Genomic DNA, 64149 nt, shown 5'->3' with positions numbered 1-64149 from the left:
CGATGCTATGGATAATGAGAGTGGGGGTTTGAAAATGAACCTAAGCTCGAACCTAGACTCAACAAATGATGTAGGATTGAGAAAATCATTTGGTCTAAATTATCTAACATATTTGTTAGAGTATAAGACTAATACTCTAGTTTATTTATTAGAAAAATAATAAGGTTTTTTGACATGTGGATTAGAAAATGAACTTCAGACTTACGTATAAGTCGTGACTTTTATTGAATGACCAATGTGAGAATAGGTTATAAAATGTAAAGTTGATTCTAGATTCCAGAATCGTACATGGGAACAAGCTAGTTGATCTTCTCCAGATTGTAAATCGTTGGGATCCAAATTGGTCTTTAGAGAGAAGATGAATCCAGAAAGGTTCCATTGGGAAATATAAGGTTAGACATGTAATTAAAGATTACAAGCAACATGAGTCCATGATTAATTACTTCGAGACTTATTATCCGTTATGAGAATAAATTCCATTAGGATGATACTTACCATTACAATGGTTCGAAACTTGGATGTTTGTTAAATGGGTGTGAAAACAACGTTCTTAAATGACAAGTTAGATGAAGAAATCTATATGGAACAACATGATGGTTTTATAGTTTAAATCAATGGGTTAAGCCATTGTATGGTTTAAAGCAAACGCATAAGCAATGATACCAAAAATTTAATCATTCAATGATGATCAGTGGGTTTAATTTAAGATAAACGAAAGTGAAAAGTGTGTCTACGTATAAGATACGATAGATGGTTATGTCATTCTATGTTTATACGTAAAAGATAGACTCATTGTTAGAAGACCAGATGGTTTTATGTTATGTCAATCTCATTATATTGATAAAATCATTGAAAATTTTAACAAAGATGATAATCAATTGGCTAGGACACCGTTAAATATAAATGTACAGCTATCAAAAATTCGAAGTGAGTGTATTTCTCAAGTAGAATACACTAGAATTATTGAAAGTTTGATATATCTAATGAGTAGTACTAGGGCGGATTGTCTGTGCGGTTTGTAAACTTAGTAGATATACTACTAATCATGGTGATGATGACTGGAAGGCAATTGCAAGGGTGATGAGATACTTAAGGTATACTCGTGACTTTGGACTACAAATGAGATATCCAAATATATTCGAATGGTATAGCAACACTAATTGGACATTGAATATTAAGGAGCTTAAGCCCACTAGTGGTTACGTGTTCTCTATTGACTACGTGAAGTCAAATGATAATATAACGGATCTGCTAACTAAATGGTTGAGTAAAGAGTTGATAGAGATCGAAGTTGTCACGATGAATAATATTAAAGCCTTTAGAATAAAATTTCTATAGTGAATACCTAACCTAGCTAGCACATAGGTTCAAAAGGGACAATTAAATTATAGAATGAAGTGTGGTCCATATGGGGGTTTCGAATTCATATCCACTCTTCATTGAAATAGTGACTCCCGCACGAGGTTAACATGTATGCATGCTTTAATGATTCTTAGTGTTGGTTTACATGAGTGGAGTATGAGGGATACTTAGGAAAAAGAATCACCTATGTGAGAGAGAAGTGTGGTTGCTTCAAATGAGAATTGTAAGGGCTCAATTCTTTAATTATAAACTCCCGTATAACCAAGCAAAGTGTTCCATGGCCAAAATGGCACATCCATGAGAATTGAACAAAGGTTTGGAGGTTCTTGTGTAAGATATATTGTCATTTAACGAAATGATAATACGGTTCATAGACATTACGTTCTACCTGACAACTAGTAAAGTAAAAATATATCTTTATGTGGGAGGGAGAGATGGGGGGTTTCAATGGGAACACCTACCTATCTTGCGCACGGATTGTATATTGAACACTATTGTGTTTTTTTCAGTCCCAAAATATTAATTTTCGTTCATGTGGGGAATTGTTGAAAAAAATTAGTTAAATTTGCATTTAAAGTGGCCATTTGTGGCATAATTTTCAGTGGGTCCACTTCCAATTTGGGTCACGTTAAAGTGAATTCGTATTCTCCTAAGTGAGATGTTTAATTTAATATATTATACACTCAAAATGGATAATGAGTGAATGAGAAATTGATTTTCAAAGTGTACCATTTGAGTTGTGAAAAGCTTTTAAGTTGTCTTTGTTCCACATAGGAAAGGGATGCAAGTTTACACTAGTGTATATATATAGTACAAGTCAATTTTTTAAGGAATTTAAATTGTATATCATAAAGGATCTCTCGGGGGGAGCGAGAGGGGTGCAAGTCAAATAATAAAATGAACTCAAAAAGCTTGGGTTCATATACATTCCTGATCCAAGCACATCGAATGTTCGTCTAAAAATTAGTAACCTAAACAAGTTAAGGTTTTTCCATTATTATTATTATTATTATTATTATTATTATTATTATTATTATATTATTATTATTATTAAACAAACATATATTCTGAGTAAAGGGTATGCATGTCATTTGGAGGTTTATTCCACTTATATTCTTTAAACTAATTAACAAAGCTAAGCATCTTGTGCTCAGATGGCATGTAATGACTCTTCCATATGAGAAGTCATAAAATTGAGTCTTAGTAGAAACGATGTTGACTCTTTGTGCTCTAACAGATTGAGAAAAAAAAACGAAAAAACTAATTAACAAAACTTTGAAATACAATTCTTAAAATTTATTTCTTTCACAAACTAAATAATTAAATAGAATTTTGTTTTCAAAAAAATAACTAAATGGAATTTATATTCTATTCTTTGCCTATTTTATCTTATATAGAATATGATTTTTATTCCTACAAAATTAATTTTATGAACCAAACATGTTGTTAATATAGAGTTCAATAATTATGAATCTATAGTATAGAAATTATAAATTTATACTAGGACTATGTGGTCCAATGGTACTCGGGTTGGACTTCCATTTGGAAGGTTGTGAGTTTGAGCTTCAATGGAGGTGTTATTAGCTCTTTGTGTTTTAGTAGGTTGAGAAAGTATATGAACAGATACTACAATGCAATAGAGCTAGCAGCATTCAAAAAAAAAAATTATAAATTTATAATATATAAATTATGGATCCAATTATGTGTGCACCATGCATGGTGCACATATTTGCACAGCATAATTTGCCGCCACTGATTACATATCTAGACTTACATTTTGGTATGTTAACAAAATTGACTTTGTTTCTTCATTCTTTTCAAGAAAACATAGAAAACTCTCGTCTTCCCAATGGACTTTGTTATATGACATAGCCCATGAGGCCCAGATTAATAAGAAAGTTGTTTCTTTCTATTTGGGGCCTATAGCCTATCAGAGAAAATGTACGGCAAATTATGATGTGCATCCATATGTCATACGGATGCAAAAACGACGTCGTTTTATTAAAAACGCGCGTCTCCCCTTAAAAAAATTCAAGTTCGATTCTCATCAACAACATATGAACTAAAATTCCAGAATCGATGAACTACAATTCCAGAATCGATGAACTACAATTCCAGAATCGATGAACTATATTCCAGAATCTATGAACTAAAATTCCAGAATCTAATCTATGAACTAAAAATTCCAGAATAAATGAACTAAAATTTCAGAATCTATGAACTAAAATTTCATAATCGATGAACTATAATTCCAGAATCGGTAAACTATAATTCCATAATCTATGAACTAAAATTCCATAATCTATGAACTAAAATTCCATAATGAATGAACAACATAATGCTGTTGCTAGGAATTGAACCTGAATTTTTTTTTTAAGGAGAGACGCGCGTTTTTAATAAAACGACGTCGTTTTTGCATCCGTATGCACCATGCATGGTGCATACGGATGCACAGCATAACTACTCAAAATGTACTAAATAGTAAATACTTTGGGGCTTTGGGCTAAAATTTACAACTCTATTTAACATAATTTATTTTAAAATATAAATAACGTCTAGCATTTGATTTAAGAAATAAACTTGAATTTTTAACTTTTCATTTCTCACTGATACTCCTATTAATTGACAAATGTTATACCATGGACTAAGATTCATGATATAGACTATTTTAAAAATAAGAATCGGAAAAAATAAAATAAAATAAAATAATTTTTGAATTTAGACTATTTTAAAAATAAGAAATTGAATTTAATAAATAAATAAATTTTGAATTGGCGGTTCAAATCGAAATTTATTTATTTATTTTTATAAATTCAATTTCTTATTGTTAAAATAGTCTAAATTCAACAATTATTTTATTTTATTTTATTTTATTTGGATTTGAATCGTAACCAGAACCGTCCCTATTGTTTTGATTCGGTTGCTATAGTGTTCGGTTAGGTTCAAACCGAACCGTGGTCATCTATACATACAAGCAATAATTTGTCGAAAAAGAAAAATAGATGAAATACTTATTTTTAAGGGTAAAAATGTCCATCTAACATAAAAGGGAGAAAACCGCCACTTTTAACATAATTGAGGGGAAAAATGTGGGTACATGAATAACTCAGGAGAGAAAAGTGTTATAAGCATATAACTCGGGAGGAAAAGTGTCATTTTCTCAAGATTATATATCTACAATTAACATATTATTTAGTTTCAGTTAATAAATTACCTACACATTACAATTAATATATTATGTACCTGCAGTTAATAAACACTGCTGGAATTTCGCAATTTTCCGACCACCTAAAAATTTGGCCGCAAAAGTGATTTTTTTCATTTTTCCGACGGAAGGATGTAATGGTCGGAAAGTGGTCGATATTCCGACCACTTTTAATAAGTGGTCGGAATTTCCGATCACGAGTTACATAGTGGTCGGAACCGCTTTGCCAAAATCAGTTTTTAGAATTAGAGTTTCTTTGCAACCACCCTTTCGTCGAAAATTCCGACCACTTTTGGATGGTGGTCGGAAATGTTGTGGAAGTTTAAATTCATATACTAAACTTGTTTTTGACCACTCGAAATCCTTTTTTTTTTTTTTTTTGAAGTGGTTCAAAGGTACGAAGGCCACATGATTTTTTTTGATAATTGATTATTTCACTTATATATTTTTTTTTTTCGATTTCAACCGATCACGACGCAAAGTGTTTACAAGTAGATACAACTCACCATTCTTGCAATGAAAAATAAAACCATGCTAATCATTCCATATAGATACATGAAATAATTTTCTAACTTCAACTCTTTAAGACCTTTATTCTTGTTAGTTCTATTCAGTTTCATATTCCTACATAATGCATTGTATATCATCGTGTATTGTACTGTGCGTATTATTTTTATCACATAATACAAACATTCATATGGTATCAGTAGTCTAGGTTTTCTCATGGCGTCCATGCCTGATGGTTGTCCCGTTGTTTCGTCTGAGCGAACCGTCTCTAACGTTGCTACGGTGTCTCTTACGCCAGTGGCCATTGTAAACGCGAAAAACTTGAATTGTATATATTCAAAATTCAAAGTATCAGTTACAAGTAGTATCAAGTATATACCAAACAGGGAGGGGTACAATATATGTATATGAGAAGTCATCTGATTCTCTACTAGAAGTATGCCTGTTGGAAGTGTGCCGAATCCGGAATATGCCGAATTGAAAGTGTGCCGAGTTCAGAGTATGCTGAACTTGAAGTAGTTCCTTGTTAGAAGTATGTCGAGTCCAGAGTATGCTGAACTGGAAGTATGCCAAGTTCAGGAGTGTGCCGAACTGGAAGTAAGCCGAGTTCGGAAATGTGCCGAACTGGAAGTATGCCAAGTTCAGGAGTATGCCGAACTGGAGGTAAGTCGAATTCGGAAATGTGCCGAACTGGAAGTATGCCGAGTTTGGGAGTGTGTCGAACTGGAAGTATGCTGAGTTCGGGAGTATGCCGAACTGGAAGTAGTTCCTTGCTGAAGGGCCTCTGGAGTTAGTAGCTTGTTCCTCAATGAAGGGCTAATATGCAACTTGATCTTCAAAGAAGGACTTCCGGTATGCAGATTTCTAGCGCTCCCATTCTTGAAAATGAAACCACTATTTATAGTGGTTAGGGTGCGGGAAAATCTCCAACTAACTCTTAATTCCTAATTTAATTTAATTATTTTAATTAAATTAAGGAACGTATCGGTACACCATTGTGTCCAGGTTCATCATTTCATCAAATATCAAATTATCCAAATTCTTCAAAATTATATAATTTACATATAATTTTAGTGGACCAAAACCAAGTCAAACCCGTTAATTAAACAACCCAGTTCATCCAAGCAGCCTTGTCCAAATCAATTAAACATTCCACCATTTTGCGCCGAACAATTCAACATTCAATCACATTTAATTAAGTAACTAGACTAATTAATTATTCAATGGGTCATTCAATTAACCCAATTAAATAAATATTGGTCCAATTAGTCCAATTAATGTAATTAATTTAATAATTAAATATTCATCACGGCCAAATAGCATTATTTAAATTTTCAATGCTTACAGCCATACTAATCACCCATTGAAGGAGATTATTCCCTATCTGTATAATTAGTGTATTTCGGTAGGATCCGAACCCACTCCTTGATAGCAGTCGACGCGATCTTCGCCGACTTAAACCGAGTCCAGTGTCAGGCGACTGGAGTTAAGAACAGTAACAATCATTTCGCCCCAACCTTGCCATGACCTTGCCATGTTGATAATTTCGCTATAGTCAAGAGACCATTTTGATAGTTAACTCTATTCTAAAACACAAATAAAATTATCTCTCTCTCAAATAAAGAAACACAAATAATTGACTTTAATTTTGACTTCCCACTCTTTACCCACCTAATAAAAAATTATCTCCCTCTCAAATAAAAACGCTTTTAAGTTTCCCTCTCAAACAAAAGCTAAACACACGGTTCTTCTCATCGTTTCCGCCACTAGGGTTTTATTTCAGACAAAAGCTTTTAAGTTTCCCTCTCCTCGCTCCAGGGATGACCCCCCACCCCTACCATTCTTGTTCTTCTACTCTTTCAGATCTATAGTTTTCTTTTTGCAACCCTTTTTCTTTCTACAGATGTTCTCACCGGCGACGACCATTTGTGAGGCGAGAGCAGCGGCGGTGAGTTTTTGCTTCGGGTTTGACACAAGCGGCGAGGGCTTCAATAGTAGGTCAGTCATTCTTTTTTCGTAGATATTAGGGGGTTTTTTTTTCCCAGAGTTGAACATAATTGATGGGAGACAGCCTCACGCCGTCTCTGCCTCTCTCAGCTTCCCAATCGCTCAGCCCCTGTCGCTCTGTGACTGCCGCCTCTAGTAGTCCATTCTCAGGTAATTCCTCCCTTCTCAAGCAGATCATAATTTTCCCAATCCTTTCAACTTGTGATAAACTTAGTATAGTACTTTATGGTAATGTTGATGATGATTCTGCATTCTTGTACTGTTTGTGTCGCAGTATATGTGGGAGTAGTAAAAAATAATAATAATAATTTCTAAGGATAGTATTGTAGTTAGGTTAGAGCTCTTTAAGAAATCAAAACTAATAAATTAGGTGAATCAAAATTTTGTATCCTTAATCTTTCAAATAGCTGCTGAATGTTGACTATGATTCTAACCAGATAACAATATGCAAATTCATTAGAGTTGCACAAAGAAAATATCTGCTACATTATGACAAACATGTTGGTCAGCTGATGTAGTTTAAATAGTCAGAATATTCTTTTGGTGTTGTATGCTAAGGATGTTGTCTTCCCTTGTGATAAGTATAATCTCATCTGCATTCTGCTCTCATGGTTTTACTTATATAGCTCTTGTATAGTTGTATGAGCACTTTAAAACTCACGGTGACTAAAAATAATACACTTGGAGGTAGTAAATGTAACCAATCAACTTACTCTTCAATCTTTGTGTTGAAGGTTCCACTTTCTTGATTTTCAATTGGAGTCATATGTTGGAGAGCATAGGATTACAAGTGGACATATAGTTTTGTTCCTAATTAGTCAGTTTAAGGTAAAATATAATTGGCACATGTCAAGACAAATTTGCAATTTTCTTTGCAATCACATCCATGAAGTACTGCTACACACAAATTTGCAATTTTCTTTGCAATGTTCCTAGTACATCTTTTCATATTATTTACTTTGTGCTTTTGAATGGCGAATATGAATTCTTGATACTACTTACAGTTTCTCTTTATTTGCTTTGCTTTTGGTATGGGGAAAGGTGTCAACTTAATGCTTAACAAGAAATATTTATTTGTAAATTGAAAATTTTATTGGGTTGATAGTTTAAATTAGAAATGGTTTCATAGCTAGCATAATGGTGAAGCTTCAATTGTGTCTAATTGGTTCAGGTCGATCTATATAATTGGAGGGGATGGAACTCAAAAAGGAGCAGCTGCTATCTATGAGGTATTTTTAACTGGTCGGAGGATTACCCAATACCTCTATCTATGAATTTAAAGTGCTTACCTAATGGCTAATGCCTCTATCTATGGATTTAAAATGCTTACATATCAACACTTACAAGTATTTGTATTTCTTTGAACTTCAAGTTTTGAACTTTTGACTCACATTTATATGATTACTTTTTACAAATCTTTAGTGAGCTTCTAGTGAACTTCATGTGGTGGACTATATGCATGGGTGCCTCTGTTTCCCATTGTTAATCACTATACAACATCTTTTTACCTACTCCAAGTATCTTTTTAGTTTATCTTACAATGCTAGGATCAATGCAGTAATAATTGTGAAAAGATGTAAGATAAACTATGAATTCTTGATACTGCTCTGCATGTTTGTTGCAACAAAACTGAGTAGGAATTCATAATTACTTGAAAAACAAGAATGAATTCATAATCTATAAGTAACTTGGAGCAGAGTATGGGGGAATCTTAAACTTTCTTTAATTTGTACAGTGTATGCTATTTTAGATTTGTTTGTGCAGTGTATGCTACTCATATGGTACCATTTTTATGTACAAGTAGTTATAAATTGGCCAAAGGGGAATCTTAAGCTTTCTTTGTACAATGTATGCTATTTTAGATTTGTTTGTGCAGTGTATGCTACTCATATAGTACCATTTTTATGTACAGGTAGTTATAAATTAGCCAAAGAGGAATCTTAAGCTTTCTTTGTACACTCCAGTTAGGTAATTTGTTATTTACATTTTCTTTATGCATTGGAAACATATGATATGATCTGTATGAGACAATTTTTTATTTCTTTCCCCTTTGAAAACAGTGAGACAATGTTGCAACGTAATTCAAAGCAAAAGAGTAAAAGACTGATGTCCCAACCTCTCGTAGTAGATGACCTCGAATTGAATGATGACGCGGTTTTCTTTGCAAGAGGAATAGATCAAAGTTTCTAACTTTTTTTTTTTTTTGTGATGCTACTTGTGCGTATAAATGTAGGATGTATTTTGATTTATAAAGTAGTATTTTAGAATTGGAAACTAGTTTTTTTGAGGTGGATATTAGAATGAAAACATTGTCTAATTAAATTTGCTATTGAAATGTATAAATCTTTGTAGTGATATTGTATTGTTATGCAATTATTACTTGTTTTAAAATTGCCAAACCAATGTATAATTTGTATGAAAGAACATTTTAAAAAAATAAAAAAAAATTTACTTATTATTTCCGACCATAAATGGTCGGAAATCAAATAAGACTTCACTGGATGTCTGGATTTCCGACCATATGTTCCGACCACCATGTGGTCGGAAATGCTAGACCAGCTAACTTGTTGGTGGACGTTTGCTTCCGACTACTTGGGTGAGTGGTCGCTATTTCCGACCACCAGCACGGTGGTCGGAGTTAGCGACGGAGGGTTTTCCGACTACCCAATTTGATTGGAAAAGTGGTCGGAAGATGTGTTTCCGACCACTTTTTGGTGGTCGGAAATACCGTGTTTTCCAGCAGTGAAATTATGTACATATTTATAGAGTAATGCTAGGTATCTCTCATAAAATTTCATTTCCAATTTTCCATCCTAATGTGGCAGCATATAATTAGATTATTTAATATTTAATTAAAAGTGTGTGGAGTCAATCAATTCATGACACACAATGAATATAAGTCATATTATGAAAAAAAATATTTGGGGAAATTTAGGATGGGTAAATAGCATTTTCTTTATAATTAACGTATTATATACCTGCATTTAACATAATATATACCTTCAATTAATAAATTATATGTACCTATTACAAATAAAATATTATGTACATTCAATTTATTACTTTATTTACATGTACATAATATGTTAACTAAAAGTATATAATATTTTAATTGCAGTTACATAATCTAAATGTCATTTTTGAATCAGGGTTCACAATGTAAAGTGGACCATGGTCCATAGTATAATTTGCCATTAATTTATAGAGATTACACTCTCTATACTTCTTATTAAAACCCAACACTTCATTTGTTTTTCCCTTTTGAGTGATTAGTGAAATCCGGAGTCACAATTTAAGGATATGCACGGAATAAATTAGAAAATAAATCAGTTTACATTGTTCATAACTAGTCGGTTCAAGTCAAGAATATCAATAGACCATGTTAAACTAAAGGGAGTTCAACACACCAAGACGTTAGTAATGACGTCAAGATGAAGTCATCTACATTAGAGGTTGGTAGCTAAGTTTGCCAAGTAGCTTTACCGACAACAAAGAGACTAGAAAATGACATAGAAGCTAAAATCCCAAACAACATAGGTTTATATACAACATGAGTTTGTAGACAACAAAACTTTCAAGCAACACAAGTCTATAAAGTGACGTAGATGTTTGTGTCAACGCAACACAACTTGCAACAACAATAGTATTGAGACCACAAATTCTACAACAATAAAATTTGTAACATCATAATGTTTCAAGGCAAAAATAAGACTTTCAATAAGTAGCAGAGCTTATAATAGAGAATGACTATAAGCAACATGACATCTCGATCAACCAATATTATTATATGTTAGATCCTTACTGCCTCTAATTTGGAGCATAGGCATATTATCCAAGGTGGATGCTTGCCCTTTCAAGAAAGAGTATTGAAAGTTGTTGAAAGTTAGATTTTAAAAACAAGTGGCAAGAAGCTATTGGATGCTATTCAAATCCAGGCATATTATTTTACTGTCAAGTGTGAGATTCCAATTTTTTTTTGCTCCAACGAGCAAATTCGAGATGCAACTAACGATAGATGGAATGCTCAAAAGAAGAGACAAAAAAGATATCACAAACAAATATGATCTATAGATTCAAAGTATTCAAAAGTGACATAGGCGATCATCAGGTTGTTCAAGAGACTTCAAATTAAACTTATAAAATATATAGTGAAAAATCATATTTCTGTTATGCAACCTTTGTTTTCAACAAAAGTATTTTTAATACTATATATCTAGTTAAGTGTTCAGCATAACTTTTGGAGAAGTGTTGAAAGTTTAACTTAGTCTAAATTTCTTTAAGTTCTTTCGATTTTTGCATATAACTAGCTTAAAAAAGTCTATTCACCCCTACACTTTTTTTCTTGAATTGTGTTCAAACCGAGACCATTAGAATCCAAATTTGTACAAGTCTCCCAAGATTAAATTAGTAGCATAACAGTGCAAAATTTTGGATCTCTCTACTAGTCCTCACTTAACCTATCTATACATGTTTAGTGGTTGTTGCCCTTTTCCCTCGACGACCAAAAGGAAAGAAGAATCAAATAGTGCCTATGCTTCTTCTTGCCAATACTTTTTAAGTTGTGCTTCTACCCCATGCTACGTTACCAGAGCATGGTTTGGCTATGTGTACCCGGTTTCTTCCCAACAGTTATGTCATGGACTCGGATCCACCTGATAATGTGGATCCGGGTTCAAAATACACAATTTACATACTGAATATTCACTATTTACATATTGAATGGTCACAATTTGAATTGTGAACATGTAGTATGTAAATTGTAAACATTTAGTATATAAAATTGTAAATATTCAGTATGTAAATTATGAATATTCAGTATATAAATTGTGTTTTTTAGATTCGGGTCCACTTGGGGCAAGGTGGACCCTGGTCCACATAATAATTTGTCGTTTCCTCCTCTTTTGCAAATTATGCTGTGCAACCGAATGCACCTTGCAAGGTGCATACGGTTGCAAAACGGCGCCGTTTTGGTTAAAAAAACGTGCGTCCCACTTAAAGATGAAATCAGGTTCGATTCCCGGCAATAGCATTTTTATATATCCAGAAATTCATAACTATATATCCACAAATTTATAACTATATATCCACAGTGAATGAATGAAGTAAAAATCCACAATGAATGAATGAATGAAGTAAAAATCCACAATGAATGAATGAATGAAGTAAAAATTCACAATGAATGAACTAAATATCCACAATGAATGAACTAAATATCCACAATGAATGAACTAAATATCCATAAATTCATAACTATATATCCATAAATTCATAACTATATATCCACAGTGAATGAATGAAGTAAATATCTACCATGAATGAACTAAATATCCACAATGAATGAACTAAATATCCATAAATTCATAACTATATATCCAGAAATTCATAACTATATATCCATAAATTCATAACTATATATCCACAGTGAATGAATGAAGTAAATATCTACCATGAATGAACTAAATATCCACAATGAATGAACTAAATATCCATAAATTCATAACTATATATCCACAAATTTATAACTATATATCCAGAAATTCATAACTATATATCCACAATAATGCTATTGCCGAGAATCGAACCTAAATTTTTTTTTTTAAAGTGAGGCGCGCGTTTTTAGTCAAAACGACGTCGTTTTGCGTCGTATACACCATGCGCATGGTACATTCGGTTGCACGGCATAACTATTGCTCGTCTTCGGCTTGGGCTTCATTTTGGGTTGGACAGAAACATTCTCCATCTTGGGTCCAATATTTGGCCTTTAGGATATGGATCATCCCATAATCCCAACACTAAGTATACAACTTAACAAAAATCTAAGAGTTAATACCCAAAATGGTCCTTCGACTATGTCATAATTACCAATTTGGTCCTCAACTACCATTCTTACCCAATTAAGTCTTCAACTATGTAACTTTTACTCAATTAAGTCCTCAACTATACAATTCTTACCCAATTTAGTCCTCAACTATACAATTCTTACCCAACTAGTCCTCAAATTCTTACCCAATTTGGTCCTCGACTATCATTCTTACCCAATTTAGTCATCAAATATACAATTCATGGGCTATCCGATGCATAACCACTACTTCGATACTGACAGGTTTAGAACCCAACCGGAGCTTATTGCTACATGGTTTGGCGCTGCTAAATGAGGAGGAAGGAGAAAACTTGTAAAATTACAACTTTATTTTCACTTTTGGCAGTCAACAAACAGTCAAATTGACAAATGACTAAATTGGGTAAAAAATTGTATAGTTGAGGACTTAATTGGGTAAGAATGATAGTCGAGGACCAAATTGGTAATTACGACATAGTCGATGGACTATTTTGGGTATTAACTCAAAATCTAACATAACCTGACTTTTATTGAGTTGGTGTACAAAGTATTTAAAAAATGAAACCCATAAATTCATTATTTTAAAAGAGTTAACTCCATTTTTGTCCTAAATTTATAAGTGTCAGTTCACTTTTAGTCTTTTTTTTTTTTTTTTTAAATCAGAAAATCTACCTTTGGTCCTAGTATTATTATGACATTACCAATTTTGGTCCTCAATCAAAAAAAATCGTGAAATTTTGTTAAATAAAAGGGCATTTCGATCTTCAATTATGAATTTTTTCAAAAAAAAAAAAACATAAAAAATATAACATGTCAATGCACTTTGTATTTAAATGATCAAAATGTCTTTCTATTTAACGAAATTTCAACGATTTTGTTAATAAAAGACCAAAATTGATTATGTCACAATCATATTAGGATCAAAAGAGGAGGTTCTGATAAAAAAAAGGACTAAAACTGAACTGCAACTTATAAATCTAGGACAAAAAAGGAATTCATCGTAATATATATCTACGTCTACCACGTAACTAAAAATTTTAAATTAAAAGCTAAAAGATTTATACAATATAGTGTACCACTAACTAATACATAAATAAAAAAGAGTTGAATTATTTTTAGTATTAATTAAAATAATTGGATATTATTTTCGCAAGACACAAAGATTTGGTATTAATTCGTCAAAATATAAATGTTTGAATATAATTATCACAAGATATAAAAATTTGATTTTTTATTTTTTACCAATAAATCAATATGCAATTATATATGAGAAAATTCCACTTTTAGTTATCAATTATTGTGGTATCACCACATTTAGCCATACTCTATTAGATCATTGACTTTATTTGCTTGCTATAATTAGGTTTTCTTTAAAATTTTGGGTCAAAGTACCTAAAAGATCCCTATACTATAGTGTATTATTTAGTTTAGTCACTGTACTTTTATTTTGTTCAATTTAGTCATTGTACTTTATAAAATGGTGCAATTAAGGACAATGGTTAACAGTGCTAATATGACAGTTAACTTAGTCTACATGGTGTTGACATCATCACTGTCACATCATTATATTTATATTCCAACTAATATATTACTTTATAAATATTTAAATTAATTATTTTTACCACCAATATATTACATTAATATATCTAAAATAAATAATTACTTTCATGCTTCCAATGAGTTTTGAACACTTGATGTCATTATGCTTGTAATTATTTATTTTTGACATATTAATGTAATATATTGGTGGAAAAATAATTAATTTTAAATATTTATAAAATAATATATGAGTTGGAATATAAATATCATGATGTGATAGTGATGATCTCAGCGCCACATAAGCTAAGTTAACGGTAATATTAACACTGTTAACTATTGTCCTTTGCACCATTTTATAAAGTATAAGGACTAAAAATTGAACAAAATAAAAGTATAATGACTAAATTAAACAAAACACTATAGTACAAGGAATTCATGCATAGATACTTTGACATAAATTTTGTTATTCAACCATTTAATAAAACATGTTCAACATGTAATAATATCATTCAATTAAAATAGTTTACAAGAGAGTAAGAGAAATTACATGTTGGAGCCAGAAGTTTGAATGTTGAAAAATTACATGTTAGCTCTCTTTATTACACGATAAAATGATAAAATTTTAAAGATATGACTAATTGTGGGAAACAAATAAATGTTAAGAATATAATGAGATAATTTTTTTAAAAAAGGACAAAATGTATTAATGCCATCTAAAAATGGAGTTTGCTCAATTATATATTTATATGCATTTAACAAAAATTTAATGGAAAAATCTCCTATGAGGATCCGTGAAATGAGTCAGATTTTTCATAAGTATTGCATTTTTCGTCATAAATATTATAATTTTCTACATAAGTAACTTCTCAACTCATAATATTACATTTTGATTTAAAAGTATTACGGAGTACATTTTTTCCTCATAAGTATTACATTTTCTCACATAAGTAACAATCAATCAATTTATTCTTAATTAGTACTCCCTCCGTCTCATTTTATGTGTCTAGTTCGATTAACGAGACTTGACTGCAGTTATTTCAAATTCAATTTTTTATATTAATAAGTTTAGTATTAATATACAAAATGTATATATTTAGAAACTACACTAAAAGTACTACTCCGTATTAAATACAAAAAAATTAAGTTTAAACATAAGTAAAAAAAAATACTAAACAAAATAAACAAAAAAAAAATTGATTTAACCAATGAATACTAAGTAAGACAGATAAAATGTGATAGAAAAAGTATTATATTTTTCTATAAATAATTGTTGAACCTTAATATTACATTTTAATTCAAAAAAATTATACTTTTTCTTTATTTCACCAAAAAAAAATACTTTTTTTTATTAATAACAAAAAATATATTCTTAATTAGTGTTACATTTTACAGCATAAATATCAAATAATGTACATTCGTTTCACGGGTCCCAAATTTAAGTATTGTTACTTATGGATATTTTATAATATGCAAATAAATCCACATGCTTCAATAAATGCGCGCATGAGTAAAGCTGAGAAGGTCACGTCTATAGGGCACATGGCTTTGTCTTTAATCATCTGTTACAACAGCAAATATAGTAAATGAAATGAATAGGTCCATGTCAAAATTGATAAACAATTTATGGGTCCCACTCCCATGTGGATATAATAAACCCAATTCCAATTCTTCCTCCTTTTCTCTCAAAAAGTTGAATCTTCAACCCCAAAGGTTCTCAAAAAGCATTTGAGAGAATACCAAATATTGATACAATACCGATGTGCACAAAAAATCTGTCTACTGTAAACATAGTCCCTATATTGCTACTATCGAGATTTTTGAATCTCATTCTCTTATTCTAAATACTGCTTATTGAACCATTAAAATAAACTCGTGCTGGCAATTCCAATTCCTCTCTCATTTATTAGGACTGCGAAGTGCTAATATTAGGATTCTATTTCTTAATTATTTTTATTCAGACTCTATACACTTTTGAGGTTTATATGACTCCATACAAGAAATACATTGCTTTCCATTATTGTACTTTTCTTTTTAATCTTTTGAAGTGGATGTAAAAAGGGTTACTCTCTAGAACTACTAATTAATTAACAAAGAGTAGAAAATTAAATGAAAGTAAGTATAGAACTATAATATAACTTATAACCTTTCTTATCAACTTTAATGTCTATGCAGTAGCCAGTAGTATACTATATCAAAAATTGTTTTAAATAAATAGGGTCAATAATTAATGTAGTCAAGAATCCTAATAACTGAATATGATAAATCAATTTTGTTTATTAGAATTTATAAATAAAATTTAATGGTCTTGTTTGGTAAAATAGTTAGCCTATCAGTCAATTTTGGCTTATTTAACCACTATTAGTTGTTTGACTTGGTTAAACAATAAATATGAGTGCTTGATTAATTAGCTTTTTGTAACAACTTTTTTGAAAACAAACTTTTTGTAACAATTTATTGCTTCAAAATACTAAATTTCAAAAAACTGCTCAAAGTAGCTTTTTTCGATCAATTTTTTGAGAAAATCATTTTCAATGTAATCAGCTATCCGCTAACAGGTAATTTACCAAACACTTTTCTACAATTAGCTAATGATATCAACTAGTCAAATTCATTAATCCCTAACAACTATTTACTAAATACCCCGAACATAGAAAACAAAATGTTGGCAATTACTATACTAGAATAAATGAGTACCTAATAATTAAAATTAGGGATGGAAATAAGCGGACCCAAGTCGGACTTCAAAAAAATTAGGCAAATTATTGGATGTATCATGACCTACACAGTACACAGTACTATATAAACTATAATAAAAAATACATTTTTAATATATTAAAAGTACCTTATTTGTGTACTAAATGTACATTATATAAAATAATGTACTTTTAGTATTCAAATAATGTACATTTTCTAATACAATGTACATTTTTAATATATTAAAAGTACATTATTTGTGTACTGAATATACAATTTTTGATAGTATGATCCACACAGCTGTGTAGACCATGGTCTTCACAATAATGATTGAAAAAATTAGGCCTGGGCCTATTATGAAAATCTAAAGCATGAGCCTCGGCCTAAGCCTGTATGTAGGCTTTTTGTTAAGCTCAAGCTTGATTGTTCAATTTGCCTAACCTAGCTTCGCAAATTATATCTTGCACCGCGGTGCATGATTGATCATGCAACGTCGAATCAAAACGACGTCGTTTTGTTTAATAAAAAAGAAACAGAATCTTCGCAAAAAATAACTCTGTTCTTCAATTTCATTTTGTATACACTGCAATTTCAGTTCAACACAACTACAGTTTCATTTCGATATAACTACAGTTTCATTCAATATTTATACACTCAAATATGTGAAAATATTATTTAATTTTATTTTATATACACTATAGTTTGATTAAAACACAATTACATGATCATTTCAATATAATTACAGCTTCATTGTACAATATACACTCAAATATGTGAAATGTTATTCAGTTTCATTTTATATATACTGTAGTTTCATTTCACCACAACTACAGTATCATTTTGATATAACTGCAGTTTCATTTGATAATATAAAAATAATACGTGAGACAGTGTCGGTTTAGACACACTGTAGTGTCACTCCATTATATATTGCAGAAACAACGCCGTTTTAATGCGCGATGCATAATCGATTATGCACCGCGGTGCACGATATAACGACTGACCTAGCTTGGAGCCTTTCTAAAAGTCTATTTAACAGTCATTGTATCGCGCGTCCTGCCCAAAACGACGTCATTTTTTTATGTTAAGATTTTATGTGTATTATGTTAAGAGTTTATGTGTATTACGTTAAGAGTTTATGTGTATTATGTTAATAGTTTATGTGTATTATGTTAAGAGTTTATGTGTATTCGGTTAAGAGTTTATATGTATTATGTTAAGAGTTTATATATATTATGTTAAGAGTTTATGTATATTATGTTAAGAGTTTATGTGTATTATGTTAAGACCAGGTCCGGCCCTGGGCAAGTCTGCCCAGGGCCTTTGCACAGGGCCCCCAAAAATTGGGGGCCCCTTATTAAAAAAAAATACAGTATATAATATAGTCATCGCAGTTTCAGTTTTGATTATTCGAACCCTATTACTCTATTAGTTTATTACCCTAATTGACTAACCGTAGCTTGTAGCTCGATCAACCCTCAACAAGCAATTGCACAAGCCTAATTAATAGGCAATTTTAGCGTTTTCCGGCATCAAAGTGATCGAACAGCAGTACTGCACTACATGTTCAAGTTCCAAGATTTCATTATTCTTTCATTATGTGGTTTGATCAACAATTTAACATTAGAATTTTTGTATTTTTGTACTTGATATCAATATCAATTTTGGTTGATTTTAATATTTGACCAATATTATTTCTCAAAAAAAATAAAATTGGCGCAAACAACAACGGTAGATGCAGCTCTGCAGATGATTGATTCTTCAATTCTTTTAACAGGTAATTAAAATTACCTATTACTTCACAATTCTTGTTTATTGTTTTATTTACATGACTTAATAATTTTGATTTTAGAATAATTTAAAGATGAATTTTTTGATTAATTATTTATTCATAGAGTTTCTAAATAAATTTTTGTTTTTTTCCTTAAAATTTTATAATTATGTTTTCTAGAAAATATTCATCCGGATTTTAGAAACGTAAAAAGAAAAGTAAAAAAGAAAAGAAGAATTGAGCAACTAACTCAATCTAAAAAATGTGCTCTTGAAAAATTCATTACAAAAGAAATTCAAATAGATTAACAAAAAGATGATGCCAAGAAAAAAAATTGTTAGTTGCTAATCTGCATATAGAAAATCAAGATGATTGCGAGATTGAAAAAAAATTAAATGATAATGTGTACAACAATGATAGGACAATGAAAATAATAAGAATGTTAATTGATAGTTATTTAGAGGATGTTGATCACAATAATAAACCAAATGATTCGCTTTTATTTGACATATATAATCCAAAAAAATTGGGATGCCCTTGATTCAAAATTAATAGATAATTTTGTGAAAGATAGTCCTAAAAGAGATTTATCAATAAATAAAGGTCCTAAAGATAAATTCTCTAAAAGATTTCTGTCAGCATTTTACACAAGATATTTGTCAAATGGAGAGAAGTGTGATCGAGATTGGTTTGTATATTCAAAAGAACTTGACAAGGTGTTTTGTTTTTGTTGGAAGAAGTTGATATCAAAAGTTTGGTAAATGATTTTGCATATAAATGTGCACGACGCATGTCACTTTTTAAATAAAATGTTAAATGTATTTTTTATGCAATATTTATATTTTGAATTTTTTATATAACTTTGTGAACAACTATTATTTATATATAGAAATTACTTGAGAAAAGGACGCAAATTAAAATATTGCACAGGACCCCAATATTGATTGGAACGGCGCAGTTAAGAGTTTATGTCTATTCTGTTAAGAGTTTTTGTGTATTATGTATTATGTTAGAGGGAAAATGACACTTTTCCCCCCTGAGTTATATACCTATAGCATTTTTTCCCCCTAAATTATTGAAGTGGCTGTTTCCCCCCCTGAAATGTTAAATGGACATATTTACCCTTAAACTAAATATTTAATTTATTTTTTTTCCAACAAATTATGACCATAATTTGGTTCAAACTAAACAAACACTATAGCAACCAAACCGAAATATTCCAATTACAATTTAGAATCGGAATTCGATATTTACAGTTTATTAAAATTGTAAACCAGAACGGATGGTTCATGTTCCGAACTGAAAAAATAAAATACATTTATTGTTGAATTTAGACTATTTTAAAATAATAAAAAAAAATAAATTTTTAAAATAAAGACGGTTCAAAATCGTGAATCAGATCCGGAACCGCCGGTTCACGGTTCAAGATTCAATTTTTTTGATACATAATTTTAATAAATTGACATTTAAATATTGGGTTCTAGATCTGAATTATAACCGTAAACTATTAATGCGATTGCTTTAGTATCCGGTTCAATTCAAACCGAACTGTGGTCATCCCTACTACGTATACGCAATAATTTGTTGGAGTAATAAAATAAATAAAATGTTTACTTTAAGGGTATAAATGTCAATTTAATATATTAGGGGGAAAAGGCACCACTTTTAGAATAATTGAGGGGGCTAATGTGCTTACCTAAATAATTGAGGGGGAAAAAGTGCTATAAGTATATAACTCAGGGGTAAAAAGTGTCATTTTCCCTATGTTAGATTATGTGTATTCTACTATACAATTCTGTACATTCAAAACAGGGGAATTTTTTTAGAAGTTAACGACAAAAACGGGAAATGAAAATTCTAGCAAAAAAAAAAAAAAAAAAAAAAAAAAAAAGGCACAAGTGTCAAATAGGTCCATCTACTATTGCGAAGTGCTCAATTCCCACCACGAACTAAATTAAGTGTCAAATAAACCCATTTACCAGCTAAATTTGTTCAATTAGCTTTATTTACAGGTTACCAACATGTTACCTATTTATTAATTATTAATAAATAAAAATAAAATAATTTAAAAAATTAAAAAAAAAAAAAAAAGATAATAGCCACCGGCTGTCCGGCGAGGACAGCCGGTGGCTGCCCATTCACAGATAGCCGTCCAACTGAGGTCCAGATCTGGGAATCGAACTCCAATTAAAATATATTTGCAGAGGAACTGAATTAATCAAAAGGAGAAAACATGATAGGAAACAGTTGATTTGAATGAAAACCATCAAACAAGTGTGAAGTTGAATTAATGAGAAATATCTGCTGTAGTCACTTGAAATCTTGGAGAACATTAAAACGAAGAAGTTTGTTTTGATACATGGAGAGGGATTTGGAGCTTGGTGTTGGTACAAAACTGTTGCTTTACCAGTGGCTATTATCTTTTTTTTTTTTTAATTATTTTATTTATTTATTTATTTATTTATTTATTAATAATTAATAAATAGGTAACATGTAAAAAAGGTTAATTGAACAAATTTAACTGGTAAATGGGCCTATTTGACACTTAATTTAGTTCGTGGTGGGAATTGAGCACTTCGTAATAGTAGATGAGCCTATTTGACACTTGTGCCAAAGAAAAAATACAAAATGACGTCGTTTTGACCAGTGCGTCTTGTGCACAATATAATTTGCCCATATTTAATAGGTAGGCCTATTAAAAATGTTTCAAAGTAGGTCCTAAATAGACATTGAGCTTATTTAAATAAGCTTTGAGCTTACTTCATGTTAAAGCCTTTTAAAGCATACATATTCCTCCATAAGTACATAAGTATATTACCAAAAAGTTTTTAGAATATACCTAATAGAAAATTAATATATAACTGCATAAGTATATTACCAAAAGTTTATGTATATTATAAAATTACAATCAATCAATAATAAAAAAAAATGACAAAATCATAAGTTCATAATACAATATCCAACAACACAAAGTTAATAACTAGACGTCCATAATACAAAATTCAAAAATACAAGTTTAATAATAGTAAGAACCAACACTTATGATTATTATAACAAATTAGCATTTCATGATTATTATTATTATAGCAAAATAGCACTTATGAACCAACTAATCATTTAAAAGTTAAAACTCTATTCAAGTATATATTCATCTTATATACTATTATACTATACTGTTTAAAACTAAGTACTCCTTTGGAGGATGTAATAAGTAATTTGCATTTTCTCCAAGGCGGCCTAAAATATCAAGATTCCTAAATTATGTGAATATGAGATATTTAATTTCTTACAGGTCCATACCAATTTGAAAAAGATTGATAAACTAAGATCTATGTGTTTTTTGAGAAAAAGGAATCTCACTACCCTTCTCAATCAACAAGAAACTCAAATAGAAGTAAATAAGCATGTGTTATTTAAAATTTATTTCTAGAATTCCAAACAAACCCTAAATCTTATATGATAAACTAACATACAAAGTGAACTATTTATTATTATTCAAAAAGTGAATATTATTATTATTATTATTATTATTATTATTATTATTATTATTATTATTATTATTATTGTCGTTCACGGCGGCGGCGGCGGGTTATTGTGACGTCATGTTATAATTTTTTCCATTTAGTATTTATGTGGCAATTAACGTAACATTACATGGAAGAATATGCAAAAGGGATCACATTATATTTTCTTTTACCAGTTTAAAGATTTGATTTAAAATTTTAAAGTTTAGTGATCTAATTATATAATATTGTGTAATTTAAGTGTTTATTTGACCTTTTTAATTTTTAAATTGAGAAAAAATAAAATAAAAATCTTGAGAAAAGAAAATAAAGAATTAAATAAACGCATCCATTACATTTTTAGTTCAAAATGCTCTTTAAAATCAATGGAGTGAAGTTTAGTGAATTTTGACATTGTGGCAACATATTTAATATTTTGAATTAAAAATAAAATATTTTTTGAAGTTTAAAATTAAAAGTGAAACAATTTAAACAAAAAAAAAAATGAAAAGTAACAAATCATCCGATCACAATTTATTCTGTCGTTTTTCTCCGCTCATCAAAACACAATTTTCCTTCTTTTTTTTTTTTTTTTTAAACAATAATTTAAAAATATCTTATATGTATATTTTATTCTCTATACACTGCTGGAAATTATTGAATTTCCGACCACCTGAAAGTGATCTTAAATCAGGTCGTAAGCAAAAAGTGGTCGGAAATACCAACAAAGATTTTTCCGGATACCAAAAGTGGTCGGAACAAGGCTTTTGACTTGATTTAAGATCACTTTCAGGTGGTCGGAAATTCCATAATTTCCGGTAGTGATAATTATTAAATATTTATTTTGATATCAATAGTTTAATTCGTTAAATCTTGTTAAATGAATACTGATGGTTTTGTTGGAACCAGATTCACCATAAACTGGGCATAGTGATAGTATTATTAGCTCGGGGCGCTAAGAATCAGACCTTGGTATGCTAATAGAAAAGAGAAGACCCAGACCACTCAGCCAGAAGGATCTCTGCGTTCTAGAGGTGTGTCCTAAGAAGAGCATCTTCCCCCTTTTTACTGTCTTCGGACTCACCTGTACCGTCCACGTGTACGCCATACATGACATCCAGCCTCCACCAACAACGTGTCCTACGTCTCCCTGCCTCCCTACTTAATTGCCTCCATGCCGCCATCCACCAGCCAGGGCGCCAGGCTACACGACCGGGACACAACCGGGCACACCCGACGCGCCCAACTTGCCTCGACCGACGGCACTGCGTCCACGATCGAACCGGCAGGGATGGTGTTGCCCCGTGTGCCTTGAACGGCGGGCACCCTGCCACGCCGGAGGGACGCACAGGGGCGCGCCCGGCGCCCTTGGTCGACAATCCACGTGGTGGCGCCGGCTAGCCACCTCTCCACGGGTCACCTCCTATACCCATACCAAGTGGGCCAAGCCCAATCGTCTAATCAACAATAGTTATGCTGTGGAAATGTGTTCACCATGCGCATGGTGAACACAGGGGTAGATCCATAATTTCTATACTGTACATTCATAATTTTTTTTTTTTGAAAACGTAGATTCATAATTATGTTTTTCATTTGTTGTTAACGGGATAGATCCATAATTTCTAAGTTGTAGATTCATAATTTATATACTGTAGATTCATAACATCTATACTGTAGATTCATAATTTCTATACTGTGGATTCATAATTTCTGTACTGTAGATTCATAATTTCTATACTGTAGATTGATAATTTCTATACTGTAGATTGATAATTTCTATACTATAGATTCATAATTTCTGAACTGTAGATTAATGATAGCTGCAACAACAAATGAAAAATAAAATTATGAATCTACGTTTTTAAAAAAAAAATTATAAATTTATAATATAGAAATTATGAATTTACTCATGTATTCACTATACGCATGGTGAACACGTTTCCACGGCATAAGTTGCGCCTAATCACAATATCCCCATCAAATACATTATGATCAAATTATCTTTTCTTTTTTTTTTTTCTTTTTTCTTTTCAAAAGGGTGAAAATATTTCCCGAGTTTTGAAGTCATTGGGAAATGCGATTAGACTATGGCATGGTATTGGAATAAGCAATTAAGCAGTTCACATGTATACATTTAAAGCCAAGGCATGAAAATTTCCAAACATATTTGCGCCCACAGTTTGTGTACCTTAATTATTCACCAATATAAATATGCTTTAAATGATGTATAAATTGATCTTGTGCTCCTAATTTAAATTACTATTTATCGTAAGAGGATATTTTCTTGAAAAATCTTACCAACACTTTCCTCTCTAAAAGTATTTCTTAATATTTAATGTTTACGTGATACTAATATAAGGTTTTAATTTTTCATTTTCATATATTAATTACTTGTGTCAATATAATTACAACCCCACATAATAATTAATCACTAAAAATAAGAGTTAATATCATATAAGATCTTCCAAGTATAATGATTTTATCACGTTTAGTCTTAAACTTATAAATTGACTATATATGATCATTCGACTTTCAAATGAATAAATACCCAAAATGGTTCATCGACTATGCCATAATTCACAAATTAGTCCTCCACTATCAATTCTACCAATTAAGTCCTCAACTATTCAATTCTTACTCAATAATTCACAAATTAATCCTTTGTTGAAGACCTTATTGAGTAAAAATTGAATAGTTGATGACTATATTGAGTAAGAATTGAATAATTTAAGACCTTATTGAGTAAGGATTGAATAGTCGATGACTTAATTTGCTAAACTTGATAGTCGATGATCAATTTGTGAATTTCATTATAGTCGATGGACCATTTCAAGTATTAACTCCTTTCAAACTGTTACCATATGTTGTATAAGTATACTACCCATGAACCTTTAACTTTCAAAATTTAATCCGCCGTGGTCCTCCTAGAAGGACCATGGGTGGTCAAAATTTGATAGTTACGTTGAATGACAATGGATAGTTAATTTGGACAATAAAAGTTAAAAACTACAAATAATCAATTTGAATGTTTAGAATTAAACGTAACAAAATTAACTCTTAAAAAAATATAATTCAAGTAAAAATAACTAAAAAATTAATATAATAAAGAAATTAAAAATTGGAATCCCCAGGATCGACATTCTTGTTCCAAAATCCAGAAAGAAACAAAACACAGCTTTCTAGGATACACAAGCTGACTTTTTCCGGGTAGAAGGTCAAGATTCAAGATCCAGATAATTGTCGGGTAGATTCGATAAAACATAGGATTAATCGTATAGTACATGTTGATCCTGAGGACAAAAAAAAAGAGGATGGAAATGATAGTTTAATCCAAAAATTTTAAAATAATAATAACAATAAGTAAAGATCGAAATTGGCGACGAGCTGAGATTCTTCTAAAACAAATCACCATTTTCATTATCGTCGTCGAGAAGCCAACTCTCCAGCATAACCGACAACGGGACTTGTGGTTTGCTCTCATAGGACTGAGAGAACTGGTCGGACGAGGAATCGAAGCCGAAAAGGGATTCAAAGGCTTCGCTCAAACAAATCCCGTCGTCGTCTTTGCCGGGAGCATTATCGTCGCAATAAGACGATGAAGAGGTGTCGGTGACGGTGGTTGGGGTGGCGGCGGCGGCGGCGTTACTGTTACTGGTGGTGCTGATGCAGGGTGTTGAGGAGTAAGATTTCGCCGGAGTTTCCATCCAGCCTTTGAGCAGCCTGGCAATGTTGTCGGTGCTTGACGCATACGGCGGCGGCGCCGGTTGAGGGACGGCGGTGAAATCAAGTAGCGGGCGGTGGCGGTGGGATTTCTCGAGAGATAAAGCGTCGGTTAGGGCTTGTTTGGCTGTGTTTATATCCGCTTGAAGGGTCCTCTCCCACTGGCCTCTTGATGAGGACTGCGAAGAAGAAGATGATGATGATAACCTACTAGCGGAATCAATCATCAACCCCCCGCCGGATTCCATCAATCTCAGTTTTTTCTTCAAGTGAGTATTCCAATAGTTTTTTATGTCATTATCTGTTCTCTCCGGAAGATATGATGCTATGGCAGCCCATCTATAAAACAAACAAACAAAAAAATTATGTGATTCAGCAGATAAGGTCAAATCTCAGTATAAACAAGAGATCTGTTCACTTTAAACATAGTGTTACGATTGAATTATACTTGTCAGGTCAAATCTCAGTATATACCAGAGATCTGTTCACTTTGAACGTAATGTCACGACTGAATTATATTGTCTACTGAACCAGTAAGTCAGTAATATAATCTAACATACTTGTTGCCTAGAAGAGCTTGAAGCTGAATGATCATCTTCTCTTCTTGATGAGTGAAGCTGCCCCTCTTGATGCCTGGCCTGAGATAGTTAGTCCACCGAAGCCTGCAACTCTTACTGCATCTTCGCAAACCTGAAATTATATACTAGGTAAGTATATACTTGGGAATTAAAAAATTCCAAGAATTGAAGAGATTAAAACAAGACAATTACCAGTATTAGCGGGCACAGTTCTCCAGTTAGCGGGGCCGTGTTCTTGAACGAAGGAGACGAGCATGATATCTTCCTCAGGAGTCCATGGGCCTTTCTTAACACCCTGCTTATCACAGCAAGGAGGCCTGCCCATTCTTAATAAGCTTCTATGGAGGCCAGGGGAGTACTAGAAATGTGGTCTTCTCACTTTCTTGATTTCAATGGCTGCCTTTACTAATGGGGAAAAAGAGGGAGAGACAAGGGTCATATATAGAAATGAATGAGAGACGACGCTGACCTGATAAGCACCAGATTAAATGAGAGAGAGAGAGAGGGGAAAATAGTCAAAAGGTGACAGCAAGAGCAGTAACTCCGGCACGAGGCCGGGTGGAGCTAAAGTCAGCCCTTTGCCTCCTCAAAACCGCGTCGCATTCAATTCAACATAGACTCTTCCCCAAACTCCATCTCCTACTTAATTACCTGCACTAAACACTCTCTCTCTCTCTCTCTGCACCTACTAATTAAACCACACTTTAACTCCCTTAATGATATCTCCCAGTTCCAATAAAAGCACGTAAATGGCGCCTTTGCTTTCAATGGCTTCCAACTTCCTCTTCCCAAGACCCAGTCCTTGCATTGTGATATGTGATGATGATACTCCATAAGTCAAGAGATCTACTGGCACCTACCAAGGGTTAGTATAATATGGAGATTTATTTTCCTTCGACATTCACCATATTCAATTCTCTATATATTGCCACACTCCAATGAGCTTGGATCGGAGGCTTTAAATCTTGGGAGAATTCTGTAAACATGATAGATTCATGGAATCCATTCATTTGTATAGGTGAACCGTTGTTGATGGTTGAAAAATAAAGGAATGAACGGCATACTAGTTTTCTAAATATTGCAAGTTTGTAATAATTATAAAATAAGTTTTTTTTTTTTTGAAAGAATTATAAAATGAGTTAATAATTAAAATGGTCTCTTGACTATAACAAAATTATCAATTTGGTTCTCGACTATTTTTTTTTTACCAATTAAGTCCATCAACTTAAATTTTTTTTAATCAATTTGGTCCTCCTTTAATTTTGTCGTTAGACTTTCATTAACTTGGGATCAAATTGATAACTTTACTATAGTCAAGAGACCATTTCAGCAATTAACTTTAGGGGTGACAATTCGGTTCGGTTTTCCTGAACCCAACCATACCGAACCGAATCGAACAACCAAAAGATAATGGATTCTTGAGTACCAAATAGTTTGGTAAAAAACTAAATCGAACCGAATTATTCAGTAAAAAACCGAATGTCGTTTGAATTTTTTAAATATAATATTAATGTTAATATTAATAATAAAGTAAATCCAAGTCCCTTGCTGCCTGCTCTGCCGTTCAGCTCATATTCTCATTGATATTTCTTGTAAATGTTTTATAACAACATAGTAAACATCAATTGGTGTTGTTATATATTAGACTTTGGATTTATACGAAAGATACCAGTGAGAATATGAGCTGAACGGTAAAGGAGGCATGGACTTGGATTTACTTCTTTTTATTATTATTATTATTATTATTATTATTATTATTATTATTATTATTATTATTATTATTATAGTTTAAATAATATCAAACGGTATTTCCTTTCGATTTTTAACCGTATTGTTCGGTACAGTTCAGTTCGGGAAAAACCGAACCGAATTGCCAACACCTAAAGACTAAAGTTAATTACTGAAATGGTCCCTTGAGTCCTTGACTATAGCAAAATTACCAATTTCGTCTCAAGTTAACTGAAGTCTAACGGCAAAACTAACGGAGGACCAAATTGGATAAGATTTTTAAAGTTGAGGGACTACTTAATTGGTCAAAAAAAAATAGTTGATGACCAAATTGGTAATTTCGCTATAGTCAATGGACCATTTTGGTAATTAACTCTTATAAAATGCGTAGCTTAGTTCAGGTGCGGCCCGCACTAGTAGTTATGCAAATATGCACCAATAGTGTTAGAAAATGTACAACAAAAAATGCACAAATACATCAAAAATCACACCATTAGGTAAGCATCACAAAAAATGCACCATTAGGTATGCATAAAAACACCACATAATGTTCGGAAATGCACAATTATGTAAAGGGAGGTATGGTGCATTTTTTTTTATAATGTATTGTGCATTTCATTGTTGTGTATTTTTCTAACACTATTGATGCATTTTTTAAGCAGCCACACCGACTGCACGTTAAGATGATGCTGCATTTGAGCTAAGGTATATATATGCATATAAGTGTCTAAGGGTTATATTAAAAAATGTGGTTAATTAGTTAAATGCATCCCTAAGCGTGCATAATAGAGGTCTCTGTGTGCACAAAACATGTTAGTACCATGGTGAGAAAGGGGATTATCGATTGATGCAAGACTTATATCTCTCAAGTAAAAAGTACTCAAACTCATGAAAATTTAACCCTTAATAAAGATAGATGATGCGAGTAATTAAACAAATAACAATTGGAATGAATAACAACAATTGGAAATGCACAGGGGAATAAGAACTTAGATTAGGTCTAAGCAATGTTACCAAATTGGGAACAATTGAAAGAGTCATTCATTGACTTGATAGGAAATACCTTTTAACCGAGAAAGAAGCATTTTTCTAAGTCAATTCGCACTCTTAGAAACTTTCAAGGACATTCTCATAACTCATAAGTGGCTAAGAGGCATTTCATCAAAGACCTTGGTCTTGATATCCATACTTCCCTTTTTTCAAATGTAAAATAAGGTTAATTAACCCATTGAATCTAGATTAGCTGATTAGATAATCACTTCCTAATCGAAACTCAATCATGTTAATTAACATCATCAAAGTTAAGTCTCATCTCCCTTACTCAACCAATTTAAGGTTACATATCCAAGAACCTAATCTATATCCTTATCATCCTGCAAAGAGAACTACTCATACTTTATTGCAATAGAAATGACAATATATAGATTCAAAACCAAGATAGCAATCCATATCAATCACAAAACAATAAATCAAAATAGCAAGACAGTAAGCAAAAGTGCAATAAAATGAAATTGAAATTGACTTATCTAATTGAAGATGAAATTGCAAATCAAAATGTTCAATCCTTGCTCCCAAATGTAAATGACTTTGAATCTAACTAGAACTTGAATTGCAATTGTAATTGAAATTGAAAATGGAATGTAAATTATAGGGGGGTAAGGAATAGAAAGTAGATTAGGAATTGAAAGTAACTAACTAAAGTGTAAAAAATAAAAAGTCAAAAAGTCCAAAGATCCCCAAATCAAATTTTCTTTCTTTTATTTATGTTTTTCAGAGAACACGGTGCATCACAAGGCATGTTACACTGTGATGAAGCCTCGTGATGGCCTTGATCACCTTGTAGGAGCATGTGTTGTGTTACGAGCCATCTCACGTCATGATGGTCAACGTGACAGCAGAACACCCCTTGTAGAAAATTACTTCACATTTCCTATCATGTCGTGATGCTTGTTCGTGATAGCAGAAGATGCCTCGCAGATGTTTCCTCATGAGCTCTTGTCATGCCGTGATGAAGCCTCGTGATAGCAAAAGATAACTTTTTTAAAGTTGTTTCTCACGAGTTACGTCAAGCGTGTGACACCCTACGTGACGGCGTCGTTTTGGCTTCCATCCTATTTTGTTCATTTTCCTCCAATTTTCCTTGAAGTTGCCATTTTTACCTTCGAAACATAATATTGCTCTCAATTAGCTGACAAATTATATAGTGTGCTCATTTTTCTCCAATTTTCCTTGAAGTCGATCCTCCCCATACTTTATTCAGTAATTGGTCACTTTAAATACAATTAAAGTTATACTAAACCAAAAACGATCAATTAATACACAAGAAAAATAGAACAATTAAGCACCTTATCACCAGGTCTATAATATTTTTGTTTCTGCAGATTGTTTGTATTATGATGATAATACCTATGTTAGGAATAGTTTTTTTGATGTATGCATGCATGCAAAATTAAACTTGGGTATGCTTCTTTAAGTTCTTTTCATAAAAGAACTTTCTTTCAGAAGCAAGATCCCTCAATTTTCAATAATAATTAAAAGTCTTGTCTGTGATAGGTGGCAGCTAAGCAAAAGAGACTGCCCTTTCCTGTTAGTAGTTCTATCACTAATGCTTGCTTTGACTTAATACACATTGATATACAGCGGCCATATCATGTTCATTCCCTGTATGGTCATCATTATTTTTTTACTATAGTAGATGATCACAGCAGAGCTACTTGGGCTTATTTGATGAGAAAAAGGATGAAGCTAAAGGCTTTTAGCTTTAACTGCACTGTTTACCTTTGTTGAGACTTCAAACTCGTGACCTGGCCTGGCTCTATATATGATTCTGGACTTGCCGTTCAGGTCATTGCCTACTTATTTTCACCCCTAAGCTATCATTGGTGTTGCACTTTCTGTCATTTTATTAATTTTCCATGCTCACTTTTCGTTCCTAAGCTAACTTCTCGTGGTTACTTTCTGTCCCTGATGTTTAATTAGTAAAGAAACAAAAAGTGCAACACCAATGATAACTTAAGGACAAATTCTATAATTATCTTATAACATAGAACAAAAAAAAAAAACAAAAAAAAAAACAAATTTTTTTAAATGGAAGAAATCATTTCTTGCAAGACCGCTCTCTCCCTTTCTCTCTTCCATGTATAAATAACTTAGAGGGTCACATTATAAGGGATTTGATTTTTGACTCTCTAACAACAATACTAATTTCATAGCGTTCTTGCTCTCTAGCATTGCTTTAAGATTGTATTGGCCATTCAACTCTTACCTTGTAGCAGAAAAATCAACATGTACAATACACAATAATGTTACGTATCTTTGAGATCATTTTATGTAGTCCTCGTCAGTAATTTTATCCACTTTTTAAGTAGATGAAATTTTTTGTCTAACTTTTGCGGTGGCCAAAAAGTTATGGACCCATTATTTTTCTTGCCCAGCTAAAAGTTCCAGATTTTTATCCACTCTTAAATGAATGGAAATTTGAAAATTTTGAACCATGAATATTAAAAAATAAAATTTTGATGAATGAGGGAGATTTTTTTTATGATAAAAAAGTTTATTTTATTTAACTATATTTCAACTTAACACTTAAAATAATCCAAAAAAATTTGTAGCCTCCCTTTATTGCAACCAATGGTAAAATACACCCGTGCATGCAAATATGCAACGAAGACCATACGTCCAATGACAGGTTGACTATGTGACCAAGAACTCATATTTCAAATCTTATTACTACTGTACCATATAACTTTATTTGACTTTGTTAACATATAATTATTGCTACAACAATTTTATTGCGTTGCCAAGACGCCAACTGCCCGCTGCATGCGCTTACTGTAATGAAGGATATATGCTTCCTTAACACGGTTAGTAGCGCATTGAACAAGTCAATTATATATATACTGAGATTCGGCCTGCATGGACACCTCAGTTAAGACAATTTATATCGTGCACCACGGCGCACATAGCAGTGTGCTCCCAGGCACAAAACGCGCGCGTTTCTTGCTGACGTCACTCCGTTCGTCTGAATATACCAAACCCCATTATGTGTATTCAGTTAAAAGTTTGTGTGTATTATTATGTTAGATTATGTGTATTCTGTTATGAGTTTATGTGCATTCGAAACAGAAGATTTTTTTTTTAACAACTTAACAAAACGACGTCGTTTTGGGAGGCGCGGGGCGCACAATGCTCCGTGGTGCACGGTGTAACGATTGGCTCAGTTGGTCACATGAGTGAAATTTAGGAACAATAATCCAGGATCGAGTCTCATCATCGACAGTGTGGGAGCAACCTCTCAAAGTGTGAGGGGCTTATTGTGTGCCGAATTACCATGATTTACATTCTCCCAGATGCTTTGTCGGGCCGAGGCGTGGGGGCTCTTGGAGTTGGGGATTCAACCTTTTGGGAACAACTATATCAAGATCCATTGTTCAAAACAATATATAGAGCTGAATAACGAAACAATATATTGTACACAAATTGAGTTTAATTTCTTCGATTCGTGTACTACATGTGTATGTATATGTATACACATATATATATATATACATACACAACACTTGGGGAAAAAAATCAACATAGAAATAGATAGATATATACGAAGGTAGGGAGTTGAGAAAATATATATATATATATATATATATATATATATATATATATATATATATATATATATAGAGGATTATATTCAAATACAAACAACACTTAAAATACAAACGTGTGGATTACTTAGGATCGTTGGATTTTAGGGTTAGATGGATAGGATTGATTTAAATATTTAGGGGGATTTAAATGCCGTGCAGGTGTTTTTATTATTAGGGAGGGGTAGTTTTGAGATTTTACTCTTTTGTAATCGTATTAAATTGGGAGAAGTGTCAAATAGGCCCATGTACTATTGTCAAGTGCTCAATTCTCACTATGAATTAAATTAAAGGCCAATTAACCACACTTACCTACTAAATTTGTTCAATTAGCATTTTTAGCAGGTAATTGACCTTTTTTTACAGGTTACCAATTCAATTATTAAAAAAATAATTTCAAAATAATTAGCATGGACGGCCATGGCCTGGAACATATAAGGGAGATGTCCCCAGGTCTCCATATACTACTCCCAGGCTCTGAAATGCAATGCGCAATAGCAACATAGTTGAAAATTTCTAAAACAAAATCACCAAATAAAGAAACAATCAGTCTTCTCTTGTCAATAACTACTTCAATTTTAGTGAGCACATAATAAATCCTCAAAAGGCGCTAACCATAAAAGCTCCAAGATATATAATCTTTATATATAAACAGAAAGGCAAAGTTTACCTTTTCTCTATACATGTTAGTTTCTTATTCTTCCAGCCTCTTCATCCATAGGCTGATCAAGCTTCTGGTCCAAAACCCACATCCCTCCCTTAGTTTCATTTTCGTCATCATCAATCTCCATCCCAGATTCCCAGACGCTATTTTCTTTCAAGGCCGGAAACCGGAAAGCTGATTCTGATTATCCCTCAAAATATAGCTTAGCTTGGAATAAATTATTTTGAAATTATTTTTTTAATAATTGAATTGGTAACCTGTAAAAAAAGGTCAATTACCTGCTAAAAATGCTAATTGAACAAATTTAGTAGGTAAGTGTGGTTAATTGGCTTTTAATTTAGTTCATGGTGAGAATTGAGCACTTGCCAATAGTACATGGGTCTATTTGACACTTCTCCCTATTAAATTCTATATCTGCATTTCACGTGCCTGGGTTGATTGGTGAGCCCAAAATTCTTTCTCTTTGTTTATCGCACATTGGGCGAACAACTCTTCTACGCCGTTCGACTCTCCTTCTTCATCAGCATCGGACGATGATCATCGATGGGGACTGCAGTGCAGCCAAGCGCCGGGGACCACCCGCTCGGGGTGTAGGTCGAGGTATTTTGTTACCCATTTGTCGTTTCCGAATTTTTTAAGATTGGTTCTGGGAGGGGGGCCTGGTGGTGGTGGCTTGGCGTCGCTGGGAGAGGGGTTTTGGAGGCGCAGGGCTGCTGTTGGTGGTTCCTGACAATTTTTTGGCCGTGTTCATCATAGATTTATTTATTTTTTCCGATTGGGGGTTTTGTTGTTACTCGTCCGCACATTGGATTTTAGCCATTCGGGTATGTGTTGTTCGTGGATTTCCAGTCGGTGGCTGGATTACTATTACACGGTGTTCTGCTATTTTAAGGGTTTTGTTAATTTTTTAGTGTGGTTGATTTGATTTTTTTTGTTTGTTTGTTTGTTGGGAACAAACAAAAATGATTTTTTTTTTTAATTAGGTAGTGCCTTTTAATTTTTACATTCTTGTGTGTTTTTTTTAATAATGATTTTTTTAATGTTGTTGATTTGTTTCCTAGTTCGTTTGTAGTTTTAGGGTGTTTTTTCCTTCGATTTTGTTGTTGTTATTTTCAAGGGGTGGACACCGTTTCTTTGCTCCGGAAGGTGTTGTGTCAGTGTGTTATTTTTTAAGTGTGGTGGGGTGTGTTTTCTGTTTCAGTTCTTCACACTTGGTATAGGTTAGTTCATGTGCTCTGTGTTTTGATCATTTTGGCCTCTGCATATTGGTTGGCGGTTTGTTGTCATGTGCAGTTGTTCTTCCCTATTCTTTGGTATGAACACTATTTTCGACTCTGTGTTGATTTCCGGTAATGTCGGGTATGAGATCATAGACAATTCCACTATCCCTATAGCAAAGAAGAAAAAATGTGGTGACAGTTTGGAAGATATGGTATGTTTTCTATCTTTTTGCGTTTCTTTTATGCTATGTTGGTCCTCCTTTTCCTTGTGGTGCATTTTTTATAACCCATGTTTATGTGATTTATAGAAGGATATGCTAGCTGAATTTTTCCAAACCAATCACCAGCAAGGCGTGTCCAATTGGGATTGTGGGCTAACCAAAGAAGACACTAGTATGCTTCACAAACTATAGGAAGGATATTGTGGTGTCGGAGTACAATGTGCACAGATCAAGGAATTTAGCTCGTATGTACCAGCATCTTGTTGCCCTTATACCTTCCACTTAGGCGTGCACTCTCCATTTTCTACGTTATGTTTTGGACTTGTGATCGTTTAAACTATTTGACTAATGTTCTTTTGCCCCTTGGGTCTTTTCAAGGGTTTTTGGGATTTTTGACACTTTGTACTGTTTGTGAATTTGTTCCCTTGGGGTATTTTGGTGCTTATGTAGTGCATATTATGGTTTTTATCACTCATCGATGTGTCTTTTTAATATGCTTTTTGGTTTCTTTTTCAGTTGATGTTTTACTTTCTTCCTGCTATTTGTAGATCTACATATGTGGCTTTGATATTGTGTGTGTTAGTAGGGGAACTTCTGCGCATCATGCACACATGTGAATGCTACTGTGCACACGATTGCATTTATTAGTATGCTTTTGTGCACTCCGCAACTCACATACAAGTAATACTGTTGCAGTAGCAGAATTACCCTTCCAAGACCATGGTTGTCGCACACCGAAACGCATGGGTGCACACAATGAAATCCTCGCATGCACACACCTATTTCGCTATTGTCCCTTTGTGCACAAGGCCATGTTGCACTACGTGCGTGCTTCCTTTGTTTAATTACTAAGTGCACACAATGAAATCTCTACTTTTCCAACAAGTTTGTAAATGACGTCACTCTAGTTATTACCATTATTGCTATGCAACATGGGGCTCTACTTCCTTTGTTTAATTACTAAGTGCACACACTCCAACTGATCATAATGTTTTAAATTGTAAAACATCACAACGTAAAGCGAAAATATTTAGGTCTCATGCATTGCATTTAAAAACATATGGTTTCTGAATAATGGAAATAGGATTACACTAATCAACTACTACTTTTTCCCCACTTCTCCATCTCTAGTTTTCTTCATTGTGCTATTGCTAACATCAAACCCGACAACGATAGCATATTCCCGGTAAAATTCAATTCCTTGTTCTACTGTTTCAAATCGTTGCCCAACATATGGTGTAATTTTTCATCAGTTGTAAAGCACCAGTATTTTTCTCTACTTGGGGATATGTCCATGACACATTCTTGTACTCCTACCAACATTGCTCCTTGCCTATATCTACAACATTTAATGGAATGACGTCAGACCATGCACATCACATTCTTATAATGACAATCAAAAACAAAATAATTAGAAAACCATACATGCACACAGTTTATTGCAGTTGCACACACACGACACCATACCTTCGTGCACTGACGACATTTTTTGTGTGCTTTGCTATTTACTGCATACGCCTTGGTAATGTTGACTGTGACAATAAAAAACAGAATAATTGGAAAACCACACGTGCACACAGTTCATCACAGTCGAGCACACACAACACCATATGTGCACTAACAACATTTTTTGTGTGCTCTGTTGTTATTATAACCAACTTTCTTCTCCAGGCTTGTACTGTCTCAAAATAACAGAGCATAAAATTCACCCTATAAAGCTCTCAACCCCCCACCGTCAACATTATCAAGGCGTATGCAGTAAAGTAAGTGACTATAAATTCACACAATTGTCTTCCTAGAATGGTGATTAACAGGTTGAACTAACACATTACTTGGGATAGGCATCTCCACGTAATCTGGATTGGCGTCCTTCAATTCTCACCCCAAAGCAATGTGCTAATCACGTCTCTGCTAGCGGTGTAAGATCACATGTGCATAATCCAGTCCTACCATAATTACACTTCTTCAGTTCCGATAAGAAATCATAAAATAAAACTAATCCATAATTAGGCTTTGATTGTATTCCCATTATTGCCCTTTTTTAAATATACGCACCTTCTTTTATTCCTTGATGTCTGATCATCTAATGCGTCAATCTGCCTTGATCTAATGGTGCAAATTTGTCCACACGTTTGTATTTTAAGAGTGTTTGCATGTGAATGCCACCCTCTATATATATATATATATATATATATATATATATATATATATATATATATATATATATATATATATATAATCACATATATGAAACTGCTAAAAAACATAGAAACATATTATCGTATTGTAGTGATAATGATAGTAATTTGACAAATTAATCATAGGTGCTTGAAAGAAAATTGGAAATAAATGTATTTATATGAAGGGTGTTTAAGGATATTTTTGGAATAATAAAATATATAATTATTCTGAACAATGAAATAGATCTATTCTACGAAATGATATTTCATTCCAAATGTATTCCACGAATCAAACATCACGTCAAAGTTTGAACTTTAGGCATCGATTTCTCACAGATGCCACCTATTTTTTGAGGATAGTAGTCTGATCATTTTAAACAAGAAATAGACGCCTATTTTTCTTCTTTAAAAAATAAAATAAAATTTAAGGGTGTGTTTGGTTCATGGGGTTAGACACAACAAATGTGAAAGAAAGTCATACACATTGTTTGAATTACAAAACTCAATGGGTTCAATTTGATGAGGACATGGGAAGGTACTGCCAACAAGGTTTAAACCCACAATCTCAAGCATAACAACACAAGTTCCAAACCACCTAGCTACCACACATCCTGTGTATTTGAAAGTAGGATGCTCTATTTACCCGTGAGAAGATCGATGACATCCAAGTAGTGGGGGGACACGTGTATGACTAGAAATGAAAGCAATCTGGTGCGATGTACGTGCATGGAATGAAAGCAATCTGGTGCGCTATACATGCAGGAATGAAAGCAATCTAGTGTCGTACATTTGTCAAGCATCTGAAGGGACTTCTACATTATAAATAGGCAACATTTCTCCTCTTAAAAATCATCCCTGGGCTCACTAAATCCTAACTAGCTTAGTTGTTTGTGATCTTAACCTTAACTCCTATACCAGGGTTTGATTACTAGCTAATAGCTACGATATTATTCTTAGTTAATTCCTTGGGCTATAGCTTGTATTATTAACTTATTTTTTGGGCTAGTATCTAGGGCTTTGTATGCACTCTTTTGGGCCTAGCACCCCGAGCAATAACACTACTATTTTCCTACTCCCCCGGGCTTTGTATGCACTCTTTTGAGCTTTGTACGCACTCTTTTGGGCCTAGCACCCCGAGCAATAACACTACTATTTTCCTACTCCTCATTCTATACCTCTATACCCGATTTATGATGGACCCGGTCTCGACAAACCCATCACGACCAATTCAGCCTTATCCATCATCATTTCATTGTCTCCGATCCTCATTTCGTCACCTCCTCACCCATCTCTCCTCATTGCATTGCCTACTCACTCCAACGATACTCTTACGATCAATTGCCTTAATTTTTTATTTTTGTATTTTTAAAAGCTTTATTTCCATTATAGGGTCATACATAACCAAATATCAATATTGGTAATCATTTAAATTCTACCTTATTATTGCCAAACATGTAAATTACTTTCACCAAAATCCATTACCATTACCAATTATTTAATTATCATTCTGATTTCAATTTTCTTGTGCGAACCAAACACACCCTTAATTTAATTGTACGAGTTCTCTCCCGCCATCTCATGAACTCTCACTCACTTGAAAAAGGTATACATAAAGACCTATCATGAATCAATTGATATGTCAATTACTCTGTTTTCGTTGAAGGTGAGATCAACCTTGTTATTATTTCCTTCTTTTAAAAATTACCCTCCTCTTCTTCTTGATAAACTAAAACTTTTTTGTTCCACTCTCATTCTAATTTGTGCACCCTGAGTATGATTCTAGGGTTCATTATGATTCACACACCTTCATCTTGTAAGAGCTCACATATATTAAAACTTCAATTGGGTTAGGGAAACCTCTCCTTTTTTTTTTTCTTTTTCTTCTTTTGGCTAATTTTGTGGAGGTTTCCTTTAAGGAACAACAAAGAGATAGTTCACAAGTCTTGTAAATTATTTTTCATCTCTTCTCACCCTTTAATCCATGTGTGATTTTCAAAATCTTCTAATTTTTTCAAGGGTTCAACGACCTCTATGCACATATGGCAACATGTGTGAGAATGGAGTGAACGAAAATGAGTGGATTTATGGTGAATCCACATCAAACGAAAATGAGTGGATTTAGGGTGAATCCACATCAAAATTGCTAAAGACCTGATATGGGGGGGGGGGGGGGGGGGAGTGATTATATTAAGAATTTAGTTTTTGTCGTTCTCTAGGGATGAACTCTATGGCGTGATCTTTGAAGGAGCAAGGCTAGGCACGAGGTTAAAAAACAAGCAAAAGCTAAGCAATGATCAATATCAGGGGATTAAACAAACAATCACAAATAACTATTCAAAATGATAAGGATTTGGGGTGAGGAAACATGCGATTCTAATGCCATGCCTAAGGATTAAGAGGATACAAAACACAAATTCGGGTTCCAAGATCACCAACACCAATTCGAGGATTACAAGTCACTTTCGTGGTCAATGTAAGTCCGAATTGAAGATGAAAATTGCCTCATTTTCGTGATGCATCAACTCCCTATAACAAAGCCCAAGCAATCTAAATCTCTAAATTCCCTACTTTCAAGAAGAACAAAGGGGTTGCAAGACGGCCTTTGGGAATATCAATCCAATTTCCATTGTGATTGAATTTCCTACAAGATTAGTGCTAAGAATGTTGTGCACCACACCTTAATACAAGAATACACAAAATCTCTCACAACATTAGAAACCCTAAATTAGGGTTTTCCCCTTTTATGCAATAGACGATATCAAATAGATGTTAGAATCTCATATCATCCTCAACCCAAATCCTAAATAGGACTCCTGACTCATAATCAATGTAAATAAAGTAAAGACATAAATGAGAGACATCATCATGAAAGCAATAAAGATGAAATCAATAAATGAACTTCTTCAAAGTGCAGTGGAAATGATTCTATAACCCTTTTCGAGAATGGATATTCAAATAAGAGGAATATAATCTTTTTGGAGGAAAGAAGAAGTGTTTTTTCTAATCTAGGGTTTGAATCGTTTCTCTATTCTCTACCCTCTACTATAACTCTTTATCCAGACTCTCTTCTCAAATTTGGAAAATACAGATTAAATCACGAAACAGGGACAAATACACGAGTAACATACGTCATCGTTCGTGTTGTAGCCCATCTGTGGAGACGGTAGCGTCACGGGCATATCGACGCCCATGACCGGTGAAGACCTCTCTCATTGGTGTGACGACACTAGTGACCGTGCTGGAAACGCGTCACAGTCCTTGTTTCGTCCAATTCTGCACAATTTCTTCCTGGGTTGCTTCAAGATGACATTTTCCTCTCTTCATATGCACTCCTCAACTCCTTAATTGATCAAATTCACTCCTAAATGCTTTCTTTTCCCTTCATTCTGTAATTGGATGAAACTATAAGCAAAGACGCATTAATTAGTCCAATTTTATAACTTAACACAACATAATATGCATAAAATGAAATAAAGTAAGGGGTAAAATATACTCAAAAGTAAGTGCACTTGTTATCAAGGCCAATTTAGAAAATCTCATATGCATCGGTTCCAATTCGTTAAAAGTAAATTTAGAAAATATCATATACATCCGCAACCAATTGGCTAAAGGTAGATTGTGAAAATGTCATCCCCATATAATATATGCATTAGCTAGGGGTGTAGATCTAATCCAATTCAATCTGTCTATGTTGGATGGCAAATGAGATGTGGTTCAATTTAGATGTAAATCAAACGGCAGATCCTAAGTTAAAAAGAAACAAAAGAAATTATAATACAAGAATCCAAATATTTTTTTAAAAAAATATATTTTCAAACATCACATTGAAAAAAAAAAAAAAAAATTCAGTTAATTAGGTCCTATTTTTTAACTAGGGGTGAGCCAGGAACGGATTTGTGGTGAATCCACATCTAATTCGCTTAAGACGGGTTTGGAAAATTTCATTCGCATCAGCATCAAATCCTCCAAAAGTAAATTTGAAAAATCTCATCCACATTCATATTTAACCTACTAAAAACAGATCTAGAGATGCGATTCTAATCCAACATGATATGTCAATGGCAGATCATATACGGATCATATGTGAATTGGATGGTAGATTCTAAGTAGAATTTTATCTTATCATTCATAATGGACATAAAATGGGATTAATGCAGTACATATAATAAATATAACTTTTTTCATCAAAAAAAAAAAAAAAAAAGTTAAGTATAACTTTTTAATAGTTTCCATAAAGAGTCATTTTTTTGTTGGTTTTTTTAGTTTTTTTTTTTCTTTTTCCCTTTTATTGTACGAATAATTATATAGTTAAAACTAATTATTTTTAGTTCAATATAATATAATTTTCTGAGAAGTCACACATTGTAATTCACAACTTTCATAGTAACTTTCACTTGACAAAGGTCAGTAAAATTTAACATTTTTCTTTTTTACAAAAAGAATAATATGCGAAGTAGTAAGATATTAACAAGGGAAGAGCAAAAATGAGGGCTCTACACGAATTTTTCTCTGCACGAAGCTAATCCTGCTTAATTTGTCATGACACCACACGAGTTGATCTGTTGTCAGCCTAGACATGTTAAGGACCCTAGAAACTAATTTCATATCTACTTGAGAGAAGAAGTATAGAACATGATCTGGATCTTCGTCTCCAAATCTTCTCAACCTCCTCAATATGCACTGCTCACTTCTCAATATGTTTTTCAGCGCATTCTCCTTCTGCAATTGGGGTCACAACAAATATAAATGAACTGTGAATAAACTAGCCAATACCAATACAATGAAGTTATAATTGGAAATTGTTGGGTGGAGGCCACTGAAAGGGTCAAATCTAACATCAGGTGTTGAGCAGAAGTCGGTGCAGGGCCAAATCTAGCACCACATGGCTAAAAGGATTGTTGGGTGGATGCTTGAAGGGTCAAGTCTACTACCCTACCTATCGCGCTTGATCTAACAAGTGATATCAAAACTAAGTCAAGGGTTAAGGCTGGTAGGTATTCGGAGGGGGGATTGTTGGGCAAAAGCCGGTGAAGAACTAAGTCCAGCACCAAGTGGCTAATTGTTGGATGGAAGCCGGTGAAGGGTCAAGTCTAATATCAGGTGGCTAAGGAAGTGTTGGACAGAGGCCGGTGTAGGGCCAAATCCAGTGCCACATGGCTAAAGGGATTGTTGGGCGTGGATGCCTGAAGGGTCAAGCCTAACATCCTACATATCGCGCTTGATCTAACAAGTGATATCAAAAAGGCTGGCAGGTGTTGGGGGGAGGATTTGCAGGGCGAAAGCCGGTGAAGAACTAAGTCCAGCACCAAGTGACTAATTGTTGGACGGAGATTGATGAAGGGCTAATTCTAGTATCCTGTCTTAATTACCTTTCGAAGGCTCTTCATCACGTCCATCAACAGCTCAAGATCTTCTGCATTTTGAACATCTGGATGCACTCCCTTCTGACCCTTCATTGTCGTGACAGCACAATCCTTATCGGCTTTAACAAAATGCCAAAAAATTCGAATAGATTCTTCAAGCGTCTCCACTATCATCTCAATTGTAATGCCGCCATTGTCACCGCTTTCATATCTTCTGCTGCTCTTCTTTCTGTCCTTTATGCTGTCCTCTGCACAGAAACCAAATTTTTGCACTTCAAATCCTATCTCTATTCTTTGGTTTAAACTTTAAACAAACCAAAAAAAGATATATCTCTATTCTACCTCTTATAACAGGAACTTGTAGAAGATTACGAGCATCACATCGTGTCTTGATATAATGTTGAACCCTGGTGCCTTGAAAAGGTTCATCTTCTATAAATCGCTGCATGAGCACTTGAAACTGTTGAAACTCTCCAGAGACTTCATTGTATTGATGGACTCCATGTGGGTCAGAATCCCAGAGGTCCAGGGCCTTCCCATATTGCCAATTTAGGAATTCCCATGAAAGGCACATCTGTCCAACATATACCACTTCCAAATCACTCTGCAATTCTTTTATAAACTTTTTCATTGGATCAGCCCTGTGGCTCTTATGTTTGAGTAGCCAAAGGTTTTGTGACAGTAGAGATTTGAACGTTGGACGAGGAGATTTATGGCTTGAGAGTAACTGGAGTGGATCTTTCTGCAGAAGACCTGTTAATGTTTACATTAATAAAGTGGCTAAATAATAATAATAATAATAAATAAAGGCAAAAACTTGTGAGATGGGTCAGGTCAATATGAAAATACAATTTGTTTTATAATTTGGATTGTCCTTATTATTTGAATTATTATTATTATACAAGGACATTTTAGTTTTTATTTACTTTTTGTTTTATAATTTATAGCAGTTTTATGACAAATTATTGTGTGGACCATGGTCCACACAGCCCATAGTGCTATGTGGACCATAACAAAAAGTACATTTTTAATATACTAAATGTACATTATTTGTGTATTGAATATACATTATACAAAATAATATACTTTCAAATACTCAATTAATGTACTTTCTCTTAATACAATATACATTATTAATATACTAAAAAGTACATTGTTTTTGTACTAAATGTACATTATTTTATAACATACAAAATATGGTCCACACAATAATGATTGCAATTTTATTCATGCCTACCAAATAATAAAATTTGAATTCTCAACTTATGTTTTTTCTCATGAAATTACAATACATTTCCCCTTTAATTTCCTTCTTCCAACCAAACCATGTTAGATGGGTAATCTGGAGCCCAACCACTTAGATCTTATGGACATCTCCTTAGCTTTTGAATTATTAAAAGCTTAGATGCTTTAATCATTCCTCTAATTCACTCAATTACTAATTGATTCAGAGCAGCTGTAGCAGAATATGATGATAACTGTGGAGAATTATCTTTAATGCACCTACTTGGAATAGCAGAAAAGAATGATTAAAATGATAATTATGCAGAGATTTGAAATGAAAGGGGTGCAATCAAACTACAGAATGGTATCACATACCTATTGCATACATCTTCTGATAGGTGAAGATATCAAATTTGCGCATCCTCTCTCTGTAACTCCTGTAGAACTTGTGGAGCTCACCCATGCAATCTCCACGTTGGAACCTTTCATCAATCTTCCATGGCTTCAAGTCCTCCATTTTCGAAGATTCGGATTCTTCGAAGATGGTAGGTAGAAGACCAGTGGCTCTGACCTTTCTGAGTTCCATCTGTAACTGCTCAATTAATTCTTGATGTTCCCACAAGGACTCCAATTTGTTTGATTCCCCAGAATCCAAAACAGCTTCATTGTTGGGATCTTTTGAGCCATTCATTAGTTCATCTTCATCTTCTTCATGAAAATGATCATTCTCTGATAAAAACTGGGATGCCAATATCTCCAGGTTATCTAGATGATCTTGTTCTAATTTCCCAACATGATCTTCCAGTACTACATGAGTTTCAACTTGATTTTTTTCCTCAGACATTTCAGAATGATGCACTTCTACCTGCTTCTCGATATCCTCCTCGCCTTGCAAGCTCCCAAACTCGAATTCGCCCCCAAAATCCTGATCCGACAAGAACCCATCATCGCTATAGTAATCAACAAGACGGCTTATAAGACCATGCATGTGCTCAAAGCCAATCGAAACCGAATCAGAATCTGTAACTAATGACTGACTCTCATCAGACAATTCAAAATCAGTCTGAGTTTGGTTCTCTGCTCCTTTACCTAATTCCCCTTTCTCCCATGAGAGCATTGTTCCCTCATCCTCCTCCTTTGTGCCTCCATTATCAGAATTCTCCATTTCTTTGTTATGAACATAATAATCTCCTTCTTCACAATGAGACTGTTCCAAATTCTTATCTAATAATGCAACTGTGCTTTGATTTTCTAAGGAAACAGCCTTGGTTTGAGAATCTACTACGTCAATATTAATGTTATGAACCTCTGGTTCCTCAATGAAGCCACTTTGAGACAGGAATTCATGTTTAGTACAACTTGAAGAAGTTAGCAATACCTCAGAATCAACCAACTCACGGAGCTCATCTTTTTCCTTGCGATTAATGAATTCTTCATAGGTGGGGAATCTAAATTTGAGACACGGCTCATTCTCTGAATCTGCAAATCCATTAAATTCTTCACAATTGTTCTCTGATTCGGCCTCTGATCCCCGAGAATTGGACTCTTCAGAAACAGAATCCGCGAAATCAAACCTTTTATCCGAAGAACCGCCGCCTCTTCTTAATCTGTAAAACTCAAAAAACAAAACGATCATTGGTCTGAACAAGTCAAAGAAGAACACAAAACAAAAATCAAATTGGAGATACCTGAAGATGAATGAAGTAATGAAACTCAACAACAGAGCAAGGAAGTAGGAAGGAACAGAGAGGAAGAAGGCGCCCAGCAGGTGTTTGTAGAAAAGCCAACAAGTAGAAGCCATGTTCAGAGCAGTGCTCGAGAAGGTGGAAGTGGAACAGCCATGGGATGGGTTTAATCCATGCCCATTGAACTGTGAAGTGAGTTTAAAGCAAGAAATGGTGGGCGTGAAGAAATTGAAAAAGCAGAGGAGTTGAAGAAAAACTCATGGGTGGTTTGAATATATGAAACCAATGAATGGACTAAACACCGGTAAACAAGAATCGTAATCCACTCACGTCAAAACCACAAAGATTTGCAGAGAATTCTGAGTCAGAAGGAAGTTGAAATCTGACCCAAATGGAGAGTTACACATCAGCGACCCTCCCATTGCCGCCTGCCCCTGCTCTCTTGGGACTATTTTTGGTTGCTTCAAATGGAACCTATTGCCTATTGGTTATTGGTTGGAGAAAGAAAAGAAAAATTTTGGAGCGCAGAGAGAGAGAGTGCAGCCTGCAGAATCAAACTTCAACTGATAATAATGATGAAAATGGAGACCTTTTTGGGATTGTAAAAATTTTGGTGTACCTGTGGGAAAATAGAAAAATCCCAGTGCGAGCGATTTGCGAAGCTTCAGTATTGGTCCACTCCGCGTTGGTTTTGATGTTATTATGGTAAAAAACAAAAATCGTATACCCGGTAATTCATGTAGGGACGGTACTGTGAAATGTGAATCCCCCAAATTATACAGAGATTCATACATGGGTCTCTTTTTTTAAATACTGTCCACTGAATCAGTGAGTTAAATCCGTGCATGCAAATTAAAACAACATCTCATACAGAGACACGGAGTACTCCGTATTATATTAAATTGTTTAAAAAATTTTAATCAGTGTATCATATTTAATAATATTCATCATATATTATGCGCATAATATTTATTTTATAATTCATAAATCTAAATTTTAATAGAGTTTAACCTTTTGGAAGAATAAATCTAAATTTTAATGTACATAAACACTGAACATTTATATCATATTTATTTTCATTCACTTTGTAATGTATATAAACATTACACTAAAGTAATAACTTTATTACCTATTCATTTATGTGTTGTAAAAGATTTCAGTTAGAGTTTTCTTCATGATAAATTTCCATACATTAATTTTATTGATACAAAATAAATAAATAAATAAATCTAAGTCGGAGAAAAAAGGTAAAGGATAAAAAAATATGAATGTCTTAGGTGCATATTGCTACATGCACCATGGTCCATGGTATAACTATTTAGTGAATCTGATTATAAATATACTAGTACTAGTTATAAATATGCACCATGCATCTGTAATTGAATAATGTCTAATAAATAATAAAAGTTATTAAAATTAAATAATCGAAATAAATAAAGAAACACATAAATCTTATAAATATTAAAAGATGGAATTTTTAATTTAAACTATATAACATGGAATCACACATATAATACTTTTAGATTAAACTATACTTGTACAAATCACATAGACACATATGTATGCATGTGTTTGTATTTTATTCTTTCAAAAAGTTGAACCCCAACCTAAGGCTCCCCACACTATTGTGTTTGTATTTTATATATGTTGGGGTAGAAACGTAGGTAGCAGAAGAAAAAAATATTGAGGGTGAATTTGGTAAGAAAGTATAAATGTACAACACATAGCACCAAAGAAAAGTATTTAATGTTACTTATAGCACTAACATATTTTTAATTCCAATTAAAGGCTAATGTTAAAATAAATATCAAAAAGAAAAATGTGAATGGTAAAATTAGAAAGAAAGTGTAAAGGAATAATTCAATAACACAAATAACACACACACACACACACACACACACATATATATATATATATATATATATATATATATATATATATATATATTATACTAATAAGAGCTAATAAAATTAGGCCTATAACGGGAACTAAAAGATGTATGTCCAATTATTTGATGAAATTAATGGTTCAGATTATTTTGAACCGCAAAATCCGCTGAGGGAGTGTGTTCACGTTAACACGGTTGTGTCGTTTCTCGCTATAGGCAAAGTCTTAGTGACACGGTTGTGTCCAAGGTGTGTCGTGGCCATGCCGATCTCTTGGCATCCTTTTCTACTTGGTACATTGACGACAACACATGGTATGGCATTCCGAGTCGAAGTAGAAACCTATGGAAGAGTTTTAGCTGCAAAAGTGAAGCATTCTCATCAAATCAGACATGACGAATGGTAAGAATTTTCCCTAGTTGACAGGTAGTGCAATGTCGTAGAATGTTGTGTAGGGCTCTAGAGTGGGGGTGATTGAAACGGTTGTGCAAACTTCTAAAGATATAACGAATGCTGGAAGTTTGTATAACCCTTCACACCCCCCCCCCCCCCCCCCCCCAAGCTTTCTCCTTTAAGTGGAATTTGGTTGGTGGTGAGATCCTTCACAACAAAGAAATAGATTGATGAAATTCAAAGAAAACATTATTGTCAATGACAAAAAATTTAACAGATAGAAGAGAGTTGGTTAGATTAGAAACATCTAACACATTTGGTAATTTAAGGGAACGCGAGGAAGACGATATAGAAGTGTCTCTAATATCAGAAATTTCAAACTTGTACCATTACCAACTTGAAGAGTGTCGTTGCCCATGTACTCTTCCATTTGCTGTAATGAAGATGAGTCTAGAGTGGCATGACGTGTAGCACCAGTGTCAGGCCAATTATGAGAGAATGGGGTGGTGGCTAGATCATTAGCATAAGTCATATTTGCTTGAGGAACGGGTGTTCCTGAATATCTTTGGTAACATTGTAGGGTAGTATGACCAAGGTTGTTGTAGATTTGACACTTTGGAACATAGCCACGGCCACGTCCACAACCCCAGCTTCCTCTATTTCCACGACTACGACCACGGGTTGATTAGTAGTGTGTTCTTGTTGAGAGGCAGTGGTTAGTCCTCTTTGTGCAAAAAGTTGTTGACGGTGGGGCTAGGGGATCGGAACAGCCAAAGAGACATCATCCATATAGATGAACTAATGTGCGATGAGATAGTTATTGAGTTGATCAATTGCCACAAGTTCCTTCGTGATCAATAGGGAGACCATTGCGCGGTACTCAAGGCGGAGGCTCTTGTGTTCATCCAAACCAATCGACTGGCTAGCTTCAGCAAGTAGTTCAATCAAAACCTTGATTTTGCCAAGATGCTCACACGTCGTGGAATCCACTTAGCAGAAAGATTACAGCTGACTAAGGAGACTCAAAGAATATACCCGAGAGAAGGAGTCAGACACAACTTCAATAGCTTGTCATAGGGCTCGGGACAAAGTATGTCCCACTGCAACATACATAACCTCATCGGATAGAGACAAGATGAGCATGGATAAAATAGAAGAATCGTAATGGACCCAATCTTGAGCCGCAGGATTGGCTCTCACAGAACATCCATCCGGAGCTTGAATGAAAGAAGTTGGACACCGTACATCAACGTATCCACTGAGATTTTGTCCATGAGGAAAGGGAACAAGTTGCTTTTTTCAGAATAAATAGTTTGAAGAGGTACACTTAATGGGTATAAAGTGAAGTGCTATCTGTAGGGCATTTATCGGGGTTAAATATATAAAAAGATGGTGAAGCCAAATTAAGAAAAACTCAAAAAAAAAAAAAATAGTGAGCTAGCAAAATGGGAAGCAAACTGAAAACAAATCCGATTATTGCACCTAATAGTCTAATACTGAGTAGTTATGCTGTGCAACCGTGTGCACTATGCGCAAAAACGACGTCGATTTGACGTCTAATTTTAAAAATAAAAATTAAAAATCAGTTTCGATTGTCGTTAACGGCGTTATGTTGTGTATAATTTGAACTATACATCCACAACTTCATAATTATACATTCAGAATTACATAAATACAGATCCATAACTTCATAACTATACATTCAGAATTGCATAACTACACATCTATAACTTCATAATTATACATTCAGAATGTGAAATTATAACTTCATAACTATACATTCAGAATTGCATGCATAATTACACATCTATAACTTCATAACTTTACATTCAGAATTGCATAACTACACATCCATAATTTCATAACTATACATTCATAATGTGAAATTATAAAATTATGAACATATGTTTACGTAACTAACGATAATCGAAAATGATTTTTTAAAGTAAAACGATGTCGTTTTTGCATTCGTGTGCACCATGCATGGTGCACACGGATGCACAACATAATTTGCCTCTAATACTTCATCTGTCTCATTTTATCTATCTTATGTACTATTCATTAGTTAAATTAAGTCTTTCTTCTTTACTTATCTCATTTTATCTATCTGTAGTTATATCGAAATGAAACTGTAGTTGTGTTGAAATGAAACTGCAATGTATATAAAATGAAATTGAAGCACTTTAAGAATCCTGAATATGGAGTTATGTAATTCTGGATATATAATTATGAATTTGTGGATATATAGTTATGAATTTATGGATATATAGTTCTGAATTTGTGGATATATCCTACTGTTTGAATACGAACGAAAACCGCCTAACGCCGTTAACTACAATTCGAACGAGATTTTTTTGTTTTTTTTTTTTTAATGAAACGACGTCGTTTTGCAACCATGTGCACCATGCATGGTGCACACGGTTGCACAGCATAACGATCCTTATTGGGCAAATTATGTTGTGCATCCGTATGCACCCTACCCTGCATGGTGCATACGGATGCAAAAACGACGTCGTTTTGCATAAAACGCGTGCCCTACTTAAAAAAAAAAAAATCAGTTTCGATTCCCAGCAACAACATTATGTTATTCATTTTTAGTTATGAAATTCTGGAAGTGTAGTTATGCAATTATGGATGCGTAGTTATGAAGTTATGGATGTGTAGTTATGCAATTCTGGAATTATAGTTATGCAATTCTGGAAGTGTAGTTATGCAATTCTGGAAGTGTAGTTATTCAATTCTGGAAGTGTAGTTATGCAATTATGGAAGTGTAGTGAAATTATAGATGTGTAATTACGCAATTCTGAATTTTTATTTTATTTTATTTTTTTAAGTTAGACACCAAAACGACGTCGTTTTGCATCCGCATGCACCATGCATGGTGCATACGGATGCACAGCATAACGCTCCATGTTATTGAGTTGTTATACCTATATACGTATAAATTATGTATTTTTAGTATTGGAGTTGTGAACTTCTAGAATATAAATTGTGTTTCTAAGTCAAAACATATAACAATAGTAGAAGAAAATTTGTGAATACAATACATGATCATCAAATCCTAATATGTTAATATTACTCGGTATTTGAAAGGAACTTGTGAATACAAAACAATGTAATCAATTACAAATTGTGAATTTTTATAAGGTAAATTGTGAACATTTTAGTATGTAATTGTGAACATTTTGACCTGGGTCCACCTTGCAAGGTGGATCCAGGTCTACAGAATAATTTATGTATGCAACGTATGTTATTGATGGCAAATTACCCTATAGACCAGGATTTGCCTTGTATTGTGGACTTTGGTTCAAAAATAACCAGAGCCGTCAAAATGCGTTTAGCCTGCCAAGTTAGCCCGTCTCGCCCCTCAAAAAAGGATGGGTGAGCTTTGATATTTTGGGCCCGTATTTTGGTGAGTTAGCCCACGGGATATATATATATATATATATATATATATATATATATATATATATATATATATATATATATATATATATATATATATATAATCAAGTTTTAAAAAACAAGTATATTGTATAAATGATTTATTATTTACTTATGGACTTATTTATTAGTTATTATTATGTTTAAAAAATTACAAATACATCAATACTCCGTATATGTTTAAACTATTCAAATTATTTTAGTATACACTTATTATCTTTTTTTATATTAATTTTTAAAATTTGACAGGCCTCCGCCAAGGCCTGCGGACTTAAGGCGGGGCGGCTTCTATTAGGCCTGTATTTTGGTGGGCTTTTTAGCCCGCCCCACCATATGGCGCTGGCCCATTTCGTTCAAACTTTGTATATGCAACAACTAATGATTTTTATATCTGTAAACAAATTGCAAACAAATAACATGATAACTCTATACACATAAATTATTAATTAATGGCAGATGACGAATATGTTAATTTTAGACGCACACATAACATTTTAACCAATATCAGTTAAAATATTCTATATTTACCGCTAACAATTTATTTGTATGTAATTATCATGTTATGTGTTTGTAATTACTATATTTCAATGTTGAAAAAATCGCTAAGGGCTTGGAGACCGCTTAAGGCGCCAAAAGCGCCGACCGCCTAGCGCCTAGACGCGATTTTTGTAAGATTGACTATATTATGTATTTTCAATTTTTTAATAGATGCATAATGTTTTAACTGTAAACACATCATTTTTGAACGAATATGAACCTTGGTCCATCATCATATAACAATTGGTTATTGACTTCTTATTCGCGGCTCTCCTCCGACTCGGACGGTTTTCTCGGCCAACAGTCGGCGAGATGTTCATCGGTAGAATTTTCACTGGCACCGTCTTCACCACCAGGTTCTTTCCTCCCTATCGCTGCTCACTGTTTTCTCTCTTTCCATTTTCAACCATCGACATTCCCGTTAATCACCTGGAGAACAAACCACCATCCGAGGGTCACACTGAAAACGATTGTCGTCACATCGGTGAATCCCATATCCTAAATCAATTGTCCGAGCTTTTACCAATCCGTCACATCTCTTCAATTCGAAAATCCACTGCAGTGAGTTCGTCTGACGCACAAAAGCAATCGGAAACTATGGCCCTTGATGGGTTTTTACCGCCCGAAGATAAGTTCCGAGGGGTTTTTCTTCAGAAACTCCGCGGGATATCTGCAATTGAGAGGGCATTAGCTTCTATTGGTCTAGACCCAACACTCGATTTAGTAGCTAAAGTTGTGAATAGAGGAAATTTAGGAGGTGAGGCCATGGTTACGTTTTTCAGTTGGGCGATGAAGCAGAAAACTATAGCAAAAGACGCAAATACTTACAATGTGATTCTTAAAGCATTAGGAAGAAGGAAATTTTTCACACACATGATGGCATTGTTCGAAAACATGAGAGCCGAGGGGATCACTCCTACTTCAACTACAATTTTCATTGTTTTGGATAGTTTTATTCGAGCCCGCCAAGTCTCAAAAGCTATCCAATTGTATGGAAAACTAGAGGACTATGGTTTAAAATGCGATACCGAGGCTTTGAATGTCCTTTTGCAGTCTTTGTGCAGGAGATCACATGTGGGTGCTGCAAGTTCCTTGCTTGTTAAAATGAAAGAGAGAGTGGCCTTGGATGGTATGACCTATAGTATAGTTATTGGTGGGTGGGCAAGATTTGGTAGAGTTAATGAAATTGAGACGGCTTTGAAAAATATGATAGAAGATGGTTTTGATCCAGATAACATGACTTATAGTTATGTTCTTGAAGGTTTAGGAAGGGCTGGTCAACTTCATGATGCAATTGAGGTATTTGAAGGTCTAGACGAGAAAGGGCATATACAACATGCTGAGGTTTACAATTCAATGATTTCTAATTTTATCTCGGTGGGTCAGATTGATGAAGGTTTGAAGTATTACCGAAGGATGTTGAGTAACAACTGTGAGCCAAATGCGGAGACATATATAAGGCTGATATCTGCTTTTCTCAAGGCCAGAAGAGTGGCTGATACAATTGAAATGTTTGATGAAATGATAGGCAAAGGTATAATTCCCAGTACTGGAACTGTAACCTATTTTCTTGAGCCTTTATGTAGCTATGGACCGCCTCATGCTGCTTTGATGATTTATAAGAAAGCTAGAGAAGCTGGATGTGTGATATCACCGAGTGCTTTTAAGTTGTTGCTTATGAGGCTTTCTAGGTTTGGTAAATGCGGGATGCTACTAAAAATCTGGAACGAGATGCAAGAAAGCGGCTATTCTTCTGATATACAAGTTTATGAATATGTCATCAATGGACTTTGCAACATAGGGCAGCTTGAGAATGCTGTCCTTGTAATGGAGGAAGCATTGCAGAAGGGATTTTACCCGAGCAAGCTTATTTGTAGCAAACTGAGCAACAAACTGCTGGCATCGAATAAAATAGAGACTGCTTATAAGCTTTTCCTGAAGATAAAAACTGCCCGTAGCAACCAAAATGCTCAAAGATACTGGCGTGCTAAAGGGTGGCATTTCTGATCTCTCATGGATGGCATTACCTTGTGACACTGTTTCCCAAATTACTAGACTGCAAATTCAGAGTGATGGGTTTTCTTGAATGCAGACTGTCCATATTCCCTCAGGTGCAAGCTTGTTTCGGTGGTATTGTAATGAAGAATCACTGACACTAAACTTTTTTGTAGATCAAGAATTATGCCTGATTGTGACTGCCATTCTAAAGGATGGTATCATAGAACAGGTGCTGTTACTTCAGTAGTGTCTGGATTTCTTGGAATTAAAATTGCAACTTATGCAAATGCCAGGACTACCTTGGAGGCTAGAAAGGGTGTTGGGAAGGCTTTCATCACAGCATTTAAGATCAGGTGCTGTGATGGGTTTCCTTCTTGCCACTAATGGTCTTTTGGTGTTGTACATTGCTACCAATCTCTTCAAGTTGTACTATGGTGATCATTGGGAAGTTTGAGGCTATAACTGGATATGGTCTTGGTGGATCTTCTATGGCCCTATTCGGCAGAGTTGGTGGAGGTATATATACAAAAGCTGCAGATTTCAGAGCTGATCTTGTGGGCAAGGTTGAGAGAAACATCCCCGAGGATGATCCTAGAAATCCAGCGGTATGATTGCTATCTCGGCTATAATGTTGGCACACTCGAAACTTTTTTTGTTATTGTTTTTTAACTTCTAAATGTATGCCAGGTGATTGCTAACAATGTTGGTGATAATGTTGGAGATATTGCTGGCATGGGATCAGACTTGTTTGGTTCATAACTTCATATGCAGAATCATCTTGTGCTGCCCTTGTTGTTGCTTCAATATCTTCCTTTGGGGTCAACCATGAGTTGACTGCTATGCTATATCCTCTCCTCGTTAGTTCTGTGGGTATCCTTGTTTGTCTGCTCACCACCCTATTTGCGACTGATTTCTTTGAAGTCAAGGGAGTAAAAGAAATTTAGCCAGCATTGAAGAAGCAACTCATAATCTCCACGGCTCTGATGATGGTTGGCATTGCCGTTATTACCTGGATTGCCCGTCTTCTTTCACCATTTTCAACTTTGGAGTTCAAAAAGCAGTAAAGAGCTGGTGAGCCTATTGCTACTGTTTAAGCCTTTGGGGAGTTGCTTAAATACACTCACTTGTTCATGTGACACTCTTTTAAAGATTTTTTCTTAATAAGCACTGCAGAAAATTGCTATCTTTCCATCTTGGAAAGGAAAATTATAGAGTTATGGAAATTGAATATCATGGTGACAAGTGACAACTATTGTGCACTTGCAGACAGTTGTTCTTGTGTGTTGGTGTTGGCGTTGGCTTGTGGGTTTGTCACAAAGTATTACACTAGCAATGCTTACAGGTAAGCTATTTTCATAGCCATTCTGTTTTGCTTGTGTAAGCTTGTAGTGCTCATAGTTAGTAACTCTTGTCCAATTATTATTTTCAGCCCTGTGCAAGATGTTGCTGATTTGTGCCGCACTGGAGCTGCTACCAATGTTATTTTTGGCCTTGCTTTGGGTTACAAATCAGTTATAATTCCCATTTTTGCCATAGCAATCAGCATCTTTGTCAGCTTCAGCTTTGTGGCAATGTATGGCATTGCGGTTGCTGCCCTTGGAATGCTGAGTACTATTGCTACTGGTTTGGCTATTGATGCATATGGTCCCATCAGTGACAATGCTGGAGGAATTGCGGAGATGGCCGGCATGAGCCACAGAATCCATGAGAACCGATGCCCTTGGTGCTGCTGGAAACACCACAGCTATTGGAAAGGTGAACTGTTTTTGCATTCCGGGATTTCCGGCCCTAGTAGGGTCTCCTACATTAGTGTTTCACATATAGACAGCTAATTTAGATGATCTTCCGGAAAGTTAACAGCTTTCTGGAATTGGTTGTCTATTTCAGTGATAGAGCCCTATTTTGATTAGCATGATTAAGAATTGTTAAGAGTCCTTATAAGGCTATGGGTTAAACTAGTTTCAATTAACCCAATTTTAAGTGGTCTAACTGGTTAGGTTCAAAATAGTCCGGTCCTCCACTTGAGGGGAGGAGTGTTAAGAGTCCTTGTAAGGCTATAGGTTAGACTAGTTAATTGATTGGATTCATTCTGTTAGTGTGGTTTGACCATGTGCATTATAGACCAATTGGATGACCTTAGCCCAATCTTATCTTATATTATAACAAGAATCAAATGTAAAAAACCTGTTGATGTCTTTGTTTTCAGGGTTTAGCCATCGGATCTGCTACCCTTGTGTCTCTCGCCTTTGTTTGGTGCATATGTGAGCCAGGCTGGAATTTCAACTGTTGATGTCCTGACACCTAAAGTGTTTATTGGTTTGCTCGTCGGTGCAATGCTTCCTTACTGGTTCTCTGCTATGACAATGAAGAGTGTCGGGAAGGCTGCTCTTAAGATGGTTGAGGAAGTGCGCAGGCAATTGAATGCCACCCGGAAGGCACAGCCATGCCCAACTATGCCACCTGCGTTAAGATCTCCACTGATGCCTCTATCAAGGAGATGATCCCGCCTGGTGCTCTTCTTTGGCGTGAAAACCTTTTCTGGTGTCCTTGCTGGATCCCTCGTCTCTGGTGTACAGGTAATGTTTTAAAGATTCCTTAACAGATACAATTAATGCTCTAAAATACCTGTGTTAAGAGCAGGTACTTTTCGAATGCTAAAATCTCAAAATACCTGCCTTAACACATTGTCTTTGGGCTTGTGTAGATTGCTATATCCGCATCCAACACTGGTGGTGCCTGGGATAACGCCAAGAAGTATATCAAGGTAAACTAAACTAACGGTTTATGAAGTTATGGTTCAGTTATAATATAGCATTTCTAATGAGATGCATTGCTTCTGGATACACAGGCTGGGGCCTTCCGAGCACGCAAGAACTCTTGGGCCACTCTGGGCCGTCGTTGAACATTGTTATCAAGCTCATGGCTGTCGAGTCTCTAGTTTTTGCTCCTTTCTTTGGTGCACATGCCGGTCTGCTCTTCAACATCTTTTGAAAGTTGAGGTTTGCTCAGAAATTTTCACCTATTCTGGGAGGAGATGACTTTACGGCGGCGCTGCTGATCGTAAAATTTTCTGTCCAACATTTTCTTTTTGGGACAGTATGTTAAATTCACCCACCAATGGTTGAACTGTTTACATTTCTTTTTGCACAATTCAGTATTTGCTTATACAGTGGACTATTGTTGTGTTATGTGGAGCATGGTCGTCAAATAAAACTGTAGTAGAATTAAAATAATATTTCAGTGTTGTTATAATGAAACTAGTGTGTGTGGAAAATGAAATTAAAAAATAGAGTTCATTCAACAATGCATATTGTCAAATGAATCTGTAGTATAATTAAAATGATACTTTAATGTTGTCATAATGAAATTAGTGTGTGGAAAATGAAACTAAAATCTAGAATCATACAATAACATATTTTGTCAAATGAACCTAGAGTATAATTAAAATAATACTTTAATATTACTATAATTAAACTAGTGTGTGGAAAATGAAACTACAAAATAGAACTCATGCAATCATGGTTGCAGTAGACGCTAGTTGGGTGCCCGGGCAGCGCCTAGGCGGCGTTAGACGAGCGCCAAAAAAATAGTGGGAGACTTGCAATTTGACAATTTTAATGAGGTTGTTTTCAACTTTCAATTAAATAACACGTCCAAATAAATAAAATAATGATAATTCATAAGTCATAACATCAAAAAAATATTAAAAAATAAAAATACTCAAATATGAAATACTCAAATACTTCAATTATCCAAAGATTCAAAGTATCAAATTAATCTATGGACGGCTGGACCAGACGAAATCGGAAGAAATCGACCGACTAGGCCGATTTCGGCCAATTTCGCCGCCTAGGCGCCCGACCGATTTTTGGGCGCGTAATAGTGAAAGCAGAATGGCCTAGGGGCGCCACCTAGATCGATTTTTACAACAGTGCATGCAATAATGTATATTGTCAAAAAAATCATGTATATTGCCAAAAGAAATGACGTGTAATTAGAATGTTACTTACTTCATGGACCACATTGCTACATATACCATGGTCCACAGTAAAATTTGCCTATGACTCTTGTTTTGGGTGTAATACGTCTCGTGTTTGCTAATAAATCACATTTGAAATTTTAAATATAGTTATTTTTTTACGTGAAAAAATTGTTTTAATATTTTTTTTTTTGAAAATAAAATTGTTTTAATATAAATTAACAAACTTTAAAATCTTTAAGAAAAATACTTCAGTTAATTAATCTATTTGAAAAAACGCTCTCGTTTCTTGACTTTCCTTTGGCTCTTATGGCATGATTCAATTTCTTCGTGATTTCCTTTCCATGCATGCCGCGGCGGAGCAGCCACCGGCGTCCGATACTGCGTCTGAGGGAGGGTCCAATGGACACTCCTATTCGTTCAAAAAGTTTAGGCCTACAAAATGCTCTTTCGCGGAAAAGGACCCTTTGTGCAAATTAAATGTGGAAGTTCTATCATCTTATGTATATATAAGCAGGGTGACTTGGTCAAGGCCCCTCCTATTGAATTGTGTAATGTAATGTGTGACTAAGAATGTAAGACATAGTGTTGAGTACTATTAGTGTGTTTTTAAAAAATTGTAAATTGTGTTTAATGTAATGTATTATTCCATGTAGTATAGTGTAGCGCTAGGACAGCTTTCATATGAGATTCAGAGGTTTGTCACGCCACTTTAGAATTTTCTAGAGCTTGTACATATTATCCCTTAACTTGTAGAATAGTTTGGAAGCATGTACATAACACTAGAAGATGTAGAGAGCCTTAGAATATTCTAGAACATTGCCGAATTCTCTTGGTTGTATAGAAAAGTATGGAGGATTCTAAAGAACAAATCTTAGCTGTAGGATCAATTCAATCTCCACCGTCCATTGAGGATGTGGAATGGGTATTAATACCCCTCAAGGGGCCTCATTTGTAACTCATCCAAGCAAAGTTCAAGTGCACAAGTAATATAAGTTCCATTCGAAACTTTCTAAGTACTTTGTGATATCCTTACTTGTTTTCTTAGTCATCCCACCGTTTACTCAGCATACTTTCGAGGGTCGAACGAGAGGCCGCATGTAACGTTGTAAGGAGAAACGAGTCTGTGACAATAGGCTCCCCAAAGTATGCAAGTTTGGGAAGACACAATTTTTTAAAAAATTTGTCACTGTCCAGAAAAAACAATATTTTGTCACGAATGTGATTTGAATCCATGCCCAGTTTGGGAAAGATACGATTTTTAAAAATTTTGTCACTTTCCAGAAAAAAACATTTTGTGACTTACTATTTGGAGGGGAAAATAGCAAGGAGAAAAAAAAATATTTTGTCAAGAATGGGATTATAGCAAGGAGAAAAAAATTATTTTGTCAAGAATGGGATTTGAACCCATGCCGTTTGGAGAAAAAATATTATATTTTGTCAAGAATGGAATTTGAACCCATGCCGATTGGAGGGAAAAAAATATTTTATCAAGAATGAGTGTTAAACCCATGCCTTTTTAAACTAGTACTTAAACTGGGTCTTAGATCAACTCAGTTATCTTGATTTACAAAAGGTTTGCAATTTTGGGAAGACAATATGTCAAGAATGGAATTTGAACCCATGCCGATTGGAGGGAAAAAAATATTTTATCAAGAATGAGTGTTAAACCCATGCCTTTTTAGACTAGTACTTAAACTGGGTCTTAGATCAACTCAGTTATCTTGATTTACAAAAGGTTTGCAATTTTGGGAAGACAGTGTTGAGTACCATTTGGTAAGGAAAATATGTGTTGTCAAGAATGGGATTCAAACCCATGCCCTTTCGGACCAATACCTGAAACTGGCGCCTTAGACCAACTCGGCCATCTTGACTCACAAATATAAATGGAAAACTTATTCTTAATATGGTAGCCTAGTAAAAGTCTTAGAGCATCCCGATAGGAGTTTCTAATTGGTTTTTAGTACAATAAAAACTTTATGGCATGGTTTTTAACTAATGTGGAAGTATGATTTTTGTTCCTTACTCACTTGCTTGGGTCGTGCAGTAAAACAAGATTTTTGGGAAGTTAATAAATAATTTTTGTGTAATTTCAAAGCTAAGTAATATGAATAAGTGAATGTTCAATTCGTACGTGGCTTTTAGTTAGTTTATATTGTCTTTCATCCGTTTGTAATCAATATTTGAGATAGCAAATTTTATTTTTAATCATGGACTACTATGATATAGTCATATTTAGTTATGCCCTTTCATTTTTACTACATTACATTATTGACTTTTATTGTTTGTCAAGGCTGATTCTACAACTTTTGATTAGTGAATGGCTGACCGGCCAACACAATAGTTAAAAGACGAGGCAAAATGCGTAAATATGAGTGACAAGATGCCAAAAGGCTTAACGCAATAATAAAGACAGGAAAATGAATAAAATGAGATCGACATGAGAGATAATTTGCCCAATTCAAATTCATATATGGATTGGACGCAAACAAAGGAGTAACATAAAACTGTACAATAGATGGAGAAGGTTTGCAGTACATACAGGGCGGGTTCTAAGAGTATGTATGTATACACAAATTATGTATATATGTCAGTAGGTTGGAGAATCCCAGGAAAAAGTAGATTGCTTCCATGGTTCAGATGCCAAGCTGAAAGGGAACCCCATTGATCTCATATTCCTTAACCCCACTGCAGCCTCATCATCATCATCATCCATGTTCAAGTGTTGATGATGAGATTGTTCAAAGTGATCTGAAGTAGCAGTAGTGTTATTGAGAGGAGAGAATAAGGTGGGTGGTGTGTCGAAAAGCACGGAAGCCGCCAGAGATGATGAGGATGATGATGATGGAACCATCAAGTTACTGCAGCTGCTGGGAAGCTCATCAGGACTCGGACTATGACTTTGATTTGAAAAAAGAGACGATGCAGGCTTATTATAAGTGGGAAGAAGAATATTGGTGTTGAGAGGAGGAGCAGAGAAATGTTGTTGTAACTCATTGTTAATGGATAGCTGGAGAGGTGTAATGGAAGAAGAAGAAGACATGTTTTCTGAACCAAACTGATTGAATAATAATGCCTCTGGAGAAGCTTCAGATAGTACGTTCACCCATGGGTGTGCAAAATTAGCTCTATTCGCCATCGAATTCGTTTTCTTGAAAATCCTGCAGATCGCCCAAGAATCCTGCACCTCCAACAACGAACATATATATAAAGGGCACAACTTTATTTGCTTATATTATAGACCGGGTCATCCCATTTTCAAGAGCCTTAACTTTTATCAGTCTCTGTCCAATAATCCTCTAGCTAGATGGTGCTGGACTTGGCCCTTAACAGCCTCCGCCCAACAATCCTCTAGCCAGATGATGCTGGATTTGGCCCTTAACAGCCTCCGCCCAACAATCCTCTAGCCAGATGGTGCTGGACTTGGTCCTTAACAGCCTCCGCCCAACAATCCTCTAGCCAGATGGTGCTGGACTTGGCCCTTAACAACCTCCGCCCAACAATCCTCTAGACAGATGGTGCTGGATTTGGCCTTTAACAGCCTCCGCCCAACAATCCTCTAGCCAGATGATGCTGGACTTGGCCCATAACAGCCTCCGCCCAACAATCCTCTAGCCAGATGATGCTGGACTTGGCCCATAACAGCCTCCCCCAACAATCTTCTAGCCAGATGGTGCTGGATTTGACCCTTAACAGCCTCCGCCCAACAATCCTTTATCCAGATGGTGCTGGACTTGGCCCTTAACAGCCTCCGCCCAACAATCCTCTAGCCAGATAGTGCTGGACTTGGCCCTTAACAGCCTCCGACCAACAATTTCACTACAAAATTAAAGAACATATAGATACATACGTTGGGTGGAAAGTTGTTATGCCCCGAGAACTTGTTTGGTGGTGGTGGTGTGGTGGTAGGAAGGCGAAACTCGTGCATCATCCAATCAGTTTTGAGGCCTTTAGCAGCTCTACCTCTGTAGAACACTAAAGACTTCTTCAAACCAATGCATTTGGTACCCTCTGAAGAGTAAATTGGTCTGTCAGTTCCAGTAGCTTTCCAAAAACCAGCTCCCGTGACACGGTTGGGACGGGCACTATTTCGGTATTTCCTGTCCCGAGGGCAGTAGAAATACCACTCCTTCTCCCCACTTGTAGCCAGCTCTGATATATATAGTGGATGCATGTGCATAATAATTAATAAGCAAATAAATAAACAGCCAGAGAATTGTATGTATGTATATATGTGTAATGAACTAACTTACTAGGGAGGTCCCATGGATCATATTTGTAAATATCAACTTGTTTAATGAGCTCAATGGGAAGAGGTCTTTGTTGAATCTTTCTTTTGAGATAGAATCCAACCAGCTCCTCGTCAGTAGGATGAAAACGAAAACCAGGCAGCATAACATCATCAATAATTTTGTCGTCCATAACTGATCCCTTGCCGGCCGGGCTGTGAATGAATAGAAGATCAGAGAAGATATAAATATATTTTTTACAGATTGAGCTGAGCTTAAAAACTGCAAGGGTCTGGTCTTTAATATAATTATTGAATGGAATGGAAGTTGGGGTTTGATTTGTTAAAGCCAAATTTATGATCTGGGAGTTGAGGGACCCTAAAGTGAGTTGTTATATGGAGATGTGTTTTTTCACACCTCCCATGATGTTCGTTCTATTGTTTTCTTCGATCTCCTTATATTTTGAAGCAAGCAAGGCTAAACGACAAACCAATTGTCTATGCTTCCATCAATATGTTAATAAATTTTATTTCTATTCTGAACTGGTACGTGGGGGTGATCCTCTGGGACTGGGAGCTGAGCCTCCAAATCTGCATCCCTATCAATCATATTTTACCCTTTTTTTGTATTATTGGATCTACAAATCACAGTTTCTATTCCTTCATACTTTCTACATGTGCAGTACACGTCACCTGTCCTGTCAGACTGCATATATATATATAGACACAAAATTCCATCTCCTACATACTCCTAGTATTGTTAATTAGGAGCTGATTTAGGTGAAATTCTTGACCATATTTTCACACCGGAGCTAAGAAAGTCTGTTTTTTAAAAGATATATTATAACTATTGTTTTGCGACTGTTACGTCGTTTTGTCTTTAGTTTATAATGTGGCCAAAGTTTCTTTCTTAATTGACTGCGCACACCTCCTCCCTTATCCAAGCTTAGCTTAGCTTCCAGCCCGCACGAGTTTAGCTCAATGATTCAGTAGACAATATTTGAAAAAAGAGACCAAAGTTCAAACCTCAGCAGTAGCAGCTTAAGGATTATAGATCATATCCTTGTGTGCACCAACATTTGGCTCTATCTGCTGAACCATTGAGTCACCTTGATTTACATTCTCCCAAATACTCTATCGATCTGGGGTGTGTGAGAGATCCTTGAGGTCAGGGATTCAACCTTTTGGGAGAAGCTTAGCTTAGCTTCCCATTTATTATTATAATATTATAATTATTTTTGCAACTTAGATCCTAATTAAGTAAACACCAGCACACCACTACTATACGTGCATCACTTTTTCTTCTAATCTGATCCTATTACCATAATTCATCAATCATAGGCTGAAACGTTTACAATAAAGATGAATGGAATAGTTAAACATTTCTTACCGTCATGACCATTTTGTTATGGTCCTTACCAATTTGTTAATCTTCATTATATCTTTGGGTTGATTTTATTTTTGTGCAACACTAAATTCATATTAAAATTTTGTTGATTTTTCATTTAATCTCTTGATGAGGGCACATAGCAAAAATGAAATATATGTTTCATAAGTGCATTAGCTAATAAAGGAAGTTTACATCATTGCATTGGTTTATAGGTTGGAAATTGATGCATTGAGAAGTGGAATGCAATGTTAGGCAAACAGATCAGAAGCAGTATTAAGTAGTGGCTATATATGTGCACACCAATAGAAGTGTATGTATGGTAAAAATATATATAATGGGGCAGTATAGTTCACCCAACTGTAAGAGACAGGCAGTTCAACCACTGCTTGACTACTAGTTTACTCTTCATGCCATCAACTCTTCATAAATAAATATAATAATATTGTCTCAGTTGATTACATGGATGAAGTTTGAAAATAATGACTCGGGATTGAGTCTCAGCAAAGGTAGTGAAGGGGGCTTTTTGTGCACAATAAGCAAAGGTCTTCCCAGATGCTTTGTCGGATCGAGTCATGAGGGACCCTCCTTTTGGGAACAATAAATATAATAATATTTTGGAGTTGATAATTTAAGTAAATAGGTGC

General features: G+C 34.4%; 4 protein-coding genes, 1 long non-coding RNA gene, 1 other non-coding gene and 1 pseudogene across 9 annotated transcripts; 3 read left to right on the top strand and 4 right to left on the bottom strand.

Moving 5' to 3' along the window:
- The first annotated feature begins 6739 nt into the window (after positions 1 to 6739).
- On the top strand, positions 6740 to 9456 carry LOC109153633. The gene is made up of 5 exons (XR_002049552.1): positions 6740 to 7072; positions 7172 to 7231; positions 8253 to 8310; positions 8994 to 9049; positions 9142 to 9456. It is a non-coding gene; the product is annotated as an uncharacterized LOC109153633 (long non-coding RNA).
- A 16113-nt stretch (positions 9457 to 25569) lies between these two features.
- On the bottom strand, positions 25570 to 27216 carry LOC109153615 (myb-related protein 306-like). Its single transcript, XM_019301469.1, has 3 exons — positions 26918 to 27216; positions 26708 to 26837; positions 25570 to 26486 (listed from the first exon to the last, which is right to left on the bottom strand). Exons 1-3 carry the CDS (start codon positions 27048 to 27050, stop codon positions 25823 to 25825), a joined length of 927 nt encoding a protein of 308 aa, XP_019157014.1. The 5' UTR covers positions 27051 to 27216; the 3' UTR covers positions 25570 to 25822.
- Positions 27217 to 41721: 14505 nt separating this feature from the next.
- LOC109153702 lies at positions 41722 to 46293 on the bottom strand. 2 transcript variants are annotated; one of them, XM_019301578.1, is made up of 5 exons: positions 45654 to 46293; positions 44341 to 45572; positions 43084 to 43494; positions 42748 to 42989; positions 41722 to 42103 (listed from the first exon to the last, which is right to left on the bottom strand). In XM_019301578.1, the coding sequence occupies exons 1-5, from the start codon at positions 45764 to 45766 to the stop codon at positions 41843 to 41845; spliced, it is 2259 nt and encodes a 752-aa protein (XP_019157123.1). In that variant the 5' UTR covers positions 45767 to 46293; the 3' UTR covers positions 41722 to 41842. The 2 variants fall into 2 exon arrangements, with proteins under 2 accessions (XP_019157123.1, XP_019157125.1); XM_019301580.1 differs by having other exon boundaries at positions 41722 to 42097.
- A 3805-nt stretch (positions 46294 to 50098) lies between these two features.
- On the bottom strand, positions 50099 to 62418 carry LOC109153704 (putative NAC domain-containing protein 94). Of its 2 annotated transcripts, XM_019301584.1 has the most exons (4): positions 62141 to 62418; positions 61738 to 62039; positions 60462 to 61068; positions 50099 to 50110 (listed from the first exon to the last, which is right to left on the bottom strand). In XM_019301584.1, the coding sequence occupies exons 1-3, from the start codon at positions 62307 to 62309 to the stop codon at positions 60478 to 60480; spliced, it is 1062 nt and encodes a 353-aa protein (XP_019157129.1). In that variant the 5' UTR covers positions 62310 to 62418; the 3' UTR covers positions 50099 to 50110; positions 60462 to 60477. The 2 variants fall into 2 exon arrangements, with proteins under 2 accessions (XP_019157129.1, XP_019157128.1); XM_019301583.1 differs by lacking the exon at positions 50099 to 50110 and having other exon boundaries at positions 60335 to 61068; positions 62141 to 62317.
- LOC109153703 (putative pentatricopeptide repeat-containing protein At5g43820) lies at positions 52172 to 54838 on the top strand. 2 transcript variants are annotated; one of them, XM_019301582.1, is made up of 3 exons: positions 52172 to 53951; positions 54040 to 54513; positions 54596 to 54838. In XM_019301582.1, exon 1 carries the CDS (start codon positions 52223 to 52225, stop codon positions 53915 to 53917), a length of 1695 nt encoding a protein of 564 aa, XP_019157127.1. In that variant the 5' UTR covers positions 52172 to 52222; the 3' UTR covers positions 53918 to 53951; positions 54040 to 54513; positions 54596 to 54838. The 2 variants fall into 2 exon arrangements, with proteins under 2 accessions (XP_019157127.1, XP_019157126.1); XM_019301581.1 differs by having other exon boundaries at positions 52172 to 54513.
- LOC109153623 lies at positions 53928 to 56897 on the top strand (annotated as a pseudogene).
- On the bottom strand, positions 59681 to 59761 carry TRNAL-CAG. Its single transcript has one exon. It is a non-coding gene; the product is annotated as a tRNA-Leu (tRNA).
- Positions 62419 to 64149: the final 1731 nt, after the last annotated feature.

The sequence above is a fragment of the Ipomoea nil genome, unplaced genomic scaffold, assembly GCF_001879475.1.
Source record: "Ipomoea nil cultivar Tokyo-kokei standard unplaced genomic scaffold, Asagao_1.1 scaffold2516, whole genome shotgun sequence".
Lineage (NCBI taxonomy): Eukaryota > Viridiplantae > Streptophyta > Magnoliopsida > Solanales > Convolvulaceae > Ipomoea > Ipomoea nil.
The sequence above is the reverse complement of the archived record's forward strand: the minus strand, read 5'-3'. Positions and strand labels throughout refer to the sequence as shown.

What these genes read in the sequence shown, in the direction of transcription:
- LOC109153615 (XM_019301469.1), bottom strand. Translation starts at nt 27,050, where the DNA reads ATGGGCAGGCCTCCTTGCTGTGATAAGCAGGGTGTTAAGAAAGGCCCA. An exon ending in AACTGTGCCCGCTAATACTG is followed by an intron (nt 26,838 to 26,917) that starts GTAATTGTCTTG and finishes ATATAATTTCAG; the next exon opens with GTTTGCGAAGATGCAGTAAG. An exon ending in CAAGCTCTTCTAGGCAACAA is followed by an intron (nt 26,487 to 26,707) that starts GTATGTTAGATT and finishes TTTGTTTTATAG; the next exon opens with ATGGGCTGCCATAGCATCAT.
- LOC109153702 (XM_019301578.1), bottom strand. Translation starts at nt 45,766, where the DNA reads ATGGCTTCTACTTGTTGGCTTTTCTACAAACACCTGCTGGGCGCCTTC. An exon ending in TCAGAAGATGTATGCAATAG is followed by an intron (nt 43,495 to 44,340) that starts GTATGTGATACC and finishes AAACATTAACAG; the next exon opens with GTCTTCTGCAGAAAGATCCA. An exon ending in TGATGAAGAGCCTTCGAAAG is followed by an intron (nt 42,104 to 42,747) that starts GTAATTAAGACA and finishes TTGTGACCCCAA; the next exon opens with TTGCAGAAGGAGAATGCGCT.
- LOC109153703 (XM_019301582.1), top strand. Translation starts at nt 52,223, where the DNA reads ATGTTCATCGGTAGAATTTTCACTGGCACCGTCTTCACCACCAGGTTC.
- LOC109153704 (XM_019301584.1), bottom strand. Translation starts at nt 62,309, where the DNA reads ATGGACGACAAAATTATTGATGATGTTATGCTGCCTGGTTTTCGTTTT. An exon ending in TGATCCATGGGACCTCCCTA is followed by an intron (nt 62,040 to 62,140) that starts GTAAGTTAGTTC and finishes TATATATATCAG; the next exon opens with AGCTGGCTACAAGTGGGGAG. An exon ending in ATAACAACTTTCCACCCAAC is followed by an intron (nt 61,069 to 61,737) that starts GTATGTATCTAT and finishes TTGGAGGTGCAG; the next exon opens with GATTCTTGGGCGATCTGCAG.